Below are 71,243 nucleotides of genomic sequence, written 5' to 3'. Positions count from 1 at the left end.
ATTACAACGCTCAGAAAAGATGCGTAAGTGCAAAAAGAATATATCTTATCCTAAATATTGCTTGGCCAAAATGATAGCTCCAGGTTTTCTGTTTGATAGTGTAACTGGCTAGTGTCTCTTATAATTTTCCCTGTGCTCTGTTTTAGAACCAAGCCTCTCCAACACCCATTTGCCATGAAGCCAGCATTCGGGATAATCCTGCAGGCTGGCTAGACGATCGAGTGCAATATGGAGCATTATCTCACATTTATAAGCCAGCAGGTCGAGTCCTTTCCCACCGTTGCACTGGCTACCCACACAGCAGCAACAGTTTCGAAAGCTCTCACATGCTGACAAATTTAGTTATTGAGATTGCCCACGGGGCAGGTAAAACAGGGACAGAAATCCCCACATGTTAGCAGAGTGGGGTTTAGAGGGTTAAGAAATTCCCTCCAGTCAGAGTTCAGGTGAGGCCAGGGACTGGGTAAGTCAGGGGTCCCAGCTGTCTCCTCATTGCCTGGGTCACGTTCAGCTTCTACGGAAGCTCTCTGACCCCCCAGGCCACAGGGGTGTCTGGTTGGAATGGCAGCTCCAGCTGTCACACGCTCCTCACTCTGCGGTGGCCCCCGCCCATTTGCACCTCTGAAAAGGACCCTGAGTATGGGGAGGGATCAGGGTGCTCCAGCCAGTGGTGGGGTTTTAGGGATCTGTCCCTAGTCCTGCCTCTGTCACTTGCTGTGGGTCCTCAGGCAGGTCATTTCACCCCTCAAAGCCTTGGGCAGTCCAGATCCAGCTCAGCCTTGCACAAAATGAAATTATGCTCTGGCTCCTTGGTGGCCTTCACTTTTTGGCACTACTGACTGCCCTGCCCCCCTCCAGATACTGCTGCTATTATCCCTGGACCCAGGATTGCTGTGGGTTTTTAATTTATTTATTATTCTTTTGGCTGCTTTTTTATTTCTTTTCTCACTGTCAGTTGGCACTTGACAGTGCCAGTCAGCCACCTCTCTAATTTCTGCCCCCTCTTAACTCATTATTTCTATTTGGCCGTGATCTGGGATATCGGATAACTGACCTTGTTAAAGTCTGTCTCCAGTGTGCGTCGTGGCTCGGGCAAAGCCTCTGCTGCTCGCGCTTGGTGATGACACTAGCTTTGACTTTGCCAAGGTCCTTTTGGCTTTTTTCTATATTCTGAGTCATGTTCCAAAAGGTGAATTCCCAGATTAAGTAACATTTCACCACAGTGGGTAAGTGTAAAAGTGTGACGCCAGAGGGTGGAAGGAACGGCAGATGGGATGGGTCGTCGCAGGGCTGCCCTGTGAGAAGGGGCGGCAGGGTGGACGGAGGCCGGGTGCCCTGGAGCCCCATGCTGGCTCCCTTCTATGGAGCATCACGCCGAGGTCACTCTTCCTTTCACAGATGCAGACGGGTTAATATCTTGACTCCATGGACAACCAGAGACCTGGCACTGGTGGTGGGATAAGTAAGAAGCAGTGACACTGAAGCCAAGGCCATAGGTCATGGATGGCACTGGAAGGGGGGCCCAACAAGATCATCCGAGGCTCACACACATGAAAAATTTCCCAATCTAAGTGATCTAGAAGAGATCATCACAGTCCTTTATAATGGCAAAAAGTCAGAAATAAGTTAAGGTACAGTGGAAGGCTGTACAGCAATGAGAGTATTTAGAGAATTTCTAATATTAGACGTTCTGACGATAACAGAGGCAAATGAAAAGGGCACGTGAAAAATTGCTACTACAGGATGATCTCAAATGCAAAAAAAATTATTTGCATAGATAATTTCCAAGGATAGGAAAGAGACACTCAGTGGTTACAGCTTTGAGGACTGCGGGCACCAGTGGTTAACAGAAGCTCTCCGCTCAGACCAGACGGCACAGTAGGGAGTGGTGGGGACCAAGGCGGACTGAAGAGAACATGCCCTCCGGAAAGGGGCTCCTAGCAGGCTGTTGCCATGTGTTGCTAGCTCTTCAAATTTTTAAAGAGAAGCTGGAAATCATGGTATTAATGTGAAATCCCCCAATTTTTAACTGTTAGCAACTAATTTACACCTTTTAAAACACCCTTTTGGCCAAATAAAATTTTTGGTGGTTTGGCTTTGGTGTTTGGCCCACCCATCTACCACCTTTGAATGACACCAAAATGTTGACGCCAGCTGTCTCTGAGGAGCACGCTTACTGGGAAACAGAACTTTTCTTCATCATAGTTTTGGTAATTTTCCAATTTCATAAATCAATACATAGTATTTCTATAATTCAAGGGGAAAAAAATGAATGACCGTAACCCCAGGGGACTGGGCCGGGTGTGTGTGTCTGTGTGTGCGTGTGTTCATGTGAGCACATGCATGACTGCTGAGGGAAAGTGTATCTAAGAATTCTGTGAACAGCAGAACCTTCCTGAGCTTCAGTTTGTAAAATGAGGAGACAATTTCTGCTCTGCTTACCTTACAAGACTGAGACTCAAAGGCAGTGTCCGATTGAACAGACCTTGCAAATAATAAGGTGCCGTTGGAGATGAAGGTAAAAGTAGGTGCTCAGAAAAGATGTGTCATTTGAATGTAGGGAGGAAAAAAAGGAAGTTTATAAGTCTCTGCAAAGTATTGGGAAGCTCATGATTTTAAAAGGGTGTGTATTCAAAATACCCTGACTTTGCCGTTAACCAGCTGTGACACCTTGGCAGATAATCATAATTATATTGGTAACTATGCCATGTTGCACACTTACTATGTGCTAATGCTCCGTTATTCACTTTGTATGCGTTATAACTTTCTGAGCCTAATTCCTTATAAAAAAAAGGGGTAATCATAGTCCTAATTTTGAAGTGTCCTTGTGAACGTTAATTCAGGTAACCCAGGGAACTTGTATAGGACAGAACTCAATAAGCAATAACTCCCTTTTAGATCTGGGTCGGGTTTCACCACTGGTAGGACCTACTTCGTTTCACCTGTTCCCACTAATTCGAGGAGGCAATGGGTGGTGAATGCGAGCGCAGTAGGTTACTTATTCAAAATATGTAATTTCCTCCTTTCCATTATTTACTCAAAGTATATGCTTTCTTTCTTTCTTGATTTCTTAAAGAAAGGAAGCTGATTCAGCCCACTGAGATGGTTTACATCTGGGGAGTAAAATCTGACTCACATTCTGTCTTTGGAAAATTGCTCCAGGTGTACCCTGAGAACAATCTAGCTGCACCCACCACTTTCCCCACCAGCCACTGCTTGGCACCCGCAGGAGCTCTGAGAGGCTTTTTTTAGGAATTCAGTCTCTACTTGTTTGTCTAGCAGAATTGGGTGGGTGAGCACTTCCATATAAATGACCTTATCAGATAACCAAAATGTCTCTCTGTGTCATATATAGATATACAAACATCTGTCTATCATCTATCTATCTATCTATCTATCTATCTATCTATCTATCTATCTATCTATCTATCTATCATCTATCTATCATCTATATCTATCATCTATCTTCTATCATCTATCTCTATTTCAATACATGGTTCATGTAATAATTTATCCTTTTAAGATTGGAGGGGGGGAGTTAAATGCTAAGCTCTAGGGTAGGCACTTGACATACATTCACTCTTTAACCCCCACAGCAACCATGTAAGATGAATAATATTACCTTTTTACATATAAGGAAAAGAGATCCAGAGAGGGAAAGCAATCTTCCCAGGGTCACACAGCACGCAAACAGGAAGACAGATTCAGTGCCAGGCCTGACTGGTGCCAAATAAAGTTAGATTTGTTTGTGGTTTGTAAGTTTCAAAAAAAAAAACCCCACACAATTATTTTGATAACATCCCCCCATGAGTTAGAATAGCCCCTCCACTTTTGCCCAAAAGATATCAGAGTAAGGGCACACAGATCTGCCTTTACATTCCATTAACCGGTAAGATGGGGTCATAGTGTGCCAGGAGACAAACAAGAATTGATCATGTGGTATCTGCCAGCTTTCTTTACTGTAAAGTTGCCGCACCCCCTTTTGTAACTACAGTGGTACCTCGGTTTCCGAATGTACTCTGTTCCAGAAGACCATTCGAGTTCTGAAATGTTAAAAAACTGAGGGATCAACAGCCGACAGCGAGGCCTCAGGATCTTGAGCTCAGTGGAAGCCGTGTGGCATGTTCGACTTCCGAGACGTGTTCGAAAACCGAAGCATTTCCTTCCCAGTTTACGGCATTTGTAACCTGAAAACAGAGGTACCACTGTAATAAATATGGGGCATTTGAGGTTATCAGACATCCTGTTTCTCCTTAAACTTTCACTCACTGATTTTAGTTTTCATCGGTGGATCTTGCAGCCCTTGTTCCCGTGGTGCTCTGAGGGTGGCCTTCTATTTCCCCCCTTCCTTCTCCATTTGATGGAATTCTTCCATGAAGAGGAGTCATCACTTTCCCCCACTTACCTATTTATTCAATTTTTTACATCAGCATGGGCTCACAGATATTTACTTTTATTTATTTATTTTTTGGGGGGTTATAATAAATATTATAGCTACTTATTTTATTGCTCCAACTGTTCCAGCTTTGCCTAGTAGGAGCTCTTTCAGGTTGACTCTTGTATCCTTCTGACATGATGTATTAGTTTTATAACTTAAACAATACAACAAAGTATAAATAACTAAAATGGCTTTTCACTGCTTTTGATGATGTTGAACTGGTGTTTCGTTTGAATGGGAGAGGATGTGGAGACTAGACAGGAGGCGGCTCAGCTTTTCCTTCAGGTCACTCAGTCATTTTTTTACATTATGCAAATTTAACCAAGGTATAAAATATACACAAACACTCAAATTGATTCATCACTGAATAAGAAAGAAACTTGATAGCAATCAAATTTATACTTTTCACGGGTCACTCTTTCGGAGCCTGTATTTGTAACTACTTTCATCCATCGCCTAGTGAATGTGTTCCCTCTGCCCTTTGCATGAACCTGAACTCGTTGGGCGTTTGCTCGGTTGGATGACTGACCCTGATCTTCATTCCCAGGGGTCAGGGCCGTCACTAACCATACTTGGATTTCTTTCCTGTAACTTGGCATTGACTTTCATCGTAGGGCATGGTTATACTAAGAAAACCCTAAGGAATTTCCTGCATGCTGTAGTCCGTTGTGGAACAACAGTCCAATGACCCTGTGGTCATCAGGATCAATCACTCCAGACAGCTCAGAAGCCCCCTTTGTTGCTTGTTGACTCAGAGCCATGAGGAGCTGTAAGTCCCCGGGTGGCTGTCTTAATTTCCAATTCATCGAAATCAGTGTGTTTCCTGAGGGATGTTTTCCTCCCTTTAGAAAGAAGACCGCTAGACTAGCTGACCATGAGGTCACAAGCGTAAATTATGCTTTTGGATTACTGGGGAAACATGGTAATAGTGAGTGGTGCCACTCCATTCCCACCCTTGATTGCTGAACTTGTAAATCCTGGCTATGCGGAAATTGGTGCCATATAGCGGACGCTGGTTTAGAGCCTAGCTATGAGGCCACGGCCTGATCGCCCTGGGGAATGGTGTAGATGAGGCACCCTTTTTTCGGTCTGGGTTCCTGGCATATTTGGCGCCCAGCAGTGGCTGTGGGAGGTCAAGTGTGAAGAGTGGGAGTCTGTGACACCGACCCCGAGTGTAACCTCCAGGCTCGCTGCCATGACCACGCTATTCACGGCCCCCACCGAACACCGACAGGAGGGGCCGGCTCAGCTTTCAGCTGCGCACACAAGCCTTAAACAAACAACACATTCCTTTCTTCTGTTTGTTACGACAAGGCACAATTCTCTTTGGCAAATGAGGCCGTGTTGTACTAGAATATCAAATCACGAATCTACCAAGGTTATGAGCATCTGAAATAGGTTTTAAAAAAAAAAATCACACAGAATGACAAGAGCTTCGTATTGTTGAAGGGATTCATGAAAACCGTGAACTCTGAGTGTTGATGGAACTTCACTTGAACAGAAAATTAAAAATAAATCCCAGGGTATTGTTTTGTTTGCTCTCGCAGTCAGCGGCTGAAAAGATGACTTAGCTGAGAAAATCGAATTTCAGTGTTAACCCATCACCCGTAAAGAAAAGCTGTGCTTGCTGCCGTGTCCGCATACTGCTGGAAGATGAAACCCTGCTCCTTGAAGTCCTGTCAAAATCTTTGGGGGAGTGGGCTTCATCAGGAAAAATAAGATTGGCTTTCTACGGATGCTATTTCAGCAATGCCAGGTTCAAGATCAGCATGTGGGACAAAAATCCAAGAGAAGATTGTTAATCTTTTTGGGATGTCTTATCACTGTCAAACCTGAGTGAGAAGCTGTGTGGGGAGCCCGAGCTAGCGATTGAGACAGCCCGTTAGTGAGAAACAGCGCGTTAGACGGCAGATCCCCTGCCTTTTTCTGTGAAGAGTTGAGGGCTGATTCCAGGATACCCAGGCTTGCTTATTGCCAGAGGGAAAGTAACTTGGCTGGAATCAGTGAAGGTCACAGTCGCTCTCTCTTTGGAATAATACCAGGGGAAGAGCTTTTCAAACTTTCTAAAGTATTAACTTTCACACAGCTTGGAATAGTGGACGACCTCAGCGCGATGCCCAGTGCCCCTGCGTCTCTTGTACGGGTTCGAAGCATTCATGTCACACGTTCTGTGTGCTTTGCTTCCATCATTTGCACCTGCTGTTTCTTCCAGGACCACCCTTGGGTGGCTGGGGCCCTCTGCACAGGTGCAGAGAGAAGTGCCTTCTGCGAGCTTGTAGCACCTAGGGGTGGCTGTAGCCAGGGACTGTAGGGCTGGGTATGAAAGTCCAGCTCCCCACTTTGGGGGTGGAAGAATACATTCCAAGCTGTAACTCACCCTCCAGAGGTTCCCAGGGGACCAGAGCAAGGTTAAGGACCTGCTTAAAGGGCCCTTTTGCCCAGCTTTTCCCCTTTGCGAGTCCTGCTTTCCTCACTCCATTACAGTTATTTCTTAATAAACCCCTCGCACATGTGTTCTGCCATAGAGGCTGCTTCTTGGGAGCCCCACCTAAGATGCTTGGCATACTCAGCCGATATATTTGAAACTTTGAATACACTGACTGTGAAACTTTACAAAATAAACATCCACCTCATTTCTTAGTATTTCATATGTCAAGAAATTAAAGTCAAAATGTACCTATAGATACATCATATCCATGTTAAAATGTTCTTTTTAGTGTGTAGATTTGGTGATGTTCTTGCTTTAAAAAAGAACATTGCATTGAATGTGCCTGCAGGGCAAATTCAGGATATACACTTACCCCCCCTGATATTGTGATTGAAAACAACATTTGAAATTCTGTTTCTTTTTTCCTTTCTCTCCAGCCTTTTCTAGATCTTCCAGAGGTGCTTTGGAACTCAGGCTTGACTTAGGGGCCAAGACAACTCATATCAAATTGAATTTAAATCTTTGGGGGAGTAAATTACCTCTCTCATTTCCTGAAAATACGTAAGCATTCCTTGTACATCATTTCCCATTTTTTGTCAACAGAAAAAAGGCACACGATGGCCTTGATGTCAAAAATGATCTTGGTTATGTTTTAGCCGCTACTTTTGACCCAAGAGAGGAAAACTGGGACAGGCAAGTAGATTGTTATCACGAGAATAAAGATTCGATTTCCCTTGCAGAGAAAAAGAGATTATTTTCATCTAAAATCGCCGTGGCTTCGCTTTACTTACAGTAGTGATATGTAATCTGTTTAGACATTTCAAGTGACATTTCCAGGAAGCAGGTTTTTTGTTGGCTTGTGTTTTGGGTTACTGGAAAGGGGATGAGGTCTGGAAGGCTGAGAGCGCTCCCTTAGAGACCTGTGTGGTCTTGCCCTGCTCTGACATCCTCTGGAGGGCAATAAAATTCTCTTTTTCTTAGTTGAGTTTTGTCTCTGAGTTCCAATACCCTTTCTCCCGATTAGGGGATATTTGTGAAAGTTGCATTAAACTGGGTTTCAGGTCCACGCGCTGAGAGAGAGACTGCAGAGTGGAAACCCTCCTGTTGCGACAGACGGTGCACATTAAAAACGGTTGTCCTTGGCTGTTCCCGACCCTTCGGGTGGGAATTCCTGGATGACCCATGGTCCCTCCTAGCAGCCGTTTCCCCCACTCCCACCGTCTCTCCTCCCGCTCCCTTTCCTAGCTCCATCGGCTCCGTTCTTCCCTCACCCCTTTTCTTTCTACTTCCCTCTCCTCCGCTTTTTTTTCTGCCCTCTCCCTTTTTTTCTTTCTCTTACCTTTTTCTCCTTTTTGTTGTGGCAGCTGGAATGGACCCAAACTGAAGCGACTGCAGTCAGCTTCTGACCTTTCTGAGAATCAGTGTTGTGGGTCGTCGGAAGATATCTTTCTCCAGAAACACTTAAGAGTTGTGTAGATGTTGATCTTGATAACATGTCCGGGTTGCCTTCTCGATGCCTGAATTTGCTTTTCTGTGAAATGGGAGCAATGAGTTGGCTCCTTTCCGAAGGCTGGAGATATTGTGAAGGTCAGTGGCCCATCGCAGGGCAGGAGGCCTGAACACTGAGCCAGCGCTGCGGTGTTCCAAGTTTGTCATCGTCAGCATGTAAATAGCTTCTGAAGACCTCAGTTTCCTCATCCGTGAAATGGGGAAAATGGGTTTTCCAAAATGGGATGCATTTCTCCAATTCTTCTGCTATGCCCCCTTCTCTGGCATTTTTGGCTACATGTTTTTTGAAAAAGCAGAGCCTATCATAGGATATGGCAAAAAGCAGTTCCTCAGAAATACTGTTGGATGGATGGATGGATGCTCACCATCAGGGCCTGCAAGCATGGCTGTGCTATACACAGCTCCAAGGAAAGAGAGACACTTCATGAAGACCGTGATGGGAACCATGCCCCTGGGGTTGTGCACCATGGTAGTCTTCTTCAATGTCCTGAAATTGCCAAGAAGAATGTGAGGCTCTTGGAAGATGTAACCTGCCTTGTGCCCCTCTGCTTAGTTTGATTTTCCAGGAGTTACAGAACAACCCACTTGGGCTCTGCATCTCCCTCACCCTACAAAAACGTGGGCTTGTGAGTGCTTTCTGGGTTAGCAGCAGCCTGAGGGCCCCATGACCTGTGAGAACCTCCAGCAGGACCCCCAGATCAGCAGATGCTTTGCATTGCTAAGACCGGAAAAGCTTATTGAATAATCTGATTCTTCAAGCCCTTGCATTAAAAGTGATTATTTTGGAAGTTAAAGAGCCAAGGAGTCCCTCACTTTCTAGCCAAGGAAAATATTTATACCCCAGTCAGAAAGCAAGTCCCTTCATTCCCCAGTGCATTTAGAAGAAACCCAAATTTTCTTAGAATATATGTAATTATTAATTTTTTTTTAAGTTCATCTGTGTGCCTTTTACAACTGCCACTCTCTGGGACAGTCCCCGTCAAACCCCTTAAATTAAGGGCATCCTGAATGACGGCTTAATTATTACTCAGTTAACAAATTCACAGCGCCCCCTGGTGGACGTGCTGCTCTAAGGGACCCTGGAGTTCCCGGACTTGGATGAACTGGAAATAGCATTCCCAGCCCCACTGCGGTGGTTCCCGTCCCACCCCCTCTCAGCCAGTCTTCTTAATTTTCTCTGCCCGTTTATGTCTTTCTGTGTTTGTTTCTCACTAAGTCCTAGTGAAGCTATGAGAGAACACAGGATGGGGGACAGAGGTCAGGACGCAGAGTTTTAAGAGTTTTAGTGCAGATGCTTTCTCAGACTCAGTGCGGGGCATGGCTGTTCTGCAGGCCTTTGACCCTCTGTGGTCAAACGGGCGGGGGTAGGTGGTCTCCCAGGCTCCTGTGGCAGTAGAATGCAGCAGGTAAAGCATGGACTTTGGGGTCAGGCCCGCGTGGGTTTACACCTGAGCTTAGAACTTGAGGCAAGTTATTTCACACCCACGAACTTGAGCTTCCTGATCTGTAAAATGGGGAGAATGATGATAATGGCTGTCCCCGGGGCTGTGGTGAGGTCAAAGGGAAGCCTTTATGCAAAGCTCTGGCTCGGGGCTGGACGTTCGTTAGCATGCTCCGTTTGTGGCAGCGGCTGTTTTCATTAGTGCCACGACGGTCTTCCAGTGACGTGGCTCATGATGGATGGGCCAGCGTATGGACTAAGTCAGAGTAGGAATAGTAGCATGGATGTTGCCTTGGTACTCACTTTGCATTTGGGAAGATTCTAAAATCCATTCATCTCCATTTCTCGGTGGGTAGTAACTTGTCCCTAGCCGGCACCACCAGAGTCTGGCGCCATGCTCAGCCATTTGGATGTCATCAGGTCCTGCCTGTGAACGAATGTGGGGTGGAAATCAGAGTCAGTGGTGCAGGAAATGGCATCCACCTGAGTGCCCCGCCGGCGCCTGGGGGAGAGGGCAGGCTGGGTGGCCACGCTCTCCGCCTTCCACAGCTGAGCTTTTGCTCCCTGCTCTGGCGCAGGCAGGCTGTCCGGTCCACCTGCTCAGTCTTCTCCTCCCTCTGCATATCAGTTATTTTTTCCTTCGTTTTTTTTTGCTAACACATTTAGCCCTACTGTGTGCCAGCCTAAGTACTTCACAGGACTGTACTCAGTTTCCTTTTTAAGAACACGGGCTTGTAATAGGTACGTCCTAAGGCTGCTGTGAGCAGATGATTGAATGAAAACAACATGCCTGTCGTAGTGCTTTGTGCCTGGCAAGTGCTTTATTATTATTATTATTATCATTATTATTATTGTTACTGTTTCTATTCCTACTACAGCCTTTCTGTTTTCTGTTTTGTTTTAGGGAACACGCCTCTGAGGGGCAGGTTTATTGTCTGCAGTGGTTTTGGCAGCTGTGGTCGTGGGCAACAGAGGGAGGAATCATGCGGCCACAGAGCTTTCTTTTCTGTACTTTTCTAGCCTGAGAGTATGAGATAGGGGAATATTAATACCGCTATCTGGGGGCCTGACGCTGGCGTCTGGCAGGGGCTTGTTTTCCCATCCTGAAATAGTCTGGCATTTGCCTTTCCAGCGGGCAGGCTGCCAGGCAAGGAGTGTTTATGCCTAACAAAGCAGAACTGTTTTAACCCTGGGGGTGGGTGTGTGTGGCAAGAATGCACCGTAGTCTCCGGGCCAGCCCCACCCAGCCTGCCAGCCCCGCCAGTCAGCAGCGAATGCTGGTCTCTGCAGGCGTCGGTGGGAAGCAAACAGCCAACCCCTTGGGGACCAGTTTCCCTGGCAGGGCGGCCAGGTGTGCCAGAAAATTCCTGGAGTGGCCCGCCCCACCTTCATCTCTCAGCTGGGAACTAGGAGACCAGCATTGTCACCGAGTTTCTGAAGGCATCAGGCAAGAAGCTATAGGGTTTAGTTTTATCCCCTAATAGAAAATGAATTAAAGCAATTCAACTACTAATAGTAACGACTTCCACTTACTGAGATTCTACTGGATAGCAGGCACTGTGCCAACTGCATTACATGCCCTATCTCTTATCCTGTAATATCTCTATGAGGAATAGCCCCATTTTTCAGATGTGCAAACCGAGGCTCAGAGAGGTTCCGTCACTTGCCCAGGGTTAACCAGCTAGGAGGCGGCTTGCCCCCAGGCTTATTGGCTGCTCAGCAGATGCCCTTCTCATCTCCCTCACCGCCTGCCTTGCAGGGGAACAAGACCAGGGAGAAGTCGGGGAGCCAGCCTTAGTCCTGGTCTTGCCCCGGACCCAGACCTCCCACCTAGTGCCTCGGAGTTATTATGGGGAAAATGATGCCTGTGCTCCTGGCCACGCAGGGCTGTGAAAGCAGGGGGGACGAAGGAGATTTGGAGGGCCCAAACGGCATGTTGATGTCAGCCCGTAAAAAGAGCACGGTCTTCAGAGTCAGCCTTTGTTTTCTCTTCTTCGTCATCTAACAGGTCCCATCCTTCAGTGTCCAGCTCCAGCCCCACCTCCTCCAGGCAGCCTTCCCTGACTTCGCCCCTGCCCAGAGCAGTGAGGTCCCTCCCACCTGACCTCCTGCCACACCCCTGCCTGTAAGTGTGGAGCACCTCAGCGGAAATGTCTCAGTGTCAGCGACACTTCAAGTGTCCATGTCCTCCCTGCAGGGTTGAGAACCGCTTGAGGGCAGGACCTGAAGCCTGTGCCTCTTTACGTGACTTGAAGTAAACTCAGACCCTCCATGACTTCTTACTGCGCACAGGGTTGCGTTCATCTGTCCCTCTGTCCGCCCACCCCGCAAATGCTGCGTGCGGTGCTAGGGCAGAGATACCTTAGTACCAAGGAGTGTCCCTGAGGAAGGGAGCAATTACAAAGCAGGGTGCGAAGTCCACCGAAAAAAGTGTAAGGCTGCGGGGGTAGAGAAACCACAGTCAAGTCATGTCTCTGCCACCTCCCGCTGTAGGTGCTTGGTCAACTCACTTCTCTTCCCGTGCCTCAGTTTCCCCCTCTCTAAAACTGGGATAACATTAATTCCCACCTCCCAAGGTTGTAGTGAGGACTGAACGAGGCCCCTTTCTCCTTTCCGTTGCGTTAGTTCCACCCGGGCAAGGGCATGGTGATGGCATGGAAACGCCTGGTAGAAGGGCTGTTTCTTTGTCCCCGAGGCCCAGGCAGTGACTGCCTGTTGCTGGTCAGGGGGAGCTGAGCGCCTGAGAGTTGAAATGATCAATCCACAGACAGGTTTTGTGCCCGTTTGGCCCACATCTTCTTTGAATCAAACTTCCCACTCAGTCTTTTGCATTCTCTCCAGCTCCCATCTGTATGATACATTTTGTGGGGGAGGGGGCAGTTTCTAGAGGCCCCTTTCCCTGGACCTGCCCCAAGCCTCGGCTCGTCAGCAGAGAAACCGAAGCCTAGAGAAGGGGAGCAGAGCCTGCTGGGGTCCTGTCTGAAGTTCGGATCCAAACTTTGGTTCTTCCGGTTGCTTTTGCTCTCCAAGGACAGTGACGGCGAGATTGCCGGGGGGCCCGGCTGCTTGCGTCCCTGTTCCGCCCCGATTCCCAGGGGCCCCCCACCTCGGCCTGCGCACATCATCCCACAGCGCCCAAAAGCAGGCGGCTCTCCTTGGGAGCTCTGGAACTGGGGTGAACGCCTTTCCCCTGAGCGCCCCCTGAGCCTGGGTAGAGCGCCCGGGCCGCAGGCCAGGGCAGGGCCGGGGGGGAGGCTGTCGCCGTTCTAAGAGGTCTCATTTCCTGGGGGTTGTCGGAATAAACACCAAAGTTTGTCCTGGACGGGACTTTTTGTTTCCTCTCCTGCTAGACTTGTTGATGGGAAATTAGCCGTTTCATGGGAGACAGAAAAGGAGAGGATGTGTGTTTCCAAAGATCTGAGCTTCTCAGTGCTCAGCCTGAATATGAGTCCTGAGTGTGTGCTCGGTTCGGTCTCTCTCGCTCTTTAAACACTTCCTTGGCCATTGTTGATGTGGGACACAAATTATTATTAAAAGAACAAAAACAAAACAAAAAACCCCCCAAACTTTGTTTCCATAGCAGCACAGGCTTATACGGAGTTAGAACAATATCCTTTTGAAATTCAATGATTTTCGGCCCCACAGTGGTGTCAGGGGAAGGGAAAACAGTGGAGAAATTGGAAAAATCCCCCAATGCCCTGAACTTGGAAAAGAGCAGAGCTGGCTTTTCAAAAGCGACGTCTGTGTCACTCTGCCTCCCTGCCCCACACTGACCAGGGATCTGAGCCTCTGCTTTTCAAACCATCCTGCTATGTCCAGCAAATGCTGAGTGGCGATGAGGCTGTGTCCCTGGGCTGCCTGAGTTGCTCTGAACAAAGGAACAGTGTTTTCTCTGTGCAGAGTCAGCTCTAGATGTCAGTCCGAAAGCTGGCCTGACGCATGTTTGGGATTCCAACTAGCTCCTGTGAATAACTAGTTCCAAGTGAATATTTTCAATGAAATGGAGTAGATAGAGGTAATGTGGACTAATGGGGCAGGCATGGGAAGTCAGTGTGACCTTCAGAGACCTTTCACTCACTATGACCTTGAAGAGGTCACCCACTGCAACACTGAGGTGTTGACCTTTTCCCCCTGAGCCCCAACATCAGCGGTTGTATTTCTACTGATCCGCCCCGTGGAAACATGCACACATGTACAGGCATGTGCACAAGGACTGATTTTTACCACAATGCTGTCTGTGGTTGCAAAAAACAGGAAGCAATTTGGGAGTCCATCCAGAAGAGAATGGTTGACTACCTCACAGTACATTCCTACAGCAGGATGCTATGAAGGGTTAAAAATGGATGGGGCTGAGGTGCCAGGTACGATTCTCCCAAACATAATGCTGAATGAAAGAAGCCAGATGCAAGAGAGACCTGCTGGTCATTGCATCATATCTTCCAAACCCATATGTTGAAGCCCTGACTGCCAAGATGATGCTGTTTGGAGGTGGGGCTTTGGGGAGGTGATTAGTGTTAGATGAGATAATGGGGTGGGGCCTCCATGATGGGATTAGTGCCCTTTGAAGGTGAGGCGGAGAGCTAGCTCCCTCTCTCTCCACCACGTGAGGATACTGCTAGAAGATCTGTAAGCTAGTGGGACTTGTAGCCTTCAGAACTGTAAGAAAGAAGTGTCTGTTGTCGAAGCCACCCCATCTATTGTTACGGCAGCCCAGGCTGACTAATGTAAGTACCTCCTGTGTGAACACAGGTATAAAAGTTCACCTGAGCCAAGGTGTTACAGGGCAGTGGAGTGATTGCCTTTGGGGTGGGAGCCAGAGGTGAGTGAGATGCAAAATGGGGCTGGCGTGGGGATCTGGTCACGTTCTGCCCTTGGTGTGACTGTTGATCACATGTATGCACCTTTACTTTGTGAAAATTCACTGAGCTGTGTGCTTAAGATTTGTGCATTTTTATGATGCTATATTTCAGTAAAATGCACAAAAGGATAAAACCCTATCCAAATAAGAAAAATGATTACCAATAAAAACAAAAGGCTGGTGAACAATATTTCAGTCATTTTTCTGTTATTGGTATTGAGTGCCTGAACTTAAACACAATTAGTGTATGCTACAAATGTAAAATTTGCTACAACAATAAAAAAATGATTGAGGTAAAACTATGTATGCCGACACAGAAAGGCATCCATGATATATTTTGTTTTCAATAAAAGATGCTGAGCAATATCTATGGTATGAACCCACTTATGCTTTGAAAAATTCTAAGTGTGTATACATTTATATGTAGATCTACCTATAAATTCACATCTGGACCTCGGAAGTGGAAGGACATTAATTTTTAATGTTTAATCTTTTGTAGGCTTGATGATTTTCATAGCATTAGGCTATTTCTTTTATAAATATAAAAAAGGATAGTGAAGATAAATAAAAGGGGAAAAGACAGGAGGAGTTTGGGGCAAATGATGTCTGAGGTGCCCCCTACCTGCCCTGGGGTCGGTGATTAACCCTGAACCCCTCCATGTCCAGCAATAACGGTGGCCAGGTTTGAATTGCGTGGCACTAAATCTTCATTTGTGGTTCTTAATTTAGATCCACAAAGGCATCCGGCCTTGTTCATTCCTGTGGCTGTTGTTTTAGGTTTTCAGCATGGATTCTTCCAGTCAGGAGTGATGCTTGGAAGCCAGGTGCAACGGACATGCCTCAGGATGGCTATTCAAGGAGTGGTCCCAGGCTTGGCATCTCCTCCATCCCTTGGGAAAGTGCCCTGGGGGTTGCGGGACATAGTCACATATCCGTAAATAATGGCCCTGTGCAAAGCGTTGTGGAGACACAGAAAACAAGAAGCTTTCGATCCCTCCCTGTCTTTCATCCTTCCTTCTAGGGATGGGGGCTTGGACCAATAAGAATAAAAGACAGAATCTTGGTAGACATTATAAGCCTGGAGGTTATGCTGTGGGGCATGGTCACTCCTAGTGACTAAAAGTTTTGCTGCTTGTGGATGTTTTATTTGGAGGAATCTAAAGCTGGTGAAACCACGCACCTTCTAGATGCAGAAGGTTGTAGGGGCCACTCACAGAGCACCTGAGATGTAGGTGTGAGTGCAGAGGGGGGAGACCTGAGAGAAGGACCCAGGGGACTCTGTGTGATCTGAGAGGTGACTCCACAGGGAAAGGTCAAAGTGTCCTGTAGCGGTCTCTGGACCCTGAGTGTACTCAGGATCATCTGAACATTCGATTTCCCCTCTGGGGAGCCTGCGATGCACCCGTTGTTATCTGTCCTCTTTGGGGTCATCGTGGAGCACATGCACATGCTTTAGACCAGCCCCCTCTGGGGTGTGCAGAGCAGGCGAGCAGAGGCCAGGCAGCAGGAAGGAGGGGTGGTGAGGACACATGGGGTTGAGGAGCGGCAGGAGTCGAGGGGAGAGGTTTCCAGGGTGTGGCTGTGGGTTGGAGGATGTGGGTGGTGAAGCCACTGGGAGAGAAGAGGCGGAGGAAGGAGGGACTGAGGAGGAAGGTCATTAGATCGGAGTCATGGCAACACATCATCCTAGCTCAGAGCTGTGTCTCCAGTTGACACAGGTGGGAAGACCAACATCAGGGGCGAAGGAGAAATCATTTCTGCCATTTTAGGCTTCGTGGGAGGCACCTTAATGTGTCTGTTATTACTTACAGCTCCAGTACCTGTCTGCAAGGAGGCAAAGCTTGTTAATGATGAGAAGTGAAAAAAAACCACCTGATTTCTACTCCCAGCCCTGCTCCCAGCTCCCTGTGTGGCCCCAAAATGCGAGGCTACCTGTTATGGAAGAAATCTTGGGCTCTCGCTTGTACTTACTGCCATGTGACTCCAGGCAAGTAAATCCCTTGCCTTTTCTTGGCCTCAGTTTCCCCAGGTGTACCATGAAGAGGTAGGACAAGAGGATTTCTGAGGCATCACACGTGTTTAGCACCAGCGACCTGACCCTCCACCTTGCTGGGGAGGCAGAGGGAGGCACGGCCCAGCCCCCAGCACTGACGACAGGTGGGTGAACCTCTCTGCGGTCAGTGCTGTCTCCAGGCTTCGGAAGGTTGGCGGTGCCTCGCAAAGCAAATTGAATTTGTGTTTGAAAATTTAAGTGATCAAAGAGACCAGCCTTTTAAAATTCCAAATAGATTTTGGAGACAAATGGATTGGGCTAGTAGGGAGGGAGGGAGAAGTGGGGGGCCGCTCACCATGCACGGACTTGCTGGCAGGCAGCCTGGCCCATTATGAGATTAGCATCTCTGACTTTTGCTGCAAACAAACCACCCTGTCCTCCCTGCCTGCCAGGAGCCAGGAATGAACCCTCCCCAGTTTCTTGCCCAGAGACGAGGGCAGCCAGACCCTAGAAAGTGGTTCTAAGTTGGGTGAATCCAAAGCACCAGGCTGGGCGTCTGCGTGGACCTGCTAAGAGCTCCTTGAGAAGTGCCTCTCAGAGTTGTGGCCTCGGGTGGATCTTGAGCTGTCACGGGTCAGATTTCTGACACTGTGGGGACAGAGCTTTTGTCATTCCCAGTTTCTGGGAAGCGTCCTTAGTTTAGCAGAGAGCCTCAGGGTCACGGTAAACTCCCTCCTGCTGTCCTTGTGATGAGACACCCTGAGACTGAGTTCCTCTGTTTTTGAAAATGTGAAAGACTGGTATTGAAAAATGACTAGTGTTTTTTTTCTATTGCTCCACAGATGGAACAAAATCACCTAGAGAACTGCTCAGTAGCCCAGGATGATAAAGTCCCTGCATGATAATGTGGACTGTGATTCATTCATTCATTCATTCATTCATTCATTCATTCACCACGTATTTACAGAGCACCTAGTATTTGCCAAGTCCTGTTCAGGGAGCTGAGCATGCAGCACAAAACAAAACAGACAAAGACCTCACACGGAGCCTGCATCCTGCCTACAGGGTGGTGAGACAGATATTAAACAAAATTAATAGTAATATAGTCAGTGTGTTAGATAGTAATAAGTGCTATGAAGAAAAACTAAAGCAGGAACTGGGGATAGAGAGCTGGAGATTTGGTGTGGGTGGTGTGGGGGGTGTTTAATTTTAAATAGAGGGCCAGGGAAGGCCTCATTGGGAAGGTGACATTTGAGCAAAGGCCTGAAAGAGGCGAGGGAGTGATTCATGTGGAGATCTGGAAGGGCATTCCAGGCAGAGGGCTCAGCCAGTGCAAAGGCCCTGAGGTGGGAGTGTGCGTGGTGTGGCTTAGAGCAATGGGAGGCTGGGGAGGCTGGAGCAGGGGTCAGTGGGTACCAGGGCAGAGATGATATGGAGGGGAAGAGGTACAAGGTGCCATTTGCAGGCCTTGACAAGGGCGAGGCTTTCAGTCCCAGGGATACGGCAGTGAGGGAGGGTGTTGAGCAGAGGAGGGTTGTCGTGTGACTTGCAGTTAGAGTCTCAGGACTGTGTTAACAGAGGTTCTGGCTGCGTAGGCAACAGGAGCCACAGGAAACCCAGGGGGAAAGCCCCTGCAATGATCTGGGTGGGAGGGGCTGGGACTCATCTCAGTGGGAGCAAGTAGTTACGCAGCGTGACCCAGCTGGTGGATGTGACGTGCTGACATTGCCCTGTGGGTATGAGAGAAAGGGGGGTGGAGACTGGGAGTCCGGGGTTAGATGTGCGGAACTGAGATGTCTGTTAGACATCCGAGGAAAGGGTCCTAGCTGGATAGAGGGTCTGAGTTGAGAGGAGAGGTGCAAATTTGGAAATTGTCTGTGTAAGGACGGCCGTGAAGCTGAATGAGGTCACCCAGGAGTGACTTATAATGGAGACAAGAAGTCCAGGTGACCTGATATTGAGAGATGGAGGAGAGGAGTAGCCACCCTCAGGAGCTGCTGCGAGGGTGAGAAATGTGGTGCCTGACATCTTTGTGGACAGCAGGGGCTGTGGGGCCCAGTCGGGGCGGATGTGGTGAAGGACCCCTCCAGAGGCCGCCTTCCCAGGAGGAAGGCTCCAGGCAGAGATGTGCATGTGGAGGTCAGTTGGGGGTGCTCTTGGGAGCAAAGTCAGCAGACCTGCATGGAGGGAGAGTCGCGATGCCAGGCCTTAGCTGGTTCTGTGGGGAGCCTGGTTGGTGGCCCTTCAGAGTGGCCTGAATTTCGGCACGGAGCCCCTGCATTGACCAGTCACTGGACGTGGGCCCCCTGGAGGGTGGGCCATACCCTTAGGCAAAGCAGCTCCCTGTGGCCCAGGCACTCGGGGAAGGACAGGGTCCTGGGACCTTGAGAATTCGATGCTGCCATGACTTGGGGAGTGAGTGCCTCGGTCCTAAAGGGGACCTGAAGCACCCCACGGGGGGAAGTGACGGAGCCCTTAGGCAGTGGCAGGCCTGGTCTATTAGGAGGGTTGGTGAGTTTGGGGTTTCCTGGGGAGTCAAGACGGTGGAATCCAAGAGCTGTGATGTGTCTACAATCTAGGTGAGATTTTCTATTGTGTTTCAAAATTTCCACAGCTGAATTTTGGGAAGTGAGACAGCCTGGTTCCGGAGACTCAGACATAAGGAGGGGCCTCACTTACGTGCAGGTGGCGAGGGAGGAGGAACGGAGGCCTGCAGGAGCCGAGAGCACCAGCACCAGGGTAACAAGTGGTAGCACACCCCGCATGGACTAGTGCAACGGTGAGTGTCCCTCGGGGACTTCCAGAAAGACCAGGGAGGGATGTGTGTTAAAGGGTGGCTTTTCTGTTGTCAAGGAGACAGAGGTTCAGACGATCATCACTCAGCCAGGAGTTTCACAACTTTTCTCTGTTGTTTTCCTATCTAGTCCAGGGAACTGGACAGCCAGCCTACAGGGACTGGGCCATTTTCTAGCGTGGTCCATGAAAACCATGTCACTCTCTTTCCCCTCTGATTCTTATAATGACACATAATCATGCACATTATTTGTAGTGGTCAACACCGGGGCCTTAGTGACAACAGCTCTTGCTCAAATCCTTGGTCAGCCACACATGAGCTGTGTGACTGTGGGTAAGTCGTTTACCCTCTCGGAGCCCCTGCTTCCTCATCTATAGAGAATAACATCTACCTTATGGGTTGTTGTGAGGGTTTGGGCGGGAAAGCACCTTTTCTGTCTCTGTAGTTGGGAGCCCATGACGTGGGCCCGAAGGGATGTGCCAATTTCCCTGGCCCCCAGGGAGAGGAGGGTACTTGAGTGCAGTGTTCCAGGAACCTCCTACTTGGGCAAGTTTCTTATTTGTGTCAAGACCATTCTCTTCCACTTCATCCTCAATTCCTGCCATGGGCACCACTGTTCCCCATCCACCCAGCCTGCAGATAAGCCAGTGACAATGTTATCGCAGCTGCCAGGCCCTTTGGGGCAGAATTTCTTTGTTGGGCAGTCTTGGCTCCTGTGGGGTTCTGGGTGGACTGAGGTTCAGATGCACCACCGAAAGGGCCCGGGGCAGGGCCTGGCTCCTAGTGGGCACTCAGTCAGTGTTCACTGGATGAACACAGCTGGTGACCCAGAGCTCTATATGATGGGCAAGGCCTTCATCTGGAAAGAGCAAAAGGAGTTGGAATAAGTGTTTACCTGTCACTGTGTGGCTGGGGGACAGTGCAGCACCAGGAGTTAGGGGGCCTGGCTTCTTACTGGGTGATCCTGGGCAAGTCGCTTCACCTCTGGGAGCCTTTTAAAATCATCTGTCAAGTGGAGGTAATGATAACAATTGTGAACTGTGAAGTGCAACCCCGTGTCCATCGATGGGTGAATGGATAAAGAGAAATGTGGTGTGAATGTACAAAGGAATATTATTCAGCCTTAAAAAGGAAGGAAATTCAAATATATGCTACAATATAGATGAACCTTAAAGACACTGTGCCAAGTGAGGTACACCAGTAACAAACACACAAATGCTGTGTGATTCCACGTGCATGAGGTCCATGGAGTAGTCAAATTCATACCGAAAGAAAGCAGAATGGTGATTTCCAGGGCTTAGTGTTCAGTGGGGACAGAGTTTCAGCTGGGGGTGAAGAAAGAGGTTGTAGATAGACGATGGCTGTACAATGGGAATGTACTTAGTGCCTTTGACCTGTGCGTTGAAAATGGTTAAGATGGTCAATTACGTGTTATGTGCGTTTTATCACGATGCCGAAAGATTTAAAAAGTGCTCTGTAATCACCACCTCCTGTGTGGAAACACAATTGACCTTACCCGGAATCGAGCCTTTCCACTTGCCCACACTTAGAAATGGCTGAGTCCTGAAGATTTAAAATTCTGGGTGAATTCCTTTTTTTAAAAAGATATATCTTTATTGATTTCAGAGAGAGGAAGGGAGAGGGAGAGAGAGAGAGAAACATCAATGATGAGAGAGTCATTGATCGGCTGCCTCCTGCCCGCCCCTGACTGGGGATCGAGCCCGCAACCCGGGCATGTGCCCTGACGGGGAATCGAGCCACGATCTCCTGGATCCTAGGTCAATGCTCAACCGCTGAGCCACGCCCGGCTGGTCCGGGTAAATTCTTGATGTTGTCAACTTATGAGATGATTATGGTGGCCCTTTGGGGTCCAAAGGAGAGAGGAGACATGGGATGGATGGCATCTGCATTTGAATGTTCCAGGGTTGCTCAAGGTGGAGCTGCCACCAGCTGAGATAACATCTGTGCCTCTGAAATGCTTCCCAGTTTTCACTGGGGTTATTACTGTTACCCCCACAAGATTTGTGCCCATGAGGGAGGAAAGTGAGCTTCTTCCCTGTGGGTTGATGGAATGACTTCACGAAAGCACTAAACCCAATATTATAATAAATCTTTATCTCGAGCTGCAGAAAGTTCCTCCATAAAAAGGAAAAAGCCTAAGACAGATGGTGGGAAATTGCATTAAACTTTTATTGGTTGGATCTTGAAATGACTTTTGTAAGAAATAAAAGGTTAGAATGCTGGATTGTACTGAGTGGGCTCCTTAAGTCGGTGTTTCCTAAAGTGTAGACCACCTGAGCTGGAATCACCTGGGGGTCTTGTTAAAAGGATGCACAATCCAGAGTTCCACCTGAGACATTGTGAATCAGGATTTCAGGGAGTGGGGGTGGAGCCTGGGAGTTTGTATTACTGACAGACCCCCTTGGTGATTCCTGTTGACTGACTGAAAAACAAGAGCCCAGGGCCAAGGAGGAACAGCTCTCAGAAGCCCACTTTTTGACATCAACAGCAGTGATACAAATGCAGGTAAAGTGCCTGGTATACAACTGGGGCCTCCCTTCCCACACCCCAAACTCCTTTGATACTAGTGGGAGGTGGGAACCAGTATGAGCCTTATCTAGGCCTGGGGCCTAGAATTAGTCCACTCGCTCCTGACGCCACGCACACCGGGTGATGGTGGGCATGCCGCTTTCCCTGAGTCACTCAAGCCCCCTGCTGTAGACAGCATGCCTGTCCCGATGCCTCAGCAAGATTAGAGGGGGCTAGCAGTTGGTTTGTTCATCTCCCATGCATTTTAAGAGAGATTTATTAACCCCTTACTATGTCATCTAACTAGTGTTCAGCAGGGGACGGTTACTCCTTTTGACCTGCACTCCCTGGTTTGAGGTACAACTCTTGATTGTCGGCATTTTTGCAGCCTCAAGATTTCTGGTCCCTTTCATATTCAGCTCTTTTTAACATCCTGTTCCTTCTGTTTGCCATTTAAATGATTCCCTATGATTGTTTTTCAGATGCCAAGGAGAGTTTTAGGCAAATATGTATTGCTGCTTAAAAAGTCTTCAAGATGTAGTACTGGTATATTATTTTAGTTAAGCCACAGGTTATCTATCATCTACTATCATCTATCTATCTATCTATCTATCTATCTATCTATCTATCTATCTATCTATCTATCTATCTATCTATCTATCATCTATCTATCATCTATCTATCTATCTATCTATCATCTATCTATCTATCTATCTATCTATCTATCTATCTATCTATCTATCTATCTATCTATCATCTATCTATCATCTATCTATCTATCTATCATCTATCTATCTATCTATCTATCTATCTATCTATCTATCTATCTATCTATCATCTATCTATCATCTATCTATCTATCTATCTATCTATCTATCTATCTATCTATCTATCATCTATCTATTATCTATCTATCTATCTATCTATCTATCTATCTATCTATCTATCTATCTATCATCTATCATCTATCTATCATCATGTTTCTGCTCAAATACACACTTACATACACATCCATATACAGACACAGGCATAGACACTTACATATATTATGTTTAGAGTAAAATATACACACAGCCAGCAGCACACATCCTGTTCCCATGGAGACAATTCTACAAGGGCTTAAAATCATTGCTTAATGTATAAAGGTATCAAAAGACTAATTCACGCCTCGGGATTTTGGTCTTTCTCATGTATATGCAGTAGTGAAATTTACATAACTCTCCAGCTTAAGGAATTCAGTGCTCTTCCCGACTACAAAAACCTACGTGTGGGCACTGAGTTGTCTGAGGGGACTTAAGAAGCGTTTGTCCAGTGTCGCTGCAGCTTCACGGGTGTCATCAGCACTCTGTTGGGGTGGGCAGTGAGCGGTGAGGCTGAAGGCAGTAAGGGAGACTGAAGGCACTGTGTGGTGCACCTTGGAGTCGTCTCTGTGTGGTGTGGCTGAGACAAATCAGTCACGGTGCTTCCCGGGTGAGCGCGGCCACCAGTGTTTCTGGAGGACTGTCATGCCCATCCCCACAGGCCCTGCTGGGCTGGGCAGGCCAGGCCCACGGTGCTTCCTTGGCCAGAGAGCTCCAGGCCCAGAAGTGGGGGGTCATTGCCAAGGAGGCAGCACAGGGGGTGCCAGTGCACAAGCTTTCTGCTTCCTCCACCAGGTGGCCCAGGACCAGGTGCTCATGGTTCAGACTCATCCAGAGGAGAGGAGGTGATCTTCCAGAGGGTTGAAGGATACTGAGCCCCAAGCGAAAGGCTTGGGAAGAACCTTGAAAAAAGCCACAGGTATTCCACAGTGGGGCTGGGTTGGTGTGGCGACAGCAGTGGCCCACATAGCCTGGGTCAGGAGCTGGCTGTGCCCACAATGTGCTGTGTGACCTTGTTTCTTCCCCAGTGAGATGATGCTGAGGCTTAAGACTTGAGGGGCCCCACCCATCTCTTCTCTCCCGAATGGGGAGGCAACCTCTTCATGGTAATTACACTTTTATGTACCCCCCACCCCCACCCCAACACTCAGAAGCCTGCCTCCTGCAGGTGGGCAATGCAGCACTGCAGTCAAGAGCTCTGACGTTAGAGTCAGACACATGAGGATTTGAATTCAGCTCAGAAAAGTAGGCATTGTAAAAGTGCCCACCGCATAGGGTCGTGAGGACCCAGGCGACTAGAGGCTCCCAGCAAGAGACTGGCAAGTACAAAGTCTAGTGAGTAGGAGCTCCAAGAGCCCCTGTGGATTGGGTCCGGTCTGGAGCAGCTGCTCTGATGGGCAAGGTCTTCCCCTCTGCTGTTTTCCCTCCGTTGTATTCAAATCGGGTAACAATGGGCCGCCGCTCTGGGAGGGGCTGAGGGTAGTTCCTCAGATCCCGGTGGCCTGAGCCCATTGGAAGGGCAGACACCTCTTTGGCTGGACATCTGGACCATGGACAGGGGTCTGAGTGACGGGGACAGTAAGTACAGCCCGGTGGGCGTGGGGCACCCACCTCTGCAGCGGGCCCGAGCCCTGAGCTCTGTGCCAGGCTCTGTGTGCCCTGCTGAGAGCATCCCTTCCTTCCCCCCTTTCTTTCCTGTGGGAGCCCGTTTACAGCCTGCAGGCTGGTGTTCTGTAAGGGCCCCTGGGCCACGGGGAAGGACGGCAAACACCCAAGATGAGAACTTTTCTCCCCAGTGACATTAATACTGTCCAAGTCTTGCAGTCTTTATACTTCCTCTCTCTAGTCGGCAGTCCCCACTCCTCCAGAGCCAAAAGTGAGTGTGACTGTGGGGCTTCTTATTACAATCATGCTTGGGATCAGTTCTTAGATGAGGTTAATTGTAAAGAAATGTCATGAAAGGTCTCTACTCATGGTCTCCTTCTAGCAAAGAGCCCGTGTGTTCATTACTGCTCCTCAAACAGCCTGGGTGACCCCATCCTGTCATTACTGGGACAGAAGTACAATGGAATCTAAGGACTATTTAAAGAGATGGAGAAGGAAATGGTATTTTAGGAAAAAAATGTGCTATGTTTAAAAAATGGAAATTTTTGATCCTGAATTCGGAACGAGGAATGTGGTACAGTGTTGGATTGGGAATTGGGAGGCTAATTGTCAATCTTCTCTGCTATAAATTGGCTGTGTGATCATGGGCAAGTCATTTAACTCTGAGCCCCAGTTTTCTCATCTATAAAAGGAGATTGGGTGAGGAGTTCTTAATTTAAAGGCCATGAAGCTGTGGGCAAAATGTGTGAATGTGCTTTTTTTTGGAGGTGGGGGGTCCACAGATTTCATTTGAATCCCAGAGAGGCCTCTAACACTAGTACATTTTCGTAGTCACTGAACTGGGTGACCTTGAAGGCCCTTCGAGGGTCCAGCACTCTCTGTTGTCTTTAAGGTTGTTATCTCAAAGCATTAAGCTTCAGAGCCGCTGATGTGGGATATAAAATGGACTCATGCTAATCTTAGAGCTCAATTTAAATTTTGTTGGAACCCTTTTTCATATTGAAGTGGAAGCCGTATGGAGATACTTTAGCATGTGTTTGAGGAGGACCTAATCTGATATGCTGGAAATTGTGTATTTACAGTCTTATTTTAATAAGCTTCTATTAGCATTCAAATGCAATCTTTCCTCTTCAAAACACTGCTCACTGGTAATCATTTATATTGGGATTTTCTCTTAGTAGAAATGGGCTAAGTCCGATCTCAATTCAAATCCAAGCTGTGCCTCCTAATTGCTGGGTGACTTTAAGTCACGTAACCTCTCTGAGCTTTATTTCCTCCATTTAAAACAGAGATGGTGTCATCTTTTAGATTTAGTGAAGGATTAATTGGATGTACAGTGCCTAACACATCACTCAGTCCAGAGTACGCATGAAGTAAATATTGACTCTAGAAAATGATTGGATTTTGTCCCCTAGAGTTTTAAAGTTAAACTGTTATTAATGAAGATATTGTCACCTGTGAGGTTTCTGTCTTGGCATCACCCTTTCAGTAAGCAGGGTGAGAGTAAGGTGAACACTTTAGTTCCCTTAACATTCTAAAATGTATGGTAGACCCTGGTTCTGTCATAAGGTCACCTTCTGTGCTGGTTTCTAACACAATCAACCCTCACTTCAGCACTCAGGGTCTACTGCAAGAAAGGGGATTGTCCAGAAAAGTTTTTAGAGACTAAGTTGATGAACTCTGGAACTAAGTACATTTTCTCCAGGTTTCAGACTTACTGATTGCTATAGGACTTCCATAATTTAAATGTCCCTTCTTAGATGAGAGACGGCCCCCACTTTGTCCAGATGAGTTACCCTTCCCAGTCACCAAAGTGCTGTCCCTTAGTGTTTGAGTCTATAATGTGGGCAGTTTCAATGAGAGACTATCTTCCTCCAGTGATACACTTTGGGACCAAAGGTGGCATGGAGAGGGACATTCTGGGATGTGACACCCACATGGAAGTCACCTTGAAGGCCATTTAGCACAGCCGCTGTGAGATGCTGGGATGCCTCTGACAGCATCACCAGCTGGAGGCAGGATCTCCCACCGTTGACTGGAGCACCTTCCGTGGTGGGCTGGTCCCCCTTCTACAGCTGACACTGTCAAATGTTTTCTTACATTGAGTTGATAGCTCTTTTCCTGGAGCTTCTACTCTTTGGTTTTTATTCTACACCCAAAGGCTACTCAGAACCTGTCTGTCCTAAGTTTAAAATAAGAACTCTTCCAGAGCCCTTTCTTCTCTAGCTTGGCCAGGTCCTGGCTCTTCAGTGGTCCCAGATGTAATGTGTTTGTAATCATTCTTCTCTTAGAGGGAGAAGTCCTAGCTCAGAGCTGAAGAGGAAAAATCCCCGCCCTTACTCTAAAAACCATATCTTTTGTAATATAACTTCTTTTGTTGCAGACTTACACCCCTCCCAGAAATGGTAAGCAAGAGCCTCTTCAAGTGAGATGGGCTGTAACTGGAGCCCCTGGTAATTTTAGGAGGAGGCATCTCTAGTCCAGGACGATAGGACCTCGGTGATACCTCCTTACTCCTAGGGATTGGTCCCTAGGGAGGTGGGGGCAATAATCTGAGGCCACAAAATTGTCACCATCAGTGACACAGTGCTGAAGAGATGGGACTCTCCCCTTGGCATCCGGACCAGCTCTGCTCCCCAAAGGGTTGCGCATTAGAGTGCCCCTCACCTCAGCTCTGAGTTGGAGATCTGAGACTGGATCTGAAGCTATCACGGTCAGAGTGAGAAAGGATGCTGGATTTCCTGGCAGGAGACCAGCTGCCAAGAGCCTTAGTCACTGACCTTGAGACTCAGCGTTTTTACCCATCCCTTAGGATGGAGGCACGATGACCAGGAATGCAGGCCTTTCCTGCCAGGTTGGCCCTGGCCTCACAGGGCCCCTTTGGTCTTTCCTTCTGGCTGCCACATTTCTGGAAGAGGATTGTGGGTCTGCAAACTCCTAATGGAAAAATACTGTCCCCTTTGGGGAGTAAGAAATAAAATCTTTAATGACATCATGTCATAGCTTAGAGAGGATCCCAAGAACTCTCCCAAATTTGTTTGCAGAGCTCTCTCTTGTCTGCTGCACTGTTTGCTCCTCTCATGACCATGCTTCCCAAGCCCTGTTTTGGGGAAAGGATATGAAGGCCCTAAAAAGTTAAGTGATTTTTCCTCTAAGGCTACACAGCAGCCTAGCTATTCTGTGCTGTGCTCATGGCTGGGGGAACAGGAGGAGTAAAACATAGACCTGCCTTCAAGGTTTCAAAGTCTAGTAGGGGAGGAAGACCTCGAACAGGCATTTTACAAGTCATAGTTCTTATAAAGCCATTTGGCAAAAGCAATGACAGGGAGTGGAGTTCTCTCTCAAAAGCAGTGGCGTTCTGAGGTCCCACAGGAGGAGAACCACACCCCGGCCAGCTTCGCAGGGGGTGAGATCTGGGCTGAATAGGCCTGAGCCAGGTGATGGGGTGGCATGGTCGGACACATCAGAGCAAGGGCTGGGAGAAACGCCACAGTGTATGTGTGAAGATAAATGCAAACCTCAGTGTCATGAAGTGACAGGTCACCTCCAGAAAGGAGAGGCAGCTCTTAGAAAGCCGGGCCCCATGTGGGCCTCTCTGGGTCCGATGGCACCTTCTACAGAGCACGAGTTTTACATTCCCACTTAGTGAAAACATGTTGTGACACTTGCTGCATTCTTCCCCGGCCCAGCAGAGGGGCTACAGAAGTCCAGGGAAAACTTCTCCCAGGTCTTCCTCCCCCCATTTCTCTTGATGTTGGTCTTACTCACATTATAGTTCCTCCTCCAAATATTTCCTCAGTGTCCCCACCCCGAAGCTCCCACACTTCTCTATTGAGCCTCAAGCAGGCTTGTCTCTCTCTCCCCCGTCTTTCTGCTCTGTTCTTTGTCCCTAAGACCTCACCCTCCTCAGTTAGCTGTCTTCCCTTCTCTGGACAACCAGAGGAGGAGTTGCTCTGGACAACATAGGAAGAGTTTTTCCCCATCATGGGAGGAGATAAGAACCTTATCTTCCTGTCCCATAGGTAATATTGGGCCTTATCTGACAAGTTCAGGAGCTTGGACATTAGCTGTGGGTAGTGGTGAGCCCCTGCGGTGTTTAAGACACGGGATGGCCTGGGCAGGCTTTCTGGTCTTGCTAGGAAGGCCTTTAATTAGTGCAGCCAATTATTTGCCTGTTTGTTCTTCTTGACAAAACAGGACTTCTTTTCTTTATCTTATAATCACCTGAACTTAAATTGTGGTAAAATACATATAATATAACATTTTCCATCTTAACAATTTCTAAGTGTGCACTCAGTGGCATTAAGCACCTTTACATTGTTGTTCAACCATCATTTCCATCCATCTCTGGAATGTTTTCATTTCCCCCAACTGAAACCCTACCCATTAAATAAAAACTCCCCATTCTCCTCACCCCCACTCCTGGAAAACACCATCCTACTTTCTGTCTCTGTGAATCTGACCACTAGAATCTCTCTTGCATCATCTTAAGCATAATTTAAATTATAAGGCATTTATGTGCACCAACTGTATGCAAGAAGAGAGAAGGGTTTCCCTGTCTAAAAGGGGCTCTTACACCTGTTGAAGGAGATAAAATATGAAATAAACTAAAGCAAGATAGTGGTAGGAGCAGAGAAGTGGCAGAGAAGTGTCAGGATTTCAGTGCTGGTGACATGATTAATCTGGAACCAGGGGCAGAAGGCGTGGGCTCTGTTTATCCTTCTGAAAGAAAGGGATTGACATTTAAAAGAGAAAGGCTATCCATTAATTATGCCCTTTTTAACAAGGAAAATTCCTTTCTGTACAAACAAAAAGCAGCTAGTGGCTGGTGAGCAGAAACACGGCCTCGGTAACACTTTGCAAAGCCGCCTCAGCAACCACCGCCCGATGCCATTTGCACGGGGCAGTAGGGTGTTCAGCTAAGTGGAAAGATCATTGTCCTTGGAACTGGGACCTGAGTTCTAAGTACTGTTTCTGTCTCGGCTATGAACGTCTGAACTTGTTGCCCCAAATCACACCTCTGAGCTTCATCTCGTTCTGTTATAAAATGGGGAAAACAGTGGTTGTCGTGAAGCGCAAAAGAGATCACGCCTGCACCAGCCCCTCATGAGCCACAGGATGCAATGTGCGCATTAGGGTGGGGCGGCCCAGCTTCACGGCTGCCCTGGAACAGCCCCGACACCGGGGAAACAGTGAAGTCCCTGGTGGCCTCCTCTGGAGTGCCCTACTCTGGGTGTCGCACAATGCCTGGTGACGTCCGCGTTCCTGTTGTGCCTGATGAGATCTGCACAGGAAATGATGCAGCCTGGAGTCCTTTATTTTTGTACATAACATAATGGTGAGATTAATTTAGCTCTGACGATTAATTTAGCTCTGACGAATTACGCCTGCCCCTGGAGGTCAGGCTGGCTCCCCGCTGATGGATGGAGCCCTGAGCTTCCCACCTCTCATTCTTCCCCTCTTCCTGCCCCTTTGTTTGGAGTCCAGCTGGACAGAGCAGCCACATGGCATTTCCCTGTCTCCTCCTGAAGGACAGTATTGATGCCCTAGCCGACCCAAGACTTCTGGGTGGGCGGGGGGCCATTGCTTTCTTTCTATGCTTGACATTTTCCCTATTCTCTGGTTAAAGGAACACAAAGAAAGAGGAAGACCTTGCCTCCTCAGGCCCACGACATCGAGCATTTATTAAATGCCAGGCTCAGGGCTCAGAGCTGCGTTCGCATTGTCTCATTAGATGGGCACTAATACCCGCTCTGTTTCCCAACTGGGGGAATTAAGTTCTGCAAGGGCGTGTGGCTGACACAGGCTCATGTATTACATGGCTCAGCTCCAGGGGAGCAGAGCCCAGGTTCCTGCCAATGAACCTCAGGGATTCTGCGTCCAGTCACCTGGCTACAGTCCAACCCTGACCTTCATCTTTACTTCTGATAACTGGGCTCATGGGAACTGTAATGACATACATGGGTCCTGGTCCCAGAAAGTTCAGATTCCAGCCTTCACCTTCCTGACCCCCCTCAAATCCATCCTCACAGGTGAGTGTCTAGGTCAAGGTAGGCAAAATATGGCTCAAGGGCCAAATCTGACCCACGGCCTGTTTTTGCAAAGTTTTGTTGGAGCAAAGCCACTCTTAGTCAGTTGTGTATCGTCCGTGGCTGCTTTGAGGCCACAATAACTGAGATGAGTGATTGAGACAGACCACGTGGCCCACAAAGTCTACAGTATTTACAACCTGACTATTTATAGAAAATATTTTCGGGTCCCTGGATCCCTGGTGGCTAAACTAGCTCAGAATGCTAATAAACTCATTAGAAACAAAACAGTATTGGGGACCAAGTTATGAATAATCCCATATTATATTGGGGACTTCAGTACCCACTGGCTGGCCTCAGTTTGAAGCTTTGGGACGATGTCGCTTTGCGCCACACCCATGTCCACCCTGCCTCTCTCACCTGTTTCTTGGCAGAGTCACTTGCTTACAGAGATGTTTTTCTGCTAAAAGGGCACTCTACATCTTCGAACATTCTTCTGTTTCAGCTTCCTTTGTAAGTCTCTGGCAAGGAGAAAGAACCTTAGAGATGCATATGTTTGAAGACAAAGACATTTCTAATTTGGGGGGAGAGATAGAACAGGGTTGTTCATTGGTCTTAACGACACGCCCCCACACATTGTTCTTGGCCATTTGTTTCAGCATTTCAGGCTTTCTCACCACCTGCCATCTCCACTTCCAGACAAACTAGGCTGCTCAAATTTAGAACAAGATCCGCTTATCCTTCTGGCCTCTGTTTTTATTAAACTCAAAAGGACAGTTTGTTTTTTTTTTGTGGCGGTCAAGAGCTATAAGCTTTAAAGAGCTGCCAAAAAAAAAAAAAGAAAAGAAATGAAAAAGAAAGGAAGGCCCTGGGTGGATCAGCTGGAGGTATGACCTGAGTGTGCTTCAGTGACAATGCAGAGAGAATCCTCCACTGACCATTTTTATCAGTTCACCCTTCAGAGCCAAGCTCCTGTGATTAGATGAGCAGCTAGAAAGATAGTGGCGGGATTCTTGTCCCTCAGCAGATGGGCTTCAGGGAACAGGTTTGAGGGGTGGCCCAGAGGACTGGAACTGGAACAAGGAGCCTCTACCCTGCTCTAACTCCACCGCTGTGCACCCTAGGAATTCTGGAGTAGCCTCTCTGATTCTTAGACTCCTGCCTTCCATGCCTCCAGGTGAGAGGGTGGGGTGAAACCACAAGAGTGTGGGGAGGTGCTTCATGAGTTGTCCCAGGTTTCCGGGGGCCAGTTCTTATATTATGCTTTCCTGCTTGGGGTCTCAGGCTGTATGTATCTATGTCATAGCCTGACAGATCAAGATGAGGTTTTAAAAAAATTTTATTTTTACTTTTAAAAAAAATTGTTGTAATTCTATAAATGGGAAGACACAACATTTAAGTTACCCTGTCTTCTTCTTCTTTTTAAAATATGTCTTTATTGATTTCAGAGAGAGGAAGAAGGAGAGAGAGAGAGACAAACATCAATGATGAGAGTCATTGGTCGGCTGCCTCCTGCACGCCGCCTGCCGGGGATCGAGCCCGCAACCCGGGCCTGTGCCCTGACCGGGAATCGAACCTCGATCTCCTAGATCATAGGTCGATGCTCAACTCCTGAGCCATGCTGGCCGCACTATTTTTATTTTTTAAAATTCAGTATTATTTTGTATTAGTTTTGGGTGTACAGCATAGTGGTTACACGACAGGTAGTTAGACAGGCGTGCGCAGAGCAAGGACGATGGGCCAGGTACAGAAGGTCACCAGGGTGGAAAGCCCTGGGTGCCTAGCTGTGGACAAAACTGGGACACAAGGGCCTCGCCTCCAGGGTGACCTTTCTTCCCCTAGCGTATCACTGGCCCTGCGGTTAGGCCCCCTGACCTTTCATATCCCTGGTCATGCGGTTCTGACCCGCCCCTGACCTTTCCTCCCCTGGCGCGTAGCTGGTCATGCAGGTTAGACCCCCCTAGAGGGTGTCAACATACGAAACATTCAAACCGGTGATGAATTTTTGTGAGTTTATTTGAGCCAAACTATTGACAATTGCTGAGCAGCAAAATCCTAACGGACTGAGAAAATGCTCCAGAGAACGGCAGTTGCACCTTATTTTATACAACAAAAAGAGGGGACATAAGTGGGTCACATGAAATCCCTTGGTGATAGAGTAGGGCGGCGGGAGAGAGCGAAGTGGGGCAACTTCTGGGATTGGATGAAAAGTAAAATGAGAGACACACACTTCTTTTATATAGGTAGGTATAGGGTAGTTTACAGTCAACAGTTAACTCAGTGACAGCGAGGGGATCTGTGATCTCTGCAGAGCACACCTGTGCTTCGAGGGGTCAGGAAAAAGGAAATTACTTTGACATTCCAAAGACATGTTATCATAGATGCAAAAAGACAACAGACAGGCTCAGTTAAGGTAAAGATCGACCTTTGTCAGGGAAGATACCAGCCTAGGACATGACTGCCGATCATAAACTGTTTTTAGTTAAAAAAGTTTTAATTTCAGACCATTCTTTGTGGTCACTTTAGGTCTCTGAGTTTGGAAGGTCGCCAGGTAGGCCTCCCCTGAGCTTGTCGGGTTTAGTATGTGGCCCCTTTTTGTCCACACATCCCCCCTTTGGTCATAAATCAATCCGAAGATGTGCTGATGACCAACCTTTTGGTTGGATAAGGGGTCCCACGGTGCTAGGAAGGCTCATTCCTAGGGCGTCTCAGGGTCAGCATTTGTCTTGCTGAACAGGGTGGGCCACTGGGGATGGGGCAAGACTGTAACCTTAGATGGCATTCAAGATCAAATTATTATTATTAAAAATAAAAAGGCAGGTGAATGGGAGACAGTCAGATCCTATATGTCCTTGTTAAAAAAATACTCTGGATCATTTCTGATTTTTGAGCTACCATGATCCAAGTCTTTTTGCTGCTTGTCTTAAGTTTTGTCATCTTGCATCTAGTATAACATGTACATACCAGGAACAAAAGCAAAGTATTAAATCAGTAACACCAATTAGGAACAGAAAATGTCTAATACTAGACAAGGAAGGGTCTGAGGGGTTAAATAAGCATTCCAGCCAACCGAAAAACCCTTTCCATGTATTATCATAATTTTTAATAAGCTAATTATATGTTTTCCTCCTTCATCCACTCTCACTTGTGCCTTACAATATGTTTGGCCAGATGAATTAAGATTCTCTACTATTTCATTATCCAGAAGCTCTCATTTTTCTTCTGTCCAGTTAGCTTCCTTAGAAATGACTTCATGGGGAGGTTTAAGTCCAATTTCCCAATACATTGGATTTTCAGTATCGATATTATCATAGGTTTTATTAATCTCAGGCAAAGTTATTTTGCCTATAATTTCAGTATTACTACCATATTCCAGTAATATTTAATGTAAACTTGGTATTATTACAATAAAAAACACTTAGAAGAATTTTCTAACCCTTCCCAACAAAAACAGTCCTTTCCCATATACCAAATATTGTTATTTGTTGGGGTATATACAATAGGCTAGGATTAGGTGAATTCAGTATTCCATATAGATTGAGGATGTGACCATTCACATTTTCAATTCTCACAATCAGATAGTGAGATGGGTTCCCATTGTTTGTTATTTCTAAATATGGCCCATCTACTTCCCATTGGAAGTATTCCAGTGTTTTTGAGGATGGTCCCATGCCAGCCAGTTGAACTACTGAGAATTTAAGCTTAGGATCTAACCGGGGTACCTGGGCTCTTAAGCCACAATGTTGTAGACCGCATTTCCCATCCAAAATTTTCCAAATTCCAGGGGAAACATATGGGTCCCATAAGTGTCTGGCCTGAGCTTCCGCACGCATTATAGTTGGCCATTGTCTCATAGCTAGTCCGGATTCATTTGCGTTAACACAGACAACAGGAGTTAGGGTACAGGCGCGTTCCCATTGTTGGGGTTGTGCATGAGTTTTTATAGTCTGTTCTATCTATTGAGCTAAAGCTTTATTGTCTTTCCAGGCTGCTTCCCACCCTTTTCCTTCTTGAAACAGCATTCCGTCTATATGACCTAGTTTAGCTAAAGAGTCTTTTTCTAATGAATGCCATTCTTCATTAGCTGCAAGTTCAGCTTGTCCCAGAATACCGAGGCCCGCCCCCCCTCCTCCAAGAATTCCCCTTTGATGTCTTTGAGAGGGCCAATGTTGTCGGATCCGCCAGGAATGCTGTCGCCATCGGGTAGCTATGGCTTGGGAGCAGCTGGGGCATACTGAATGGACCCCAGGATGTTGAGTTTCCCATGCCATAGTTAAATGGGTAGAGGTAACCCCAAAATGAGTGAGAGTTTGAGTGTTCCACAGGGCTTCCCACAAGCATCCAGGACGCAAGAGGGTAGAGTAGTTACAGACTACCTACCCACCATGTAATCCCAATGATATTTGAAATGGGGACCCATTGATTTTTTTTCTGGTTTCACAGACATCCAGCCATAAGAGCTGGTGAGTCTGAGGACAAGATATACTGAGACAGACAGGCCAGGTTGCCACAAGCCTTCTCCCATCATATCCAGGTAATTCTCTTAGCTTTTCATGATCCATTCCTATAGCTATATGATATTCATCTAGATTAGGTCCATCTGTAATTCTACCAGGGGAATTATCAGGGAGGTGTTCTTGGAGGTATTTGCCCAAGATGGGTCCTTTATAATAGGAATATCCAGAAAAAAATGTGCCAAAGCTTATATTGATAGTAGGAGAAGACCAATGTGTGGCCAACAAAGCATTAACTTTATTGTCATATCTAATAATCAGAATATCATTGTGTAGTAGGTGGGAAAGATTAGCAGGTACCCAAGTAAAATTTTTCATGTCTAATAAGGTAGGGGTTTGGGGAGACAGATATTGTTTCCACTAGGAAACCATAAGGAGGACAACACTATAAAAATCATTTTAGGTGCATCTGATCAATAACACTTAGGTGATATACGAACAAGGTTTGAGCAGCAGAAATGTGTGAGCATACAGGCCCTGTTGACGTGTTGGGATAGCTGTCTGCCTCCGTGGTCGACAGCTTCTCGACCTTGAAAAGTCTTTGCCAGGGGAGATGAAAGTTTTCTGAAAGTTTGGCTAGTTGAATTTTGATTGTACCATTGGTTCATTCCACCAATCCAGAATGGGGGTGGTAGGCACAGTGAAAATGCTACTGATGGATTTTATTATTTGTCGAATGAAATAGGTCCCTCAGTCACTATGTAACTCAGAGGGAATTCCCCAGTTGGGAATTATTTCTTCTAATAACAACTTACCACCAGTTAAGGCAGTTGCTGTCCTGCAAGGGTATGCCTCAACCCAGTGAGAAAACATACAAGTCATAACTAATATATATTTGTATCCCTGAAGTGGTGGCATTTGGATAAAGTCCAATTGCCATACCTCAAATGGACCTAAAGGAAGTGGGAAATGTCCTTGGGATCCATGGAGTGGTTTTCCTGGGATATACTTGGGACAGATAGAACATCCTCTGTACACTTTATGAGCTATAGTAGGAGAAGGTATCCAGTAATATTGTTACTCCATAAAACCATCTTTTCAGGACCCCTGTGTGTTAGCTCATGTACATGATGAAGTATAGGGAGTTGGGCCCTTCTCGGTAAAATAGGTTTCTGATTGGGTCCAAGCCATATCTGTCTGTCTGGGTCAAATGTTCCCCCTTTTTTTTGCCATATTTTCTTTTCTTCCTCTGTAGCTGTCTGTTGAAACTGGAAAAGATAATCTTTTACTGATTTACTAGAAAGCAAAGAACATTCTTGGGTCTGGGTAACTGGACTGTTCAAGGCTGCCTGCTTAGCTGCAGCATCAGCGGAATGATTTCCTTTTGCTTCCATGGTGGTAGCTTTAGAATGCCCTGGGGTTGATAATTGCCACTTGTTTTGGTTGCTGTATGGCATCTAAAAATTCTGCAACCAGTTTTCCACTTTTATGGGCTTCCCTGAGGAGGTTAAGAAGCCTCTCTGCTTCAGTAGCATTCCAAAGTCGTGAGCTACACCAAATGCACAGCAACTCTCAGTGTAAATATTGGCTACTTGATCTTTGGCCAACTGACAAGCCCGAGTTAGACCAATTAGTTCAGCTTGCTGGGCAGGTCTTATTTCAGGTAGATAAGAACTTTCAATTATGTCCACCACAGAAGTTATAGCATATCCAGCTCGGTAGTGACCCTGTTCATCTTTCAGATAAGATCTGTGAACCAAATTAAGTCAGCATCATCAATAGGAGCTTCCTGTAAATCATTCCTAGGAGCAAGAAGGTAGTCAGTAAGCAAAACACAACTGTAGGTGTCTTCATCCTGTAAAGAGGGTAACAAAGCTGCAGGATTAAGGCGATGACGCTGAATTAAAGTAAAATTAGGTGTGGAGAGCAGGAGCACTTCATAAGAAGCCGATTGACTGACAGAGAAGTGTTGAGCGTGGTGAGAATTCAGCAAAGATTCAACAGAATGAGGAACAGGAATAGTTAAAGGAGAGCCCAAACTATCTCTCCTGTCTGGTTACGGAGCATGGCTTTCGCAGAGGTGGCCTCAAGCAGCGAGGGAGCCCTTTGGCCGCTGAGTCTAGTTGCTGACCATAATCTCCTATAGGTCCATGTTTCTGAGTTAGAACTCCCAAAGCATTTCCTTTACTTTCATGTGTGAAAAGGAAGGGAAGTTTAAAATTGGATGTCCCAGAGCAGGAGCTTTAGACAATGCTTCCTTTAGAGCCTCTACAGCTTGTTTCCCGTTGGGGTTCCATTGAATTGGATCAGGTTGATCTGACTTTAATAGGGCCTATAGGGGCTGGGCTAGTAATGAAAAGTTTAGAACCCAATTTTGACAATATCCAGTCAAACCCAGGAATCTTCTAAGCTGCTTACTTGTTTTTGGAAGAGAAGATGGGATTCCGCTAAGTCTTTCAGGGTTAATCAGTAGCCCATCTGTAGATATGAGATGGCCAAGGCATCTTACTTGAGGTAAGCAAAACTGAAGCTTATCCTTCGAGACCTTATGTTCTTTTATAGCTGCTGCTGCAATAGGTAAATCGTGTCCTTTTGGGTGTCTAGTAATGTCCTAGAGCATAAAAGTAAATCACCCACATATTGGATTAGAGTGGAATCTCTAGGAAATTTAACATAATTTCAATCAGCTTTTAATATCTGGGAGAAATAGCTGGTACAATCTGTATATCCCTGGGACATTACAGTCCAAGTAAATTGTCGATCTTCCCAGGTGAAGACAAAGAAATACTGTCTTTTTCTACTGGAATGCTGAAAAAGGCACTACATAAATCTGTTACTGAAAAATATTGGCAATCCTCAGGAGTGGCTGATAATAAAGCATGTGGATTTGGAACCACAGGATGCTTGGGAATAATTCTCTTATTTACAGCTCTCAGATCCTGTGCAAATCCCCATTCTTTTCCTTTTGGCTTCTTTACTGGAAGGACAGGAGAATTACAGGGGCTTGTACATGGAATTATAAGCCTGTTTTAAAGTAATCTTGTATAATGGGCTTAATTCCAGCTAGGGCATCAGTCTTAAAGGATATTGGCAGATATTAGGTAGAGGTAATTATCAATAGTTATTTTAATAGGAGTGGCTGACTTGATCTTGCCAATATCTATAGTGGGATCTACAAAGAGAAAACAAACAGAAGCAAGCATAGGGCTGCTCCAAGGACCATGAGAGGGTATTTCCCCCTCTCCTTACTAATGCTTTAGGAGAAATTGAGATTATCACAAGAGGGGAAGTTACTAAGGCCCTTGTAGATACTTCGGCTACTTTAACTATTCTTAACCCTACCCAGCTAAGTTTCTCTCTCCCTCAAAGTAAAGCTTCTGTGCAAATGGTAGGGGTATCCAACCAACCAAGGGCTATTTTTAAGTCAGAGCCTATCCCCCTTCAAGGGAATGTTACGGGGCAACATATATTTTCCTGAAACCCATGATCCCACATGCCGTTTTCCTGGAAAGGTGAAATGTCTGTAGAACTAAATGAATCAGATGCTGATCCAATTGGGGAAATAATGGTTTTAAAAGAACTTCCCAAGGAAAATAATCTTGAAACAACGTTGAGAATGGCATCCCTGTTTGCTGGCCTCCTACTCTGTGCCAGTCGCCCTGACAGGCGCTTTATAAACATTGCCATATTCCATGACCTGGAGATAGACACTGAGTTACGGATGGCCACGCTTCCTTAAGGCTCCTCTCTCTCTTCAACACGTGGGCCTATTGAACCTGGGCAGGTTTAAGACTGCTGTGGCCAAAGCAACACAGAGGACCCCATGAAGAGACTGCCACGTCTACTTCTGGCCTCTAGGAGCATTCCCTCTTGAGCCCTGAGCTGTCATGTAAGAAACCAGACCGTCCTACCAGGCAGACCATATAGAAATGCCCTAAGAGGGCCTAGGGGATCCCAGCCTCCCAGCTACCCGGCCAAGCCACCAGGCATATGCGTGGCTTGCTGAAACCACCAAGCTGCCTGCTAAATCACGGAGTGGCCTGTTATGGGCTACATGGCTGTGTTGCTCCCCTCAACGCCTGCCATTTCATATGTTGAAGCCCTAACCTCCAGCGGGATTGTATTAGCAGGTGGGCCTGTGGGAGGCGATTACATCCAGCTGAGCTCATGAGGGCAAAGCCCCCGTGATGGGATTAGTGTCCTTACAAAAAGAGAAAGCGACTAGGGCGTTCTTTCCCTGGCATGTGAGCACATAGTGAGAAGGCAGCTGTCTACAAGCCAGAAGTGGCTTCTCACCAGACACCAGATCTGCCAGTGCCTTGATCTTGGGCTTCCCAGCCTCCAGAACTATAAGGAATAAATGCTTGTTGCTTAAGCCCCCCAGTCTGTGGTGTTTTTGTTACCACAGCCGAAATTCAAACAGACCCTAACCCATTACACGCCAAACAGGAGAATCACCCGGCTGAGCCCTGCCCACACTTTTGACTTGCAAAATTATGAAATATGGTAAAATGTTTGTTGCCTGAAGGCAGTGAGATGTGGAGCAGGGTGTTACACAGCTTCCTACAGTGGACGGTCTTTGCTCTGGGACTCGTCACGGACCTGGGCAAGGCTTCCTCAGAGCCACACATGTTCTGAGGCTCCTGCTCACGCTCCACCTGCCCTCTCTCCTCTGACATGTCCGACCTGCTCTGGGGTCTGAAGGCCTCCCTGCCTCTGTCTGCTGTCTCTCCCCTTTTCCCTTCACTGGTGTCCCCAAAGGACCTCCGGCACATCTAATGCCATCTTGGTGTCTGCTTGTTGTATGACAGCCCAATCCCACCCCTGCCCATCCTTCTCACCCTGCAGATGTGTTCTGTCCCTCAGGGTGCCAGAGCGAGCCAGGCTTAATTAGATTGCGGCTTTTAATAATGCACCTGCCCTCACTTGTCAGCTTCTTGTGAAGTCGCCGTAGATGCCCCCCCCCCCCCGAGGCTCAGGACTGCCCGTCTTTCTGCAGGTGTGGTGGACCTCAGCTTCGAGGCCGAGAGTCCTCTGGCACCCCCAGTTGAACTCCTGGAGAGGCTGCCCAGCTATGACTGCCTTTTTCAAGGAAGCGGTAAGTCTGCGGGGTCTGGGTTCCTGCAGCCTCTTCCTGGGGCTTCTGCTCGTTGGAGGGACGTCTCTGGAACAGGCCAGCGCTGGGATAGCTCCCCTTTCCTCTGGGGGCTCTGGGAAGCCCTTTGTCACTGTTGGGAGGGCATGGGAGGACATGGGGTGTAAGCCCTGTGTCTGTGAACATCCCATGTCCATTTCCCTTTAAGACCAGAATGATGCCGGCCTGGGAACCATCATTCTTTCCTTCATCTGCTCTTTCTCACATTCAGCCAGTCTTTCCTCCTCTCATCCAAGGTATCTGTTCCTTTGAGCTTGCCCCTGACTCCTCCCTTCTCTTCCAGGACCGCAGGTTTTCTTCCCACCTTTGGAGGCCCCAAGGAGACGCCAGGAACAAACGTGCTGGTCCTCGTTCCTGGAACACAGGTGAGCTGCAGGTGTGCTCTGGTGACCCTCCCAGAGCCATCACACAGGAACGTGGGTGGTGGTCCTCACTGTCACCCTTGCCCCTGGGAGCCCTCCTTGGGGATCTCAGGCACCACAGATCTCAATCCTGACCTCAGAATCTAGGCCTGAATCAGACTCTTTAGGGACGGGGCCTGGGAATCTGTATTTTACCATCCTCTGCAGGCTGTTTGAGTTGAAACCATAGTCTAGATCAGGGGTTGCAAACTACGGCCCCTGGGACAAATTCAGCCACTGCCTGTTCTAGTAAATCAAGTTTTGTTGGAACACAACCCCTCTCATCTGTTGACTCACTGTCTGGCTGCTTTCCCACATCTGGCTGGCAGCAGATGTGAGTGGGTGAGACAGACTAGATGGCCTGCAAAGCCTGAAACATTTACTCTCTGGCCCTTTACAGAAAAAGCCAGCTGCTCCCTGGAGAGGCCCACGCCCTCCTTGTTTTGCGAGGACTGGGGCAGAGCTCCAAGGTTAAGGCCAGCTTTGTGCCTCCCCTTGGCCACCTCTCCTCCCTGGCCACCCACCTTCCAGCCTGCAGCTCTGGCGAGCACACAGGCCCCTGGGAGCCGGGGTGGGTGCTGGAGACACAAGTGTGCAGGAGAAGGGCTGACCATGTGGCTGGAGCGGGGCTGCTGTGGAGAAAGGAGGGGAGGGCGCCTGCCTACTGGAGGGGTTGGGGCAGGAGGGCTTCACTGAGGAGGGGACCTGGCAGCTGGGCCTCAGGACACTTTTCCGGCAGGAGGGGAGGTGTCCAGAGAGAAGGCTGAGCAGGGCTGGTGGTCTGCCTTCCACTGGCTGCTTCCCTGGCCCAGCTCCCGTGAGCTGAGCTGCGGGCACCGCTGTTGGCTGGGGCTCGGATGTGTTTGTGTGAAGCAGCTCACAGCTCCTCTGGCTGAGGTCAAGCCCCCCGAGGGCAGGAACCTCGTCTAGCCCAATTCTGCCTCTTCAGCTGCGTGATGCCTCCTCTGGTGCCTGTTTCCTCATCTGCATAATGGCATACTTCATCCTTAAGGATTTTTTTGAGTTCTAATATTCTATCAAGCCTTCCCCTGAGCTCACACTTCAGCTGATGCCGTTTTGCGGTCCTCTCTCCCACCCAGGGATCTGTTCATAGGGTCCCCTTTGCTGAGACGCCCTCCCTCCATGGACTCCTGAGTGCTTCCCCACCCCTGTGGACCAGGGAGGGGGCTGCCTGCCTGGATGAGCCCTCGGGCCCTCCACAGACCCCCTGCCTCTCTGCTCTCTTCCTGGCAGAGTCCCTGTGGTGACGGAGGAGGTGGCGCGTGAAGCCCTCCTCACCTTTGTGAACTCCAAATGCTGCTATGGCAGCTCAGCCGCCAGCAATCTCGTCATCCAGGAGCTGAAGCAGCAGATGCTGTGCAGGGTGAGGGGCCGGCTGGTGGGGCTCCTGTGCAGGTGAGGGGCCAGCTGGTGGGGCTTCTGTGCAGGTGAGGGGCCGGCCTGGTGGGGCTCCTGTGCAGGTGAGGGGCTGGCCTGGGGGGCTCCTGTGCAGGTGAGGGGCTGGCCTGGGGGGCTCCTGTGCAGGTGAGGGGCTGGCCTGGGGGGCTCCTGTGCAGGTGAGGGGCCAGCTGGTGGGGCTCCTGTGCAGGTGAGGGGCTGGCCTGGGGGGCTCCTGTGCAGGTGAGGGGCCAGCTGGTGGGGCTCCTGTGCAGGTGAGGGGCCAGCTGGTGGGGCTTCTGTGCAGGTGAGGGGCTGGCCTGGTGGGGCTCCTGTGCAGGTGAGGGGCCAGCTGGTGGGGCTCCTGTGCAGGTGAGGGGCCGGCCTGGCGGGGCTCCTGTGCAGGGTGAGGGGCCGGCCTGGTGGGGCTCCTGTGCAGGGTGAGGGGCCGGCCTGGTGGGGCTCCTGTGCAGGTGAGGGGCTGGCCTGATGGGGCTCATATGACAGGAAATGGGAGAAAGGAGCCTGGGGAGCAGTGCGTGTGAATGTCTGTGACGCTGAGGTCCCTCCTGCAACCCCTCCGGTCTGCAGTCTGAGTAATAACACAAGGAGTGATTATTACCAATCATCATTGAAAAGCTGCAATGTGCTAGGTATCACGTAAAGCACGCTGCACATGTCCTATCACATCCTCTCAGCTACCTACATGGTGGGTGTTCTGTCACCAGTTTATAGAGGAAGAATTGGCTGTTTAGAGAGGTGGAGGTCCTTGCCCAAAACATGCAGCTAGAAGTGACTGATCTGGGATTCAAACTCAGGTTTGCTGGTGCCAAAGCCTATGTCCTCAGACACAAGCTGAGCCGCTTCCATGAGGGGCGGGCTGAGAGAGGCCCATCGACTCCCTTCATCCTAGATCCCTCTGCCTTCCCCTAGTCATGTCAGGGCCAAGGAATTATTTACTCATCACGGAGGCCCGATGCTCCAGGGAAATCTTATACTGAGACCACCATGGGGACCACAGCAGGCTCCTATGTCACTCTCTGCATTGACGGGGCCAAGGGACAGCTTCTAGATCTATATTTTCTAGTGTCATGGGCATAGCCATCCTCAGGTGAGCACACAATCACACAGAAATCAGATGAGCCTGGCAGGGAGTGGTTAGAGCAGGGACCTGGGGGAAGAGGCCCCTGTGTAGCTGTGTGGCCTTGGGCAAGTTCACTGACCTCTCTGAGTCTCCCTTTCCTCACATGAAAAAGTAGGGGCCAGGTGATGTCCAAGGCACCTTTCTGGTTTGTGATTCCGTGGTCCAGGATCAGGAAGGAGGATCCTGAGGTCAGGCAGATCAATTCCTTCAAAGGGGACCCTCGGGGCAGTTGGTTACAGAGGCCTCCACCTAACAGAAGACAATCATTGCTCCAAAACTGGCCTCTTAGAACGTTTCTATGTACCAAGAGACAGGGACTGAAATCGCCCTGTCGTGAGCCTGTCGGGAGAGGTTTCCTGGGGCCGATGACCTCCCTGCAGACATGCTGGTGCAGCAGGGACAGAAGTTGCTGCTGCCAGCGTGCTGCAAGCAGACCCCGTGCCGTGTGGGGGACCCTCTGGTTACCCACTGGGCTCCGGCAGATGGCAGCTTCCTCCTTTTGCTCTGTCTTCCTAAAGGGCTCGAGTGTAAACCACTGTCTTTCTCTACAGTATCGACTGGAGACTTTCAGCGAATCCAGGATAAGCGAATGGACATTTCAACCCTTTACAAGTGAGTTTTCTGAAATGAGTTTAATTGGGAGCAAATATGGCAGGAGCTAGTCTTAGCCGCTGACCTTGAATGAGATGCTCCTCTGCTCAGAGCCTCGGTTTCCTGTCCCTATAAAATGAGAGGGTGGGCTTTCGTCTCAGAGACGTCCCAGTGCTGATCTTAGCCATCGCTTCTGGTGCTGCGGCCAGGGTAGGTGGCACAGGCAGTGTGTGTGCTCGGGCACCTGTCTGTCCCCCCAGGCCCCCTGGGCCCATTCACTGTGCTAGTCAACCCCCTGCTGGCCCCGCTAAGGCCTCAGGCCCGTCTGGGACGCCCACATGCTGCCTGTTTTCTCTGCTGATCACTTTGGTTCATCCTTCAAGACTCCCACGTCGCCCCTTCCATGAATTTCAGAATTTCTTCTCCTGCCCCTGCCCTCCCGGGCAGAATGGGCCAGTGTTCTGGGTTTTCAGAGCCCTTTATGTGACTCTTGGCCACAGCACTTACCCTTGTGGCTGTAGCTGAGTCTGTTTCCTTGAACGGAGGAGACAGTCCTCAATAAACAGTCCTTGTTTATTGAGGCTTCATCTGTGCCAGCCCTGTGCTAGCACTTATATTTTTTCTTCTGTGTAATTTTCACTACCGTCCTCTATGGTAAGTGCCATCATTATGCCCATTTTAGAGATGAGACAACTGAAGGTCAGAGAGGTGATGTAACTTGACTGGAATTACACAGCAAGAAAGTAGAAGAACCAGGAATCAAGCCCAAGTCTCTCAACCCCAAAGCTTGGGTGCTTAACTAAGGACTCCAAGGGGACCCATGTCTACCCTTCCTTGTAGCCCAGGGTCTAGCCTAATGCCTGGCACCAAGGGAAGGCCCTGTGCTACCTGGTGAATGAATGAAAGCTTGTCCTGGCCACTGTTTGCTGTTCTCACAATGATCCGCTTCTGTGTCAGACCACTTGGTAGATGGGCCACGAAGAGGGACCTCCCCCAGGCTTTGGGACATCAAGGTCCAGGTTCCCCCGATGTTTCAGGAAGAAACCAGGAAGTTCCAGGTCCCTCACTCGTCACTGGTCAAGGTAACACGATTATCATAACACGCCCTTCTCCCGACCTGGTTATCCAGGGACTGTAGATTTCCCGAAACATTATCCTGGAGAGGAAACCCCAACTCCAGACTGTTGGTTTATTTCTGGGACGTCAATGCACATAGCAAAAGAAAGGTCCCATTTACAAAAATTGTCACCAGCTTTAAATGGTGAGCATTCAAATTTCTAACCCCTCTGAGTGTTTATCCCCTCACCCGGCCCCCTTGGCCTGACAGTAAATGGCTGAGGTGCTGAATGAAGCGTATAAAGTGAAAACGTCCTTGGGGTTTTTCATGGCAGTCAGTAGGGGAGCCGGATTTAACTTCTGTCCTGTTTACAGAAACGTAATCTCAACATGAAGCGAGGGTGACCTAACGTATGACAAAAGCCAAGCCAAGACACTTTATGTTATGGTCTCATCTGATTACCTGTCTTGTCTCCACTCTGGAACTTGATTCGAGCATGTGACTTACCCCTGTTTTTGTAGCACTACGAGATGGGGGGACCCTGAGAGCTCAGCAGAGCGTTCCAGTCTTTCCTCGAGAGCGGAGAAGCTGTGTTGACCCAGTGCTTAAAGTCCAGGGGCTAGCTTGTTGCCGTTCACAAGAACGCTGTGAATTTTTCATGGCTTCTACTCCCAGGGGCCACTTTAGCTCCTTAACCGGCCTCTGTGGTTTAGCCTGGGAGCGTGAGTTAGGAGATGGGACTTGGAGAGCAAGTCCCCTTCTTAGCCTCCAGGACAGGCTGGGCTGGGCTCTGAGGAAGCGGTAACAGGATCTCCTGGGCTTGGCATTTAAGGCCCTTTGGAATCGTGGTCAAGTGGGAATGGCCATCTTCCCCTCTGGCTCTGAATGGCTGCACCTCTCTTTGGGATGGAGACACGGGGGTGGGGGTGGGGGTGGGGGTGGAGGTGGCGACACAGCAGGTGTCTGAGGAACTAGATCCAAGGACGGCGTTTCACCTTCAGGAATGCCACAAATGCCAAGGGCGCGGACGCTACAAGTGCAGCGGCTGCCATGGGGCCTGCATGGTGAGTCAGGTGTGGCTGTTGATACGTAGTGCCGGTGGAGGAGCCCCACCTGGACCGAGGGCTGGGCTGGGGGCCTGGGGCTCCCCACACTACCAGTGGACCTCAGGCAAGTCATTCCCCCTTGCTGGGCCTCTGTTTTCCCATCTGTAAAATGGGAAAGTTGACCTTTTTCACTCTGATGGTTTATAATTTTAATTTTTCTCTTCTTTTCTCATCCATCTACAAATGTTCATTGAGTTCCTGCTTGGCACTAGGCCCGGGAAGAGCACTAGGGCCTGGGATCCTTCCCACCGGGGACCCCCTGCTGTCTGGGGCACTATTCAACCCAGTCCAGGCCCCTGAGCGCACGGCCAGGCTCTCGTGGCATCAGCCTTTTTTTCAAACACTTTCAGGGCCACGAGCCATCCCAGGAGCAGAACCAGGCTCCTTTCGTATTCTTTGTTCTCCCAGGTACACCTAAGCCTTTGGACACACCCTGGCCTCTTGTCGCTCGGAGCCGTGTCTTCCTCGATCCTTGCATGGCCCGCCTGCCACTCCGCCCCGCTGGTGCCCTCCTTCCAGCTCCTGGGCGCTCACTCCTCTGCCCACCTGGGCAGCACCTTCGGGGCCAGCTGCGGCCACGCCCCGTCTAGCCTATACCTTCACTCCTGCCTTTCGCCTCCTCATGGCTTCCCCAGAGCCCCTTCCTGAGGCCGTTTCTGAGCCTTCCTCCACCCCTGCCCCTCCACCTCCTCTCCCTCCGCCCTCAGGGTTCCCCTGGAATGTCTCCGGAGCCACCCTGAGCCAACTACGAGAGCATTGCCTGCGTCACCTCTAGGGACCTTTCCAACATGAGATCCCCGTGTCCAGCACCAGGTCCCTCGGCCCCCCTGCCCTCTTCCTGCTCCCTCTGGCCATGGCTGTGTGGTTAAGGGGCAGTCCCAGGGTTCACGGGGGTCAGTGAGGAGCAGGAGAGGCTGATGTCCCAGGGATGTTAGGATGTAGGGTCTCTGAAAGGTACAACTGCGTCCAACCCTCCCATTTTACGGGTGAAGGGATGGAGGCCCAGGGAGAGGAAGGGGCTTGCTCAAAGTCACCAGGCTGGGATTTGAACCATGTCTTAGAACGCTCTTTTCCCCACTTCCCTGGGAGGCCAGGGGGTACTGAGGCCGTGGTGTGTCCACAGGTGAGGTGCCCATCCTGCAGTGGAGCCAAGCGCAGAGCCAAGCACCCTGGGAGGTGTCAGATGTGCTCGGGGTCCGGCAGGCACAGGTATGAGCTGGTCTCCCTGGCTTTCTTGCTTTTCCATTGTCTGCCCTGTTGGAAGGCAACCAGGCACCCTGTCTGCCTTGTCACTTCTGTGTCCCCAGAGCTCTGTGAATAGGAGGTGCTTGTAAATATTTGTGGAGGGTGTGGGCTTTTCTTGAGGCCTGATATTTCTGGACAAGACTGGAACTCATCAAGCAATCTGTGGGTCAGGTGTAAGGAGCAAGGCAGTGCAGGAAGGAGGAGGGCGGTGTAGGGAGAGGAGACCTGTTCCTGCTCACGTGGTGGGATGGGGAAGGAATATAGAAAACCACCCAAAGGTGAGATTCTTAACTCTTTGAGGATCTGGGCCTGTGGGGGGCAAACCCTTATTTTTAACTCATTGCAGGGTGTGAATGGAGGAGTCAAGGAAGGTTGGTTGATTTACTAAACAATCAACAAAATTTCATCTCTGCTCACAGGCCTTTGCAAACAGAGGGGCATGGCATTTTGTAAATCATGTCCTTTAATGTAGTTATAAATCTTTAAAGGGAAACAGGAACCCATGAAGAGTGAAACTGTTCAAAGTTATGTTGGTTAAAAACACTTTTAGCTCATTGAGGCCCAGGCCATCCTTCTAACAAGCCAGATGGCGAAGCTTTAGTGGACCTGCCACCTGTGATTCGTAAAGAAGGCATTTGATGCTGAATGAAACTCAGGTTTCTTTCATTTACAAGCAAAATAAATCCAATTCAAACTGGCTTCAGCAAAAAAGTAAATTTACAGCCCCGTGTAACAAACATCCAGGAGTATATTTCTGGGATGGCTTCAGGTATGGCTGGATCCAGGTGCTTAAACAATGTCATCAGGAATCTGTGTCCATTCCCACTGTGCTTTCCTTTGTGTTGGTTTCAGTCTCAGGCAAGCTGTCTCTCGTCGTGGCGGAGGGGACCATCAGCACCTCCAAGCTTAGGAACCTCAGTAGAAAAGGATGTCCCTGTTCTGAAAGTTCCAACAAAAGTTCTAGGGTGGATCTCATTGCATTTACCTGGGTCATGTGGCCATCTTTGTATCAGCCACTGTGGCCAGGGAGATGGAAAAAGCTGACTGGCCAGGCCAAGGCCCCAAGCTGGTCATAGAATGGGAGGGGGAAGCCTATGAACCATATAGACTGGGTGGGAGAAGGGTGGGAGAAGGGAAATTGGGGCACTGCCTCTAAAAGCAAGAAGTCTAGATGGTGGGAAGGTGGAAGCAATCCATGCCCACCACAGTCCCCCTCTATGAGGGAGGATTTGGGGGTGGGGGCCTCCAGAAGCCACCAGGTCCCATGAGTATCTGAGTGGTGCTGACAGTGTGTCCCTCTCAGGTGCGGCACGTGCTCAGGGAGTGGGAACAAGACCTGTGCCACCTGCAAAGGGGAAAAGAAACTGCTGCACTTCATCCAGCTGGTCATCATGTGGTATGTGGCGGTGGCTCAGTGCGTGGCCCTGCGGCTGTAGCTGGGGCATGTGGCCTGGACTGGTTTCTGCAGAGAAACGCCACATGGGCGGGGCTTTCACAATACAGGGACCCGCTGGGAGCAAAGGGCTTAGGGATCCTTGGGAAGAGGCGGCAGGGGTGCGGGATGCTGGCGGGCTTTAGAACGGACCCTAGTTCACATTCTGGCATCACTCAGTTCCTGGGTGCCCCTGGCTGTGTCCTAAATTCCCACGTCCGGGGAGGCTCCCAGGCCTTAAGGGTTTCTCCTGCTGGGCCCTCTGCTAAGTGCTCACAGGGAAGGAAGGGTGATATGAGGAAACAGGGCGGAGCTGTCCTGTTTCCCAGTTGGCTGGTTTCCCAGTTCAGGTAACACCAGCCCTGCAGCCCAGGTCTGTGTGATTCCAGACCCCCCTTCTTAGCCCGCCTGGCCCTCTTCACCTCCAGGAAGAACAGCCTGTTCGAGTTCGTGTCTGAGCACCAGCCCAGCTGCCCCGGGGAGCTCCTAGCTAAAGCCAGAGGAGAGAACATCTTTAAGGATGAAAACACGATGGTGAGGCTTTGCAGAGCCCCCCGCGGAAGCTGCGCTCCTCCTGGCTCTTCTGGCTTTCGGGGGGCTGCAAGCATTTGGGACAGGCAGAGGGAACAGAGTTGCCGGACAGGACACAGGGATCTGGGACCCCGTGGGGCCCGTCCTCCCTTGAATTTCACATATTGGACTCTCCCTCCCTTCTCCCTCCCTTCCACACACTTAGAGACCCCTGTCCTGTAAGAGGCACCATTCTGGGCCCTGGGGATACCGTCCAACAAAATCCCTGCCTCATAGCTCTCACAGCCTGGTGGGGGAGAAGATAATAACATCCCAGCACAATGTGAGAGGGCAGCGAGGGTCGTTGAGAAATATGCAACCAGGTGAGGGGCAGGAAAGGCAGGGGTGTTGTCTCAGCAGGGGTCGGGTGATGGTGGTGGTGACAGTGGGCCAAGACCTGAACACAGTGCAGTGGGGAGTGAATCGTGTCCAGCAGGGAACAGCACGGCAGAGGCTTTGAAGGACAGAGAGCAGTGGCCCTGGAGGGCGGTGACCCAGGCGGAGTGAGGAGCTAAGACACGAGCCGTGCCAGCAGCCAGATCAGGGGTTGGCAAACTCCGGCCCTCGGCCTGCCTTTATCAATAAAGTTTTATCATAACATAGCCATGCCTGTTTGTTCCTGTATTGCCTGTGGCTGGCTTTGTGCTGCGAGGGCAGAGCCGAGTAGTTGAGACAGAGAGCCTCTGCCCACAAAGCCTGAAGTATTTACTATGTGGCCCTTTACAGAAAAGATTTGCCGTCCCTGCTGCAGGCCGTGGCAGGGAGCGTGGTCGTAATGGGAAGCGTGAGCGGGGTCCTCACGCTGCTTCCTCTGAGAGGGTCGGGTGCTCAGCCTCCTTTTATTTCTTCTCTCTCTCTCCTTTCTCTCTCCCTCTCCTTCTCTCTCTCTCTCTCTTTGTTTCTTTCTTCTTTACTGTATGTGATCTTTTCAGATTGACTTCTTTCACTTTGTTATATGCATTTAAAAAAAATTGAGATACAACTGACATATCATTATATTAGTTTTAGGTATTTAGCACAATGATTTGATATATGTATATGTTATGAAATGATCACCACAATAAGTCTTATTAACATTCATCACCATACATCATTATATATTTTTTCTTGTAACGAGAACTTTTAAGATCTATTCTCTCAGCGACTTTCAAATATCCAACACCATAGTCTTTACTCCAGCCACCATGCCGTGCATTAGATCCCTCGGACTTGCTTCATAACTGGAAGTCTGTGCCTTTCCACCCCCTCACCCACTTCACCCACCCCTCACCCCACCTCTGGCAACCATCAGTCTGTTCTCTGCATTTATGGGTTTGCTTGTTTTGTTTTTTTAGGTTCCATATACAAGTGAGAACATATGGTACTTGTCTTTCTCTGTCTGACTTATCTCACTGAGCGTAATGCCCTCGAGCTGGAACTGTCAGGTCTCCCTTCTTCCCCGTGGCTAATATTTCCCAGCCTTTCTTGGCCCCATCGCTGCGGCTCCCGCAGCCTCACTCATCCCTCCAGGACCTGCACCCACCCGCGCCGGGCAGCCTCAGAGGCTCGCTGGGTGACGGAGCGGGCTGCAGGTGGCGGAGTGCCCTGTGACTGTCCCCTTTCGGTGGCATTACCAACAGAATGTGGGTAATCGGGGTCTGTGGAGCTTAAGCAACCCACCCGCTTGCCGCAGGGCCTCGGCCCTTCCCCGTGCGGGCTGGCTCTCCCTTCCACCTGAGGTCGATCGATCGCCAGGGCTCCAGGTGCCGACGCTTGGTCAGAGCAGCGCGGTGGGTGTGTCTCCCCCAGGTGTACCCCCTCGTGGACTTCCCCCTGCGGGAGATCTCGCTGGCCTCCCAGCGGGGCATCGCCCAGCACAGTGCCGCCACCCTGGCCTCCAGAGCCCGCGTCCTTCAGCAGGTGAGCGGGGGCCTGGGGCTGTTGGCAGGGGAGGCTTCTGGGCCGGGCGGGGGCTCCAAGGACACTGTCCCTCCGGTCACATAAGGGAGGAAATGAGACGTTCCCTCTGCTGGGGGCTCCTTCCTGAGAATGGCAGGGTGGCCGGGAAGAGCCCCAGCCTGGGGAACACGGGGAGTACTGGGGACTGAGCTGGGGCCAGTGTGGCCTGAGGCAGCGAGCGGAGCCGGCCACGTAGTCCATGGTGACAAGTTTGTACTTTTATCCTGAGAGGGACAGGAAGCTATTGCAGGGTTCAAGCAGGAATGTGGCTCCGTGTGATTTTGATCCGAACCTCCTTCGTATTGAGAGAGGCGAGGGGAGACCCAGGGTCTTAGGCAGGGTGGGAACCCAGCGCCCTGCCCCTCAGGGCACAAGTTCCAGCCTGCGGTCCCCAAGCCTCCCGCGGGCAGGGGCTGGCTGCCAGGGCTTGTGTGGCTTTGGTGCTGCATTCTGGTGGCCACTAGGTGGCAGTAGTGCCCGCTGTTTCCCCCGAAGGGCATTCTCAGGAGCTGGCCAGCAGCCGCTGGAAGGTGGGGGTTTGGAGGGGGAATGCCCAGCGCCAGCCCTGTGAGGGGGTCTCTCAGGGGGAAGCAGGCCCAGCCCCGTTCTCCTGCACTCTAACCTGGTCATGGGCCATCTACTTCCCCCTCTTCGAAGTCCAGCTTCTCACCCGTGCAAAGAGAAATACTACAACGGCCTCAGGGGGGTTGTAAGGATGAGACAGTTTCTCTTTTAAAATTTTATTAAATGTATTGGAAGGACATTGGTTAATAAGATTATATAGGTTTCAAGTGTACAGTTCTATAAAACAGCATCTGTATATTGCATCGTGTGCTCACCACCCCAAGTCTCGTCTCCTTCCAACACCACCTATTTGACCCCCTTTACCCTCTTCGACCTCCCTCCACCCCCTTCCCCTCTGATAATCACCATACTGCGTCTGTGCCTGTGAATTTTTGTCTGTTTGCTCATTTTTTGCTCTCAGTTTTATATCCCACATATGAGTGAAGTCGTATGGCTCTTGACTTTTTCTGTCTGAGTTATTTCGCGTAGCGTGATGTTCTCAAGATCCATCCATGCTGTCGCAGATGGCAGTATTTCATCTTGTCTTATGGCTGAGTAGTATCCCATTGTAAATATGCACCACATCTTCTTTACCCAATCATCTATCAAAGGACGCTTTGGTTGTCTCCATGTCTTGAAGACCGTGAATAATCCTCTGTACCAAAATGTCAAGAGAGGCCTTCTACCTTTTATTTCCAAAGTTATCACTTGGAGACCAGTTTCTGGCATATGGAGTAAACTCAGTCTCACGATCTCATTTGGTTTCTCAACAATTCTGTGACATACAAGTTTTATCCCCATTTTACAGATGAGGAAACTGAGGCCCAGATAAAGGAAGTGTGAGATCCCACAGAAAGCTTTGTGAAAAAAGCACACCTTGACTCTGATCCCCCCCGCCACAATGTCATGGCTCCCCCCAGTACAGTGGGGACCTACTTCTCAAAACCCCCTCCCCAGCCTGTTTCACCCTTTCCCCAGGGACTTGGACCACCATCTACAGCCATAGGACTTGTACTCTTTTCCTAAGGAGGGTCTGATCCTGGGCCAGCTGCACCACCTCCCTCTGGGTTTGGGACAGGGGAACATCCAGTGCAGAAGAATTTAGGGTTTTGACATGAAGCCTGGCCCACAGGATATCCCCAAGAAAGCTTCGCTTCAACTATTAGGGGTAACTTTCCTATGTCAACTGTGTCTGTAGCTGACATTAGCATCGAAAGCTAATGGGGATGGGTACCTCAGTGGGTGGCCAGTTGTCTCTCCCAACATGGGGCTGCTAGTTCCATTCAGAGCCCCTGGATTTGGGAAGGTTTTTGAGCCATTGCTCAGAGAAGAGGCCAGAGAATGAGAGACTTCAGGACCAGGTTGTAGGAGGGAGCAAGTGTCCCAGGCTCTTAGGCAGAGGTGGATGCTGGGGAGGAAATTTGAGCATTAAATAGGTCCAGCTATGGAGAGTAGATGGGGCTTGACCTAGATGATCTTCCAAACTGAAAATTCCATGAGCCCATGGGCCTCAGTTTCCCCATTTGTAAAAGGAGGGGAATATTGGAGACTTTTCTCAAAGGAGGGTCAATGCAAAATCATGGTGGGGAGGGAGGGGCCTGAGAAAATAAGCCTGAAACAGCCTATCAAACTTGGGAATTTCTTTGGAGTCAATGTTTTATCTTAAAATTTGAATTCAAATTGTATAATCCACTTCCTAATATGTCCATGGTTATTGTAATATCAAAATGTTTAAAATGACTGTCCTCTACCTCTCTCTATCCCACCCCCCCCAATCTCAAAATTAATGTTTCTGGAAGATGTCCTATTTGGTTGGTGACTCTCCATACATCCCATGACTCCTTTGGGGATGCCTGTGTCTCCACTTCGTAAAACCTAGAATCAGACGGTGGTTCAGTTTGGGCCAGAGCTTAGGGTATCTGAAGGAATATGGTGGGAGATCCATCTAGAAAGGCAGATTGCAGCCAAAATGCCAAGTCCAGAGCACGAACTTCACCCTACAGGTAGTAGGGAGCTATCGACAGTTCTTGAGCAGGCGAGTGACTTGAACAGAACACTGAAGCTTTTCCTGGCCAATTGTTTCCTCAGCGCCAGACCATCGAGCTGATCCCCCTCACGGAAGTTCACTACTGGTACCAAGGAAAGACTAATGTCTACTACATCTATGGCACCGACCACAGGGTGTACGCGGCCGACTACCCCGAGCAGTACTGCTGCGGCTGCACCATTGTCTGACTCGCCACGGCTCCCCCTCAGCCCGCCTCGCGCGTTCCCCGGGGAGGACCGCCAGGGTCTGAGTTCACTCACTGTTGGCTACATTGGACAATCGCTTACCAACCCTGGGGTGTCTGTCCTCCTGGAGAATTCAGCTTATCGTCTGTCAAGCCGCAGCCTTTCTGGAGCTCTTCTGGCGGAATCCATCCTGTGTTTAACCTGCAAGAATTCAACTTCACACGTTCCTTTAGGACAAACAGTTTAAATGGTGGGAGCACAAAGCCAAGGCCAGTGCCCCGACTGAGCAGGGTTTGATTCCTCTTTTCCCTGGGCCAGCCTCAGCTCTGGGGTACCCCTTCTAGCGCGAGCCTTCACCAAGCTGAGTGTTCTTGAAATGCTGAGAGATGCACACCAATCGGCTGCCCCTTAACTCACACCAAATAGCGCACTTAGGTGCAAAGTTCCTTTATGTTCTAGAATTTGACTTCCTTTCTGTGGGTCAGGAATTCAGACGTGGTCATCATGGGGATGGTTTATCTCTGCTGCATGATGTCTGGGCCTCACCTGGAAGATCCGAAGGCTGGGGCAGCTCAAGGGCAGGGGCTGAAGCCACCTGAAGGCCGGTTCACCCAGAGACCTGGTGGTTGATGGCGCCTGTCGGCTGGGCCGGGAGCACCTGCACGTGGCCTCTCCATGCAGCCTGAGCTTCCTCACAACATGGTGGCTGTAAGGCTATGTGCCCCCCGCATGTGCCCCAACTGAAGAAACAGAGGTCTGTTCCCAAAGGAGAGAGCAAAGCTGCTGTGTTGGATGGATGGAGGGTCTACTTGCTGATCTCTAACATGGCACCTATGCCAGGGGAGATTTGGGAGAGTGATGTTTGGATATATGCAGGTTCTTAAATCATGCGTGAACCTTAGAACCTGCCCACTGAGCAGGACGTATGCACCCAGGCACGCGCGGGAGCTCCCGCAATGAGGCGCCACTCCACGTCCGACGGGACTTGCCGATCTCCCACGGACGTTTGTGTCGAGCTTAGTTATACAGACTCTCATCAACGATCACTTAACACAATGCCGATTTTATTTAGAGTCAACCTCTGTTCTTGGATTTTCCTACATGTCTTGTTTGAAATGGCTTCGGATCTGCTCACTTCTCTAAGTCCAAACCTGTAACTGTCTGATGACTTCGTGGGGGCTCCTCATGCCTCTGTGTCTGAGCATCCACAGATTGAAATACATGAATTAAAAAAATTGCCTTCTCATTTCTCCTTTTTATTCCACTTTGGGCATTCAGTTGTGTTTTGTTTTTTTAAATGAAATGGTATGCAGATGATATATATGTGATTTAGTATATCACATGCAAATGATACACGCGTGTCATTTGAGGATAAATAGGGACCATGTTAAGGCTGAGGCCCAGTGGGCCATCCACACTGTTGGCCTGTGAATTCAATGAGAAAATCTAGCAGGAATAAGTGGGTCCAAAGGGGCACTCTTCCAATTGAGGCCCTGTGAGCCACTAGCCACAAGGCCCCTTAATTTCCATGGAACTGGCAAAACCCCAGATGGATACTGGGTCCTCTGGTCCGTTGATAACTGTTGTATGTTTTCCTCTGCATTGTCATCTGTTTTATGCCTTTGCTGCCCCCAGGATATGACTTCATGTGCCATTTCTGCCTCTCTCTCATCCTAGGTCGGCACTGGCTCTGACTGTGTAGCCCTAGGCCCAGCCGAACTCGTAGGGGGTAGAGATAGCACACGAGCCCTAACCCCAGACTGGCCACCGCAGAGGTGGCTCTGCTCCCAGTTAGATTTTGTTTTAGAAGGACATCAGACTAAGTGGCTTTTTCTTGATTGCCCTGCCAAAGGAGAACACTAGCCCTGTTCAGCAGCAGCTGGGTCTCTGTTGGGTGGCCAGAGCCATGCTTAGTGGGGTTTTGCAGAGGGCTGAAATCTCTGCCCTGAGGCCACAGGACAGCATGTTTGCAGCGGGAAAGGGAAGAATCAACATGGGAGTCAGGGAGCTTTATAAAGTGAGAATGCCTAAGACCCAACTGGTGGTGATGGCTACAAGTGTACGTACGTATGTGTGTGTGTGTGTGCGCGCGCATGCATGTATGCCTGTATGCATGGCATGTGCATATATGTGCGTGTGCACGTGCACTGTGTGCATGTGTATGTATATGTATATGTGTGCATGGTGTGTGTGTGCATGGTGTGCGTGCATATATTTGCATGTTTGTGCATGCATGGCGAATGTGTGCATGGTGTACATGCATGGTAACTGTGTGTATGTGTACGTGTGGGTGCATGCACGGTGTGTGTGTGTATCTGTGTGTGCGCTTCCCAGGTGGGGAGGATCACAGCTTAGAAGGCAGGGGGGACTTCCTCCCCCACCTCGTTTCCCTCCCTTCTTCCCCGGTCCCTACCATTCTTAGTATTTCCCAACACCCAGCCTTCAGCATGTGGTGAGCTGCTCGCTGCTTGTACCATGGCCGATTTCGATTTCTAGTTCCTGCGCAGCCCTTGACAGAAGAATGATGAGAGAACTATGGTTTTTTCATGGTTGGGACAAACAACCTAAGTGGAATTGTGTTTCCCAGCAGGAAAGAACCCTCTAGATACAGCAGCTTGGCCCTGACGGCTTGCACTCAAAATTTCAATCTCCTTTTGCTTCTGCTTAATGGTCGGGGATGGTGGAAACAGCACAGTGTGGGGACCATCCGTACCCTGGTTCAAGTTCTGGCCCAGCTTCTTATCAACTGTGTGATACCCGGCGATTCTGTTCACCGAGCCTCAGTTTCCCCGTCTGTGAGGTGGCGCTGACACTGTGCTTGGCAGGGTGGGTGGAAAGGGTGAAAAGAGGTCAGGTGTGCAGGGCTGAGCGTCAGCAGGAGCCCGGGGCCTGGGAAGGCTGTCCGCTCCCGATGCAGCTCCTTCGGGTGGCGAGTGCTGAGCGCTGGTCACGCCTCGCGGTGGCTGGTGAGCCAGCCTCACAGCTCACCCGCGCAGCAGTGACTGCGGAGGCTTCGCTTCCTTCCCCCCTCGGAGCAGCTCAGGCGCCCCTCCCAGGCACGGCCCCTCCCCGCAGGTCGGCAGATCCCAGCTCTCAGAGGCGGGCCTGTCCCATGGCTTCGCCTCCACTGGGCCGCAGCCTGCGGTGGGGACAGGCCTGTGCTGAGCCCATCATGGACGCAGCCCAGTGCGACCCAGCTACTGAATGGAGGTGCCCGATGTGGCTCCAACACACAATGCCGGGTTCTGACTCCAGGTGGCGCCACCAGCTCTGGGAGGCGGTCCTTTTACTCCTGGGTGGCAGTTTTCTCTGTCCTGTCAGGAGCTGGGTTGGATCCGGTTTTCCTTCTCTCATTTGTCCTTTCCTTTCTCATGGCGACATTTACATCTCCCGGCAAACAAAATCTTACGTGGGTCCCAGATATAAAAACCTGGTTGCTGTGGGGGAGGCGTGGGGCTGGGGCCCAGAGCCCTCCCCTGACACCGCCCCCTCCTCAGCTGGACCTCCTGCCCTTAGGAGCCCCTGGGAGTCCCCGGGATGGGCTGCATCTCCAACAGGCCACAGGACACTCCTGGAAGCTAACTAGCCCCCTCCCCTCCCCTCCCCTCCCCTCCCCTCCCCTCCCCTCCCCTCCCCTCCCCTCCCCTCCCCTCCCCTCCCCTCCCCTCCCCTCCCCTCCCCTCCCCTCCCCTCCCCTCCCCTCCCCTCCCCCCCTCCCTCCCTCCCTTCTTTCCTTCCTTCCTTTTGAGTTAAACCCTTGACATGAGCTTATTTTCTGATGGAGTGTTTCTCAGAGTGAAAGTGTATAGAGAAAAAAGCACCGTAGACATTTCTGTCCAGGGCCCTCTGGCAGTTGGTATTTTTCCTGTGCTCTGTCTGGAGCAGAAGGGCCCTGGAGCATCCAGACTTGGGGTCCCCTCCCTCTACCCTGCCCTCAGTGGAGGAGAGTGTCGCCGCCTATCTTTATGTCTTCAAGTCTGGGGCATGTCTTTGCCTTTTTCCCCACCAGCTGACAGAATTGAGATCTCTAGCCAATAGAAAGATGTGACTTGGATATGAGGAGGTGGTTAACCTTTGAAGCCAGAATTAGTCATTGTCAGTTTAGTGACAATTCGTTTCTGTTCTGTGATTGGAAAGTCACGCAGGACCTGCAGGGATCTGGGACGTAGGGTAGGGACGTTCTGTAGGGGAGGCAGTAGTGTGGTTCAAAGCTACGTGGCTTCGCCTCTGTGGTCACAGTCCGGAGTCACATTCTGGCTCAGTTGCAGCTTGCCCAGGGTCCCATCTGTGAGTGGGAGCGGTGACTGCTGGGACTGCGGGAGGCGAAATGAGCAGTGTATGTGGTGCGCATGGCACGTGAGTTGCAGGAGATCTGAGCTGTTAGTAGGTGAGGGGACACAGGGAGAGGCAGATTTGGGGAGGAAGACATCAGACCCTCAGCATTAGGGGAAGAGGGGAAGGAGGTGTTATAGACTGAATGTTGGGTCCCCCCAAATTTATGTTGACATCCTAACCCCCAGTGTGATGGAATTAGGGGAGGTGGGGCCTTTGGGAGGTGCTTAGGTCCTGAGAGCAGAACAGTGCCCTTATAAAAGGGACCCCAGAGAGCTCCCTTGCCATGTGAGGTTATAGTGAGAAGATGGCCATCTATGAACTAAGACACACAAGACACCAAATCCACTTGGTCTTGGACTTCCAGCCTCCAGAACTGTGAGACATAAATTTCTATTGTTTCCAAGGCTCCCAGTCTGTGGTGTTCCATTATTGCAGCTCGAGCAGACTAAGACAGAGAGGGTGGAAACAGACTCTGAGGCTGTGTGCTGCAGTTCTCGGAAATGCAGATTTCCGGCCCCACCCCTAGATATCTGGGGGATTGATGGCTGAGATTATGTAAATCTAACCAGTGCCCCAAGATCATTCTTATGCATGATCAGAAATGGAAATTGACATTTGGAGTTAGAATAATTGGGCTTTGGAATCAGGACTCTCAGCCTTACATTTTGGTTCTTGGCTTCCCATGGGTTTCATCTGTGCAGTGAGGATAACCCTGGCCCTAGGGGATAATTCCTGCCCTACCTACCTTTCCAGGGTTGTTTGAAGGCTCACGTAAGACATGGACTGTGAAAGTGCTTTGCACACTAAGGCACTGAATGAATATTTTTCTTAATCGGAGTGGGAAAGACAACTGGTTTCCAAGGCTTCCTGCTGCTTTTGATCTGCCCACCAGAGGGCAGCAGGTGCACGCACATGAAACCTCAGGGCGGCGTGCCCAGTGCCAGCGAGCTCCTTGCGGGTGAAATCAGAACTCTATGCGGGTCTCTCATTCTCAGCAGTCCCTGGGCTTTGGGGTCCCTTGCAGGGAAATGAGGTGGCTCCAGAAAGTCTCTTCAGAGATGCATTTAGTTTGTCTTCTATTAGAGACTCCAGTTAAAACTGTTTTATACTTCCACAGGAACACCGTGGGAAACGATGGTGACATTTAGAAAGCCAGGCTTGAGATGCCAGACTAGAAGGAATGGTCTAGATCAACACCGTAGCTGTTGGATATCTTCATTCAATCAATCAATCATTTGTTCTAGAATGCACTGAGCCCCTTCTCTGTGCTGAGCGCTTCCTTGGCCAGGCACAGGGGAAATGAAGGAGAATCAGGCATTGACCTGGCCTTGAAGACTCCTGGTCTTCAAATTAGCAGTGAACATTTCTGGAGCCCCACCCCTGTGTCAGGTGCTGTTCTCAGTCCTTTCTGTGTATCAACTGAGGTGACTCCTGCTGAGTAGGCATTATTGACGGAGCAGGGAACTGAGACCCAGAGAGGGTAAATCAAGCTCCCACATGTGGGGAGAAGCAGGGATTCGAACACGGGCGGTCAGGCTCAGAGCCCACGCTCTCTCTCGTTTAGGGAGGGAGGTGGGCATGGTAATGACTTCGCAGTAAGAGCTATGAGAGACTCGTGCCTTCGTCGCTCCATGCTGACGATGCCTCACTGAGCTGGGCAGTGGGGAGTTCTGGGGAGGTGATGTCCCCAGGAGCAGGTGAGAGGTGAAGGGTAAATGGGCAATTCTGAGGTGTGTTCTCTATCGCCCCCTAGTGCTCCCCGGTGGGACTGAGCTCCAGGTGCCCAGGGCAGTGCCCTGCCCATAATCCATGCTTCCTGGCTTTCTTCTCACTTGTCCACGCTCCTGCTATTGTTTCCCGGGATCGCCTTCCAACTAAACTATTCCCACTGCAGCCCTTGGCTCAGGATCTGCTTCTGGGGGCGCCTCCTCTGTGACGGTATCTCCCTGAAGTTTGTACCCTTTAAGGAACGTGCTTGGGCTGAGTGCAGTGAGCAGCTGCAGAGGCCCGAGGGCACAGATCTGGCCAGTAGGGAGCAGCCAAGGCTCTCAGGAGAGATGACATTTGAGCTGCGCACTCTGCACCTCCCTTAACTCTCTATTAACTCCCTCTGTGATTTTCTCTTTGCCTTGGGAACCCATATGCTTCTCTGAGATCTCAGGAAGTCATGACGCAGCCCCCCAGGAGCCCAGAGTCTCCTGAGTCCTGCTTTTTCACTCTCAAAGCATTTTCTTCCCACATATTTATCAGATGTGCTAACCAATGGATTGCTTCTGCTTGACTACTGAGGCCACAGGTCACCACAGCTTCATGGGGGCCTCAGTTTCCGCAGCTGTAAGATGGGGATGGTAACGCTCCCCTCACCAGACGCTATGAGTCTCTGTAATGAGGCAAGGACAGGCTCTCAGACCAAGGGCAGCTTTGGGAACTCCCAGAGTGGGGGCTCCAGCCTGCCCCTCAAGTAGGGCCCTGTGCAGCAAGCGCTCTAATCACGTGAATGAAGGGAGCTCAGGCACTAGCCACTTCTCTTTGTCCCCTCCCTGGGAGCCGACAATCTTATTTTTTATTTTATTAAATTTATTGGGGTGACAATGGTTAATATCAACAATCTTAATGTCTGGTCCTTGACCTCCCTGGAGGTGTCCTGGGTTCTTGGAAGAGATCGAGGAGAGATGCTCTACTTCTTGCCTTTTCTCTCTGATGCCCCCAGACACCTAGAAGCCCAAGCATCTCGCCTCAGAGGCTCACGGTCTAACAGTCCTCGCGACTCCGTCCAGGAGCCCTTGTTATACTAACAGACCCTCGTCTCCTCCCTCTGCAGTCTCTGCAGAGCTCTGGGGCTCCTCTAACCTGGCCGTGGCCGGTGCCAGCACAGCTTCAGTTCTTGTTTCCCTTGAGCACTGATTGCAGCAGATACTGATCATGGTGATCATTGATTAGCATTTATGAAGTGCCAGGTGTTGTTCTAACCAGGGGAGTGCAGAACCAGGCTGTCTGGCTTTCACTCCTGGGTACAAATATAGTGTGTGTGTGTGTGTGTGTGTGTGTGTGTGTGTGTGTGTGTGAAGGGGTGACCCTCAGGGACTCCAGGGGATAAGTGTGCAGGCCAGCTGACAGCAACAGCAGGCTCCTTGTCCAGGGCCTGCCCAGGCTGAGTGGCAGGGTGGCTGCCTGCCTGTGGGTGGCTGGGAACAGCTGTGGCTCTTGGGAGGCCCCAACCCCGCAGCAGCTGAGTGGAAATGTATTGTCCTTCTTGGGCCCAACATTCTCTGTTGCCAACGCTGCTTGGCCTCCTCTCAAGGTGGGTTGGCCCAAGGCCACCTCTTTGGCCACACCTGAGAGCAGAACAGCTTCATTTTGGAATGAAAGTAAGGGCTCTACCCATGGTTTCCTGTTTGTGCCACTGTCATGGGCAAGGTGACCAATAGAGCCCTGCGTGGTCCTTCTGCCTGCCAATCATTCATGGGACTGGAATTACTTACATATTATACAATATATGATATATGTAGTGAACACACACTCATAGCATATATGGGATAAGTTGTAAAATCACCTCGGCATTTGAGTAAACCCCAGCTGTGGGCTTCGAAACCCACCTGGATTTATCAGTTTCTGATTCTGGCTCCATCTTCTTGTGTAACTGTTGACTCTTTGTGGGTCAACTGTGTCCTGAGCCCAGTCCCATCTCACTTCTCACTGCACAGACCATGTTTGGACATCTCGAGTCTCCTCTCCCAGCACCTGGGCCCTGGCTGTCCCTAGGTCCAGCTTCCATGATGCAATGCCTTTAGGAACCCGTTTCTCTCTACCTCTTGTCCTGTTGGTGGCAAGCTGTCCACCTTAGTTCCAGGCTTACACAGTCTTTCTCAGTGACTCCTGTAGCCTGGAGGACATGGCTTTCCTCCTTGTTCCAGAAAAGGTTCCAGAACTGAGACTCAGTGGGCCAAATGGCCTGCCCTGGGCCAACCTAGAGCCATCCCTGTGGCCTGGATGATGAAATGAGCTAAGTAGCCAGGCCTGGATCCAGAGAATGGGACCAGCCCCATGAAAACCTCCTGGATCCAGAGTGGAGAAGGCTCGTTCCCTTAGGAAAATCTGGGTGCTGTTCCCAGAAAGGGAGAGAAATCTAGGCAGCAAAACCACCTAGGGCCAGGGTAGCATTTCTTTACCTTCTAGACAGGGGGCATCCCATAGCCAACTTCTTCCATCCTGAAACAGCAAGCTTGGACCCGTTCAGTGTCACACATGAACCTGAGAAACCCCAGGTGGGGCTTTCCCTCCGAGGATGTAGGGCTGGGCTGGAGACTCTCTGTCTACATCTCCTGAGTTCAGTCTGAGGCTGGGCAGGGACGTCAGGCTCCCAACTTTCCTTCACTCCTGCAACCCACACTGTCCACTGGTGGCTGCCCAGCCTCAGAGCAAGGAGATGGTTCCAGAAGACAGAAGGCCAGTTGCTTCAGGGGGTGCAGAATGCGGCCCCTTCCCTTAGAAACAGAGAGTGATAGGACAGGCTGGGCTGCAGAAGCCAGTGGGGTCTGGCTCTGGCAGCTACCAGCAGAGGTTGGCACATGGCCTCGAATAGGTGGTTGTTGCTGGGCATGAGGGAATCTAGACTCTCGCAGGGGAACAGACCAGATCCGACTATGCAAACACTAAAATCCTCCTGGCTCAAAGCACCTGCTGCCTTCTCTCATTCCTCCAGCCTGACTCAGAGCTTTCTGAAAGATCTGCTCAGTGGCTGCTCTTACAGCTGCAGAAAAGCCTCCTTTGCTTTGCCCTGGAGCATAGAGTTGTGGACGCAGCAAATGATCCATAAAGGGATAGGTTTGCACTGACAGACAAGTGTTTATCCAGATCAATTAGGGAAAATCATTTTTTTGCATCACTCTGCAAACAAGGCTTTGCAGCTAAAATGAGTTTGAGCTGCGCAACACAGATGACGAACTGAAACGAGATGAGAAAATGATGGGCCAGCCTGCCTCTCGGGGAAGGGGCACCGTATGGCCAGGAAGAAGTGCCGTGATGACCCCTTGGCACCGAAGGCAGATGCTCTCTAAATTGTTCTCCATGATTAAGGAGGGGAAGTCTGAAGTTGGGGAGGGACTGACTGGTTTCCAAGGCTGATCGCTATGTGTGTGTGTGGGGGGGGGACAGGAGGGAGGGCAGAGAATGCCGCTGCTGAGAAGGCCTGAGGAAGCCATGTCGGTGGGGAATTTTCAAGGGAAAGTCAGGGTGCTGGGTGATGTGGACTTTCCCTGTGAATGTACACACTCATTGCAAGTGGAAATTATTCAGAAATCCCCAAATGCTTGGCGGGCTGAATCTCTTCTATTTGACCATCTGCATGGGCTGTCTTGCCTTCTGGCTTCCTTTGGGTTTGGCCAACAGGGAGCTTTGGGTTGGGTCAAAGGGAAGCTTCCTTTAGGTTTATCCATGGGGATCTTCCTTTGGGTTTGACTAACACAGAGCTTTGGGTCTGGCCAATGAGGACCTTCCCTTTATGTCTGGTCAGAGCATCAGAGGGAAGGAGAGAGTGACGTTGGGGATATTTTTCCCCTCCTTCCCACCTCTGCCTCGCCTTGGCTTGGCTGTTGCTAGCTCCAAGGAACCACATGATCCCTTGGGCGTTCTTTATTCACTGCCCTCCCTTTGTAAAATTCCCTTCTGGTAGACACTCCTGAAATGATCCTAATTGGAGTGTGCTGTTTCCGGCAGGACTGGGACCTACTTGGTTAGTTTGAGTGCATTTTTCACAGGAAGGGTGGGGTCCTGTGTCTTGGGAGATGGTCCGAGCAGATTCACACTGACAAAGGAAGAGCTGACTTCCGGTTACAACACACATTCAGGAGCTCTCCAGGGACTCCCCGGCAGCCTGGCGGCCCCTTGCAGCCATGGTCACTTGGAGGTAAAAAATGTCCCTCTCAAAATGTGACTTCCCTCAGGAACTCACCCAGGCTGGGTGCCTTTGGGCGGTCGTAGAGTGTTCCTCCCCAGACGGAGGCCGGACCAACCAAGATCTGAGACTCAGAGGGTGGGAACTGAGCCCCTCCGGGTGTGACCATTTCATTGATGTGGAACTGAGGCTGTTAAGAGGTTGAAGTAGCGTGTCAGGTAGGTAGCAGCATTGAAAGAGCTGTAGGAAGGTGGAAACAGGGCTTGGCCTAAGAGCAGATATAGAGGCAGCCAGAGAAGATGTCATATGTAAATACAGAATTGGAATTGGCCAGGTGGAGGAGCGTGTACCCAGGACTCCAGGCAAGTCTGCTGGGAGGCTCTGCGGCTGAGGCGGAGATGCTCCTCCATTGTTCTGATTATAAAAGCGACTCAGATTAATTACCGAACATTTGAAAACCATGACATAAAACAGAAACCACCCAGCTTCTTGCCTCTTAGCCCAACTCATTTAGTGTATTTCCTTCCAGGCTTTTTTCTTCAGTGTAGCTGCAGTCATTTGGTTCTTACAACTTTGCATTCTACTTCTTAGCATTATGAGTAAACATTATGAATAAACATGGTATTTTAAACTTTCTATTATATAAATTTCTATAATTTGCTTTTATAACGATTCCCATGATAGTGGGCATTTAATTTTTTTCTTTCTCTTTTTCTTTTCTAATTTTTATTTTCTTGCTGTGGTAGCTAAAAGTACATCTATATAGTGATATATTATCACAATGATATACAGACACACAATGTTGTACACAAACTTTGTACTCACATTTTTGTGTTCATCTCTGATTATTTCCTTCATTCAGGATATTAAAATTAGAATTATCAAAGGACATGAGCATTTAAAAGACTCATATATTTATAAATTGCTTTCCAGAGACGCTGTACTAGCCCCATTTCTCTCGCCATAGGCCTAGGAGAGCGCAAGTCTCTAAGCCGCTCTTCCTGGGTGGAGTCTGGCAGGGCCTCTCTGCAACGCCTGGCCCCGCCCCCAGGCCATGGCCCCGCCCCCAGTTACTGGCCCTGCTTCCAAGTCCCACCTGCATGTGTCTTAAATGTGAGCCCAATGCCTGTTAGTGAGCACGTGCGGTGGGTGAGGGTTGAGCCGGTTCCAAGAGTAATATGTATCTATTTTCTACTTTCCAGATGTTTCTCCCCTCTGGGCCCAATTCCATAGCTCCCTGGAAAGTGATATGATGACCTTGGGCTGGAGCCCAAAGAGCACGGGAGATTTTTGGCAGGTTGATGGTGGGTTGGTGCCAACCAGCTTAGAACAAAAACATTGTATGCTGGGCTCACGTGGAGGAACGTGTCTGCATCTGCCTCCCGTGGGCTCAGAAGCACCACAGCCTCCTCTGGGAGACCGCCTGGGCAGCTGGATCCCTTCAGAGCTGCGCTTTAGAAAAGATTTACATATGCGAAGCTGCTGGAAGATTAGGCTCACGTGAGGTGTGGATCAGGAGACCTGGGCCTGTAGAGACCCCTGGTACAAAAGCAAGAGTAGGGCAAGAAGTGGATGTTTAGCCTTGCTGGCTCTCAGCTTCCTCATCTGTGCGGGATAATGTTGGAAAGTTTTCTAGGGCCTTTTCCAATAAGTGCACAAACACGCATGTCCAAAATACATGTTCTATTGTGTAATCCACTTGCTGGGTGGTGGACACATTCCAACTCTTATCCACCCTTTATTCTCAGCTTCCTCCTACTTACCCTGATGCCGGGAATGCACTTAGTGGATTATTAGTAGGAGCTATTGAAACCCAAGTCTGCCTTTCCTCTGAACAACACCCTCTTTCTGTCACTACCCTCAGGGTCCCACCATTTCCTGTGACTGGGTAGAGTTCATTTAAAAATTTTTTTTTAATGTATCTTTATTGATTTCAGAGAGAGGAAGGGGGAGAGAGAGAGAGAGATAAAAATATCAACGATGAGAGAGTCATCATTGATTGGCTGCCTCCTGCACACCCCCTGCTGGGGATCTAGCCCAAAGCCCGGGCATGTGCCCTGACTGGGAATGGAACTGCGATCTTCTGGATCCTAGGTCGATGCTCAACCTCTGAGCCACACAGGCTGGGCGAGTTCATTTTAATATTAACTCAAAAAATATGATGAACAAAACTAGTTTGCACAGCTTGCATTCGGACTCTTCCCTGTTTATGCAGTCACCCTGAATGGCTCTTCTCCCTGAGTGCAGGCAACTTAGAGTTGCTGGATGTGACCATCTTACAGATCTGAAAACTGAGGCTGAGAGAAGGGGCACGTCAAGCCCATAACACCCACCCGATGAGTTGTGGAGCCAGGACTAGAATGTAAATCTCCAGATTCCAGGCTGGTGTGTTATTTATTTTACCTGTGGTTTAAAAGAGGATCCTTAATAAATGAGTTTTATGTGAATCCTCTGAACTCATAAACAGATGGAAGTAGTGGGGAGGAGTTATGTGTGGCCCAGAGCCTTACCCACCAGGGGCTTCTGAAGCAATTCCATGGATCTCTACACTTCTGCTAGAAAGGGCTAATGTTCACCAAGCAGCCTGCCCATTGATTCACTGATTCTCTTACTCATTTATCCTTGCAACAAACTCATGGTGAGTACTTAGCCTAAGTGAGCTCCCTAGTGTTCGTCCAATAAGTTCTCTGCTCCTGGCTTCTCCCTGTTCTTAAAATACTCAGAGTCATTTCTGTTGCTTTCCATCAAGGAGCCCTAATAGGTGCAAAGCGTTTATACTAACTATCTTGGTGGTGGAGCCCTTTGGGGAGATTTTGAGCAGGGGAGTCTCTGGACAGATTTGAGTGTTAGATAGATCATGCTGATGGCTGAGCAAAGGATGGTTTAGTTCCCCATGGGAGTAGAGGGGAGATGGGAGGCGGGAATGTTGGTGAGGTCGTATTGAAGACCAGGAAGGAAACACTAAAAGCCTGAGCTACATCAGTGATCGCATCAGAGGCAGGAAAGTGCAGTGATTGGGAGCTTGAACTCTGATGACAGGTCTGGGTTTGCATCCTGACTCTGCCACTTACTTGGTGTGTAAACAAGGGCAAGTCTCTTAACCTCTCCAAGTCTGTTTTATTATCTCTAAGCTCACTGGATAAGAGTACCTTCGCTTGTGGTCGTGTTGGGAAGGCTCATTGAAATAACTTAAGTAGAAGCTATGTACAGTGCCTGGCTCATAACAAGCATTCGGTAAATGCTATTACCCGTTCATGATGTTGATGATGATGATGAGGAGGATGGTGGTGATAGTGATAAGGATGGTGAGGATGGTGGTGAAGATGGTGATGATGGTGATATGATGGTGATAATGAGGATGTGATAGTGATGGTGATGATAATGGTGATGAAGATAATAATGATGGTGATGATGGTGATGGTTATGATGGTGATGATGATGGTGATGATGATTATGGTGATGATGATGATGGTGGTGATGGTGATGGTGATGATAATGATGGTGATGATGGTGGTGATGATGATGATGATGGTGATGATGATGGTGATGATGATGGTGGCGATGATGATGATGGTGATGGTGATGATGGTGGTGGTGGTGGTGCTCTTGCTGCTTCTGATGGTGATAACTATCAGGGATGGAGACGATAAGTGGGATTTAAAGGAAAAGTCAGAGATGACTGCTGGAGTTCTAAGCCAGGGGACAGCGACAGCCCTTTTTAAGAAAACAACAACAACATACAAAATATATTCGTATAGTTTTACACTTTTGTAGAATTTGAAAAGTCAGATGTTGGATATCTCAACCCCAGTTGGTTGAGGTCGCCTTCTCTCTCCACTCTGCCTTCCCCTCCTGTGTGCTAACGCTGGGTGGTGCCGGGGCAGCCACAGGAAGGCACATGTGCAGACCTCATTAGCTCGGTGTCAAATCTGTGTGTGTACTCACCATTTGCAGAGCACCTGAATTATGTTTACTTAACATTTCTTTACCTCATCTTATGATTGTACATGGAAAGCCAGCATCATTTCCATATAGAGAAAGTGGCTACAGATTCAAATGTGATGGAAATCAGGGTTATTCAGTCTTAGCTAATGACTTGACTGCTGCCTGCAAAGACTCCAAACCTGAGGCTGGCTGTTTGTTTTTTAAAAAAGAGATTAGCTAGTGTTCAAAAGGTGTTAAAGACATACCGGCACCAAAGTGAGACTTTCTTCTTGCAGTAACCGGCAAGATTGGAAGAGAATTGATGACTGAACATGATAAATTTCTCACTGTGGGAGTCCGTGTTATTTAACACTGTGTCTGTGGACCACCCAAAGCCGTGTCCCAAATTGCCAGTGAAACTCACCCTATACCATGGATGGTCCTGCCCCAAAGACAGGCTGTCATAGCCCCATGCCATGTGGCTGCACTATTCAGGACCTGTGGGAATTGACATGGACAGGTGCACACAGGTAAAAATTAGCTCAGGATTAATCAGCTTGGCCTCCCAGCCTGGCTTCCTCCAGCCGGCAGGAAGGAGGCATCATCACACAAGGCTTCTATTTAGAGAAGGCATCTGAGCAACTGGGTTTGGGGTGGGCCAGGCTCTGCAGAGGGGTTGCTCCAGTCTCCAGAGCGGGCCCGCTGGTGGCAGCCCTGGAGCCATAGCACAGCTCAGAGACCACCGTGAAGCACTTAAAGGGACAGGAAACCCCCTGAATCTTCTTGGGGCTTCTGCAGAGATAGCCCCTTCCCACGAAGGAGGCGGAAGCCATCACACTGGTCCCCTGGAAATGAGAAGTGAGGATGAACAACGTTTTTGCCATATTTTTTAACAAGTGTGCTTTTCTCAATCCCTGCCCTTCTCAATAGCAATCTGCGCTAATGACTCCCAGAAAGACTAATAAGCGATAACATAACCATGGACACCCAAACTGACCTTTGCAGAATATTTGCATCCTTTTAAAATTCTGTTTCTAGGCTGTGACATTAGCTGCGATGCTCAAAATGTTGGCAGCATCTCCATTTTAAACCTTTAATTATAGAAAATTTCCGACATATACAAGAGTCTAGAGAGAACAGTAAGAATAATGAGCCCCTTGTACCCAGCACCCGGTTTCAGCAATTATTAACTCATGGCCAGTCTTGTTTCATCTGTTACCACCTCCCCCTCCTATTACCCACGCGGTTATTTAGAAGGGAATCCTGGAATCTCGGTACTTCAGAATGGATCCCGTGGCTCCACGTGCAACCGCTGATAAGCATGTGTGTTTACGTGTGTTTATCTCAAGTTGGTTTGTTGGGTGAACATTCAAACGCGGTCCACCCAGTATGCCAGCACCTTCACGCTGCTGCTTCTCTCCTCTCCACATGTCTCCAGCCTTCTTCTCAGGTCCCCCACGTTCATGGTCATCTTGGGTAGACGGTAAATTTGTTTCTGGAACTCCCAAGCTCTTCTGGGGGCTGCCTGCTCTTTGGGGTTTCCACCCACCTCCTTTAGGCACTTAGAGATTGTATATTTTCTACCTATTGAGGAATTTTAATTCCCCCAAAATTCTGATTCCCTGAAAAAAGAGGTCCCGGGGATGAGAGAGCCGGTGGTTTGCAGGATGGAAGGGGCTCCTTGGTGCTTCTGTGCCCAGTGGGGCTGACATTTCTGTTTAAGAATTGACTGAGACCTTGACACTGCTCTGAGGCCTTGGAAAAGTCACTCGACCTCTCTAGGCTCTGACTTCCTCATGTGCCGCATGAGAGAATGTTAGTTCATTTATTACCCCCTTTCTTTCCCGCCCCTGGAATCCAGTGTTCCCGGTTAGTTGCTGTAGCAAAATGCCTAGCATGTAGCGAGCGCTCACTCACCTGCTGAGCCAGTGGGTCAGACACTCTCACGAACCCCTTCTGCTCTGAGACCCCTGTTCTCAGACTCGCCAGTCCTGCCCCCCTCGAGGTGTCTCACTTCCTGCTCCTGGCTGGGGGTCATCTCCCATCCCTGGCTTTGCCTGGCTGACTGAGAAGAAGCTAACTGCAGACTTCAGTGGAGGGAGAAGTGCATCGGAACACTGGAGGCCACTTCCCCATGTCCTTGGCTGAATGTCCCCCTCCTGGGTGACAGCCTGGGTCCCAGTGCTCAACTCTATTTTGGTCACCACTTGGCATGTGTCACCTTGCAGAGGCCTGGGCCCTCAGGGACAAAAGGCCAAAATCTGCTAGAAGAATGGTAATTTGAGGAAACTTGGCCCCCTGCCCCTGGGGCTTCGGTGTTCTTTGGGACAAGTCGAGTGATGATATCATGGACTTAATTACTTTCTGGACTATGTAGGGCCCTTGTGTCTGGGCTCCAGCCGGTGTGAGGCCCCAGGGAGCCTAAGTTAGGAAAAGGAATCAGTGGGATGACAGCTGTTGAAAATGCTTGGCTCCACCTTCAGCCAGAGAATTTAAGAAAAAGCCCCTTTGAGGCACCTAGCCCTGGAGGAAGGTCTTTCCTCTTGAGATCTCTCAGGAGAAGGCTCAGTTCTTGGGGATGAAAGGCCCGCAGAGGTTATCTTGGCCATCCCATACCCTCCCCAACATCCCTAAGAGGTGGTCATCTTGGCTGTGCTTGATTACCCCCAGTGATGGGGAGCTCAGTCCCTCCATAGACAACCCATTTCATTGTTGGACAACTCTAACTGCTAAACCGCGCCATCCTGACTTCTCTGTTGCCGAAAGCTTTCCTCTTGATACCACTTTCACTGCCCTGGTTTCACCTTGTGCAGCCACGTAGAGCATGTTTAAATTCTTCTTCCTTGTGACAGCCCTTCAGATATTTGAAAGCAGCTCTCATGTCCCCCTGGAGCTTCTTCTCCAGGCTAAACATAGCTCTTGCAGCCATTGCTCATATGACATGGCTCAGTCCGCACCAGTGTCTTCATCATTTTCCACTGGATGGAGACCAGCTCTTAGCTGTCCTCCTGAAAGTGTGGGGCCCAGGGACACTGCTCCAAGGGAAAGGAGTGGGACGCTCACTTTATTCCTACCCTCATAGTCTACCCTCACAGCCCAGCTTGGCAGACAGCCCGTGCTCTTTCCACCCACAAAAGCCCTCTGTCGTCCTCACGCATGCTGCTGCTCAGTCTCACCGCCCTCTCTGGGATTTGGGCAGCTGCGTTTTAGGGCCCAAGTGCACGGCTTCCAACCATCTGTTCCCATCATAGTTTCGCCTCTTTGGGTTCATGCAATTATTCCAGGCTGTTTGGGTATTTTGGGCCCCAATTCTCTCATTG

At 49.5% G+C, this 71,243-nt stretch overlaps 1 protein-coding gene across 1 annotated transcript; it reads left to right on the top strand.

The window, feature by feature from the left end:
* Positions 1–24,385: 24,385 nt before the first annotated feature.
* On the top strand, positions 24,386–53,774 carry SSUH2 (ssu-2 homolog; the record flags this gene model as incomplete). The annotated part of the gene is made up of 12 exons (XM_081159597.1): positions 24,386–24,428; positions 39,938–40,036; positions 40,377–40,458; positions 41,749–41,878; positions 43,588–43,648; positions 44,585–44,709; positions 45,686–45,748; positions 46,914–46,999; positions 48,339–48,431; positions 48,896–49,001; positions 50,826–50,936; positions 53,628–53,774. The coding sequence occupies exons 1-12, from the start codon at positions 24,401–24,403 to the stop codon at positions 53,772–53,774; spliced, it is 1,131 nt and encodes a 376-aa protein (XP_081015723.1). The 5' UTR covers positions 24,386–24,400.
* Between the last annotated feature and the right edge of the window lie 17,469 nt (positions 53,775–71,243).

Source organism: Miniopterus schreibersii (genome assembly GCF_964146895.1).
Source record: "Miniopterus schreibersii genome assembly, chromosome: 15".
NCBI lineage: Eukaryota > Metazoa > Chordata > Mammalia > Chiroptera > Miniopteridae > Miniopterus > Miniopterus schreibersii.
This window is presented reverse-complemented; position numbering and strand designations above follow the sequence as displayed.